At 40.2% G+C, this 72,089-nt stretch overlaps 1 long non-coding RNA gene across 1 annotated transcript; it reads right to left on the reverse strand.

The window, feature by feature from the left end:
- Positions 1 to 17,793: 17,793 nt before the first annotated feature.
- On the reverse strand, positions 17,794 to 39,383 carry LOC120223609. The gene is made up of 5 exons (XR_005526344.1): positions 39,309 to 39,383; positions 28,123 to 28,249; positions 19,465 to 19,624; positions 18,764 to 18,859; positions 17,794 to 17,830 (listed from the first exon to the last, which is right to left on the reverse strand). It is a non-coding gene; the product is annotated as an uncharacterized LOC120223609 (long non-coding RNA).
- Positions 39,384 to 72,089: the final 32,706 nt, after the last annotated feature.

Raw genomic sequence — 72,089 nt, forward strand, 5'->3', positions numbered from 1 at the left:
GGTTTCTCCTCAAAGGCAAAGCAAGTTAAGATCCTCCACTTCTCAGTAAGCCTGTCCAAATTGTCTGCCAGCCACTCGAGGATGAAATTGAGTCTAACACTACAGCATGTATTACTAAGAGTAGACTGGCCGGTAAATATTTAAGGGTATAAGCTCAGCTTCCCCATCATTTACCTGCATTTTGTTTGGATGACAAGAAGTGGCAGAGTGAACTGCAAAGTGAGATTTGGTGCTTGAAATGCGGCTGCAGAGATTAAATGAGTATTTCTTGAGGCACCCTTTAGTACGGTGAAATGGCAGAGGACAGATTTCCTGAAGGGTTTTCCACTTGGCTGCATGATTAAGTGTTCAGGGAACTATATAATTGGTAATATACTTTTTTATATTCCTGTGTAAATAATTTCTTTACTTAAACTTCACAGTGTATACTATTTAAACACTTGTCAAGCAATAACTCACTGGTGGCAGAAAATTATAAAAGTCTAACAGCGGGATTAAGGGTGTTATGGCTGGAGCTGATTGATCTCTATAGTTTTCTTGAAGAGGAATCTTACCACAGAGGTATAATTTGTGAAATAGAACCACACAGTCACAGTAATTTGAGCAGTTATGTGGGAAACTCTGAATCTATCTCAAATTGGTCTGCTTTTATTTTTTTTTAACAGGGTCTAAAGTATGTTTTTAATTCTCTGTGCATGCATGCACATATGCAGTATAGTCAGATTTTTCTTTTCCTTTTTCTTTTCTTTTCTTTTCTTTTCTTTTCTTTTCTTTTCTTTTCTTTTCTTTTCTTTCTTTTTTTTTTTTAGTGGAAGTCAAATAAGGGAAGTATACACCCTACCTAATCCGTGAGATCTGTCATGGGTTTAAGTATATTGTCCACATATGAAGACAATGCCAAAGTTATTTGTGTAAATAATAACAGAAAGAAGCACTACCAATTCATCATGCGTGGGGATATAGTGTGTGGAAGGAATTTACTAGGAAATCAGTATTTGTCTTCACGTTTGTCATGGTTTATAAATCCCAGCCTAATTTACAAGGGTTTAAGGCCTTTCGCCCAAATATAAAAAGTGACCCATTAAAATTAACGAGCCTTCTTTATATGAACTCATCTTTTAAATTTACCATGTGATTAAATGTAATGAAAGGGAGATGGGGGCATGTGAAGTGCAGGGAGACTGCTTTTCTGAGGGATGGGGACTCAGAAGTCTGAGACCAGGGAGAACTGGATTTACAAGTGACAGAAATAAAAACACCACAGGAAGCTGACACTTAAAACAGTATGTTATTCACAAACTTGATGGGATATTGATGGGAAAATATTTCAAAAGTATGATGATTAGTTATAGGTGCTAAGAGATTTGAGTAGAGTCAAGAGAAAACCCTGAAGTTAGGATATATCACTGGAAAACAGTTACAAGGTTTATACCTATATTTGGGGAAGAAAAGAAAATACCATTATTGATTAAAAATTTGGTTAAACCCAAGCCTGAGATCCTGTCTCGAGCCTTATCATCAAATTCTGTCAATTTGAGACAATCATGAAAAAAGACCACACTGCCAGAGATGAATGACCCAGAGGTAGACCATTGGCCAACTGCAGCAGTGAGCCATTTGGCTTATCAGACGCATTCAGGATCAGGACCATGCAGAATGAATGATCATGTAGTTTACTTATCTGTATGGAAGAGCAGATGCTCAGATCTATATAATTAATATCTTTTTGAGTGAGACAAAAGAAGACCTCCCCCCAAAGACTGTAAACTCCATGAAGGCAGTGGACCATGTATGTCTTATAAAGTATCTTATCTAGTCCTGAGAACCCTGACAAAGACAGGCTTAACATTCCCCTCAGCCTGACTAAAATTTAGAGAAGTTTCTTCCTGATTATAGATCCCTGACACCCCCCCCCCCTCTTTTTTAGAGCATTTACTTGAGAAAAGTTGCAACTGTAGATTCTTTGTCCTTTTGAGATCTAAATCTTCTATGACCCAGGATTGTCTGTCTACTCCAGGACCTGGGAACTATCCCTTTGAGATGTTATCATAAAGAAAGATAGAGCCCCTATCTCCAAGTGTCACTGGGAAGGTAGAAGCCTAACATTGATAATCAACAATTAGCAAACACAGGTGGCCTAACCAATTGATCAAACAAGTCCTTCAGCACTTTTCCACTAAGTCACCCCAGCCTCAAAAATCCTCCCGCCCTTACAGAGGACTTGAGTTCAATCTCTTTCTCTTATTGCAATAGTTTTAAATAAAGTCTTCTTTGCCAATTTAACTGATCTGGTATAATTTGTTGAATTGATTTTGAAGAATGTCAACTTTCTCTTCTCTTGTATAGCTTCAGTTTGGAAATACAAAAGTCTTTTAAGGAATACCAATGTTGGAAGAAATGTTATAAAACAGAGCAAAGTGATTTGATAGATGGCTCAAGGTATCCATACCAGAAAGACAATCAAACGTAGTTTGAAGAATGGGATAATATTCTCTTTTAATAAAATTTCCTAGAGCTATGTGATCTTATTTAGAAACATTTAAAGTGAGTTGTAGAATTGTCTAACAAATTGCAAATGCTCAGGAATGTTTATTAAATGGCAATGAGTAAAGTTTTGCTAAGTGGTGCTTATTTCCTATATAATCATCCCATTGAAACCATTCGTATGGATTAGAGTTTTAGGGCTGATCTGTGTCCTCCATTTTATTGATCAGGAAACTGAGAACCAAAGAGGGTGTATGGGCATTGGGTGGAAGATCAGGAATTGGAAACCAGGTTGTTTTATATCTAGTTTCGTGAGATTTTTAAAGAAATTGAAGCATAGTTAACATAGTAGTTTCAGGTTTTCAACTAGTGATTTAACAGTTATATACGTTATAAAATGCTCACCGTGATAAATGTAGTTACCATCTGTGACTGCATAAATTTATCACAGTGCTATTGATTATATTCCCTATGCTGTATTTTTTGATCCCCATACCGTATTTATACATGGAAGCTTGTACATCTTAAAACTCTTTACCTTTTTTGCCTAACCACTCCCACCCCAGCAACCACCATTTTGTCCTCTGCATTTATTAGTCTGTTTCTGTTTCTTTTTTGCTTGCTTGTTTGTTTTGTTTTTTAGATTCCACATATAATTGAAATCATATTTGTCTTTGTCTGACTCATTTCACTTATTTTACCTCTAGGGTCATCCATGTTATTGCAGATGGCAATATTTCATTCTTTTTTATGGCAAAGTAATATTCCTTGGTGAGCACACACGTGCGTGTGTATGCTACTTCTTCTTTTCCATTCATCTATGGATAGACATTTAGGTTGCTTCCATACCTTGGCTGTTATAAATAATGCTGTAATAAACATAGGGGTGCATATATATTTTCAAATTAATTTATTTTTGGGGGGTAAATACTTAGAAATGGAGTTACTGGATCATATGGCATTTCTATTTATGATTTTTTGAGGAACTTTTTTCCTAGTAGCTGCACCAATTTACATTCCTATCAACAGTCATGATGGTTCCTTTTCCTCCATATCCTCACCAACACTTGTCTTTTAGATACTAGCCATTCTGATTGGTGACATCTCATTGTGATTAGTCTTGTGTTCTTTTTACTGTCTTCTAGAAATTTGAGGTCTATTGTGGTGTTATATTTTAATTGGAGGGAGAAATTTAACTGATAAGACTTATACAAAGGGCAATGAACAGAAGCATTTAGGTGGAGAAATAGAACTTGAAGAAAGTACACACTTTTACCCATTGTTCCCTTTGGTAAATTGTAGCTACACAAACTCTGTAGTTAACATAGCTCTTTGCCATGGAAATCTGACTCGATTTTCAGTCAAGAAACGGCTTGATTAAATGATTTACCAAAGGTCACCTGACCGATAAATGGCAGAGTAGAAACTAGAATGAAATTTTAAGTTCATCTAGTTTTTAAAAAGTCTACTTTGTGCCTCTTATGGGTAGGCATTATGATGGATCTTGGAGAGAGTGTAAACAAAGAGGGGAAGAGGTAACAAACAAAAATAGATGTTTATAGCAGTTGTGATAGATGCAAATGTTTGAAGAGTGCAGTTTGCAATGAGAATTTGTAAGAGGCTCATAACCTTGCCTGGAGATGAGGTCTGAATGAGGAAAGGCTGGCTCAGAGGAATGGCATTTACATTCCCAGACTATTGTCCTGAGAATCCTCATTCAGCTAGAGTTCAACAACAGAGGGCTCTATTCTCTGATCAGAAAGCTTGTCCTGGCACTAGATGGAAAAATGAAAACTATAATGAGGGGTAGTATGTTTTTTTTTTTTTTTTTTATCAAGCTAAATGCACTTAAAATCAAGGTCTGTCTTATTTCCTGAGAATATCTTTCCTTGTTTATTGTTTTAAAGCACCGTTTCTTTTATACAATGATGATTATAATAAATAAATGTTTGTTTTGGGGAACTACTGGGGTTTTAAAAATTTTCAAATCCTACATCATCTCTCCAATTTTATATAAAATATTTTCAGTCTGTGACATCCTAAAGTCTGGGAACAAGTGATCTATATTCTGCTGCAACTCCCACCCCACACTCCCCTTTTATTTTATGAGTGGAGGGAAGATCTTTGCTTTGACTCACCTAATTAGTGAAAGGAATAAGATAGTACCTTTGTACTTATGGGGAGGTGGGATTAAAAATAATGAGACAAGCAAACTCCAGAGCGTAATGTTATTTCAGGAAATGAGAGTAAACAGAGCTTAAGCATGTTATTTTGTATACTTGCTGGGAAGTTTCCTAGCAAGCTATTAAGTCAACCTTTATATAGATGTGGGTGAGAGACAGGGCAGAAGGAGAGCGAGCTGGGATTGAAGGCTGCTCTGACAAAGAGAAGGCAAAGGCTGGCTGGGGCGAGAAGAGAAAGAGAGCTTTCTTGATCCCTGTTGCTCTTTTTGCAGAGCATTTCTTTTTCAGTCTCTCCTCTTGGCCTTGCTTGTATCTATCAACGGATTCTGTTTATGCCTTAGCTTTGGGGAAGGCTGTCTGGCTGGCAGAAAGCCCTCCTTCTTTGGAATGTGTCACGGTGCAGAGGGTAAAAGCAATCGATGGCCCTTCCTGGCTCCTACCCCTCCTCCTGCCCTTATAAATACTTTTATTTGCATTCTGTCACTGTGGTTGTGGCTTATCCCTTTGCATTCGCCCTTTCTAGTTGAAAGTCATTAATCTGCAAATGCAACTAATTAGCCCTTCACTGTTCTGGGAGCAGAAAACACTGCTAGCTCATCGTCCTAGTTTATTGGATGCCAGAAAACGTACACTTAAGGATCAATGGTCTTGCCAATAGAAGGAGTGCGCTAATTACACAATCGGTCCTGGTAAGCTATAAAATGAGAATTGCACAGAGCACCTAAAGCCTGCGTCGCAATGGTGCTCTTGCTTAAACCACAGTCTTACATTTCTTATTTTCTCAAGTAAGTTGTGCCCATTTTGTGAGGTGAGCCATCTCAATCCATCTTCTTGAAGAGTGAAGCACAGAAAATTAGGTGAAATTGGGTGCATTTCAGCCTTGACATTTTTCTTTTTGGAGAAAGGTTGAACTCAGGACCTCAGGGTTGCTATGAGATTGGAAAGGCCAAACCACTTTATCTTATTTTTTCAATGGAGGAAAAAAAATCGCTTGATCCTGAATAAAATAAGAACTAAAATGCTTATGCCTAATCTTTCTTTAGAAAGACTGACTACAAGCCTCCAGAGAAAGCTGGAAAATAATTTTCCTGTAGAGGTAAATATGTTAAAGCCCGTGAGAGACAGGGTACCATTGGAAGTTGGACAAGCAGTTTAAACTGCAGAAGACATTCTCCCTAGACATATAGTATCCAGTTGTGCCATGAGTGTGTACATGTGTGAGTATGTGTCTTTGTTTGTGATTGCTAGTGCACGCATGTGTGTGTGTGTGTGTGTGTGTGTGTGTGTGTGTATGTGGAAACCCTTTTCACCAAAGGGATTGAAAGTTGAAAAGCATCAGCAGGAAAGATGTCAAAAGTGTTACATCTCAGTGACAAAAGTCCAGGGAGAAAAAAAAATTGTCTACAATTCCCTATTTCTGGTAACCTTTGGGGAGACTGAGTAGGACACTTGGGTGATTGAGTCTCATGGAGGAGAGAGCAGGTGTTGAGAAGTATTGTTGCCCTCACTGGCCACAGCACTCCCTTGCTCACAGTCAGTGTCATTCGTAGAAACCCTGCATGGGTCTCTCTGATGAGTCTGCAACACCGTCTCCCAGCTGCTGTGCACTGAGCCCTTTTTGGCTCTGTGCTGAGAGATTGGATTCGAGCTCTTTGTGCAGTACCAGAGAGTTCCCTGCCTTTATCTTTGCCTAGTTTAAGCTGTTCTTAGCATAATGGACATGGACATGGACATGGAAATGAACAAGTGGAACTGTTTCCTTTTCTTCCTTGGAATATTCACAATAATTTAAGAAGAGCTAACAAAGTTGGCTTTCCTTGAACAGTACTTCTTTTTCTTGGGAAAAAACAAATTTTTAATCTTTTTTTTCTTTCTTCCCCTTTCTCATCCTCACCTGTACTTTTAAATTCAGGGATATAAAGATAGTAGTAATATATTTGAATTTGTTTAGATCCATCATCTATACCTACTAAATGTTTATCTAACGTGACTTATTTCCAGAGAGGCATTATCTTAACGGAATGATCTGAAATAAGCCTCCTTTGTTCTTGAGTGAGTAAGTCTGTGACAGTGGTTCTTAGTGTGTTTTTGGGCCCCAAGCCCCATGAAGAATTGCTCTCACTATATGATTTCACTCATATGTGGAATTCAAGAAACAAAGCAAATGAGCAAACAAAGGGGGAAAAAAAACCAGAGGCAAACAAAAAACCAGACTCTTAAATACAGAGAACAAACTGGTGGTTGCCAGAGGGGGACTGAGTGGGGAGGATGGATGATAAAGATAAAGGAGATTCAGAGTGCACTTGTCTTGATAAGCACTGAGTAACATATAGAAATGTTGAATCACTATATTGTACATTTGAGACTAATATAGCACTGTATGTTAATTATACTTGGACTAAAGGTTTAAAAAAGAAATACAAAAATAAACTAAACAGCAGTTCTCTAAAAAAGTTGCTGCCATAAATAACCTTCTTCTCCCCAGAAAATGTATGTACTAATATACTGACGCCATTTTACTTTTGATTTTGGGGAATTCACAGACACTCTAAAGCAATTGCTTTCTGGAATTCATGGTCCCAGATTCAAAACCCATGGTCAAATATAGTGCCTATTAAATAGTGGAGAAATTAAAGTATATATTAGGTTCTGTGAGGACATTTTGTGGCAGAATAATAACAGATCACTGCTTTATGGTAATGGCTAAGGTTCAGTCTCGGATTAGGGCGACCGGAGACTAAACATGCTAAACATGACTCTTTTACTTCCTAGCTGTGCGAGAGGCTATTTAGCCAGTGTAAGCTCAGGTTTCTCATTTAAAAGAGGGTAATAACATCTACTTCATTGGGTTGCTGAGATATGCGCATGGCTTGGAACACAATCTTCCCTAAAAAATGTTAGTGATTGCCATTGTCGTTCATGATGGGGAGTGTTATTCAGTACTGATTAAGACAAGGCATCCTTTCTTCCCTTGCTTGTCAGTTATCATTGCCATCTTCAGAGAAATTGACTCTTGATACTCCCGAATGCCCAGCCTCTGCTCCCTCCCCCCACTTTTAAACTTTTATTTAGTTACTAAGACTTACCCTGTTTGAGGACATTTAGTTTCAAACTTTGAAAACAAAGATCCATTTAAAAAATGTTTATTTTTATTTTTGAGAGAGAGAGAGAGAGAGTGAGCAGGGGAGGGGCAGAGAAAGAGGGGACAGAGTATCTGAAGCAGGCTCTGTGCAGAGAGCAGAGAGCCTGAAGTAGGGTTCAATTCATGAACCTAGGGTTCAGACCATGACCTGAGCAGAAGACTGAAGTCTGACATTCAACTGACTGAACCACCCAGGCATCCCCTGGCCCCCCGCCCACTCTTTTGTGTTGTTGTTTTTTTTTTTTTTTAACAGTGCTTTGTGTCATGTTTTGAGGTGATTATGGACTGTGGAACTCAAAGGAAAGGATGCTTAGTTACCTAGTGGGAAGTGTTTATCTAGAACATTCTTCACTAAGGGCCTGATATTTGCCTCTTCCATTTTCTTTTCACACACCTTGATTTTAACCATGAGCTCTTTGATTTTTCTTTTTCTGGTCCTTCCCTTTTCTTAATCCCTTGTCAGTGATAATTCTCTGTTTAGTTCTATCCAGTTCAGCTCAGCAGATAATAATTAAGGATCTTTTATCTCCTGGCCACTGAGCTAGATACTAGGAACACAGAAATATGTAAAATATAGTCCTTATATTTGTTAGTTCTTGGAACCTTATAGTCTGTGAGGCATAAAATCGTCATCATCACCACCACCACCACCATCATCATCATCATCATCATCATCATCATCACTGTTATATATGAGTACTTACCCTGAGTCAAGTGTGGGCTAACTATGTTACATACTTTTACTTCATTTCAGTTCACTGTAGGGTCCTCTTTCTAGAATCAATCACCCATACTTTTATCCCAATACTACAAGCTTTTATTTGCTCTCTTTAATCCTATCCAGCAATTCTCACATCTCTCAGTGGTAACTATTTTCATTTTCTGCAAGGCCTTCTCTTGGTCAATCACTCTATGCTTATAGCCCTCCAAAGCCTGGCTTTGGCCGTGTTTCCCATTCCTTCTATGCTTAAAACTTAAAAATGATATGATTTGTGCTTCAGTAGGTCAATGACTGGCCAGTTGTCAGTCTTGGATGACTCATACTTATTTTAGGTCAGACCTAGGAGATATAATACAATCCCTTATAATTAGGAGCCACAGAAGGCCTCTTATTTTGCCAAAAAGTTGGAGATTATTCCAGAAGCTGGGATTGTAGTCAGATGGTAGTATATGAATTCACTAACTTTAAAAAATATAACCTTATAATCTAAGGTGTCGTTAGAATCAATGACCAAGTATTTTGCAACATAAAAAGAACTATTTAAAGGAATCTCACTATCTTTAATAGAATGCTCACAATAGGCTGTGCTTACATAATTATAAGACCACTCCACATAATGCAAAGAGATTGGTTATTTATTGATAACTACATGATTCATGACATCTTAAAAATTTTTTTTTAACATTTATTTATTTTTGAGAGACAAGGAGAGACAGTGTGATTAGGTGAGGGGCAGAGAGAGAGAGAGAGAGAGAGAGGGAGACACAAGACACAGAATCCAAAGAAGGCTATAGGCTCTGAGCTGTCAGCACAGAGCCCGATGCTGGGCTTGAATCCACGAACCATGAGATCATGGCCTGAGCTGAAGTCGGACGCTCAACTGACTGAACTACCCAGGCATCCCCTGATTCACAATATCTTGATGTTTGGAACAAAGAACCTGTTTGGCACAGAGTGGGTTAGCTGTTCCTGAACTTTCTGTGGGGAGGAGTCACTTTTTGTTTACTACAAGACTTAGAACTATCAGTCGGATTGGAGCAGGTGCCAGGTTGCTGGCATTCAGTCTTAGATCCCATTGTGAAAAGACCAGGGTGCTTCAGTGAATGGTGTTGGGACTGTTACCTAGTCACCCTTCCAGACAGAAAGGAGCATCTGGTGTTCTACTGCTGTCCTCGTATATGCTGTCCACTGCTGAATCAGAACCTTCGTAAGTGTATCAAAAGCACAAGACATGTCTAAGATAAAAATTTTTGAAACAACAATAATTGGGACTATATTTTGAGTGCCTAATATGTGCCATGAACATTACTAGGGACTTTGCATACATAACCAGTAACTCTTACCAGCATACTATGGAATTGTCCCCATTATTTACATTTGACAGATAGGTAGATTGAGGGCTAGAGAAATTAAGTAAGTGGGTAAAGATCACATTGCAGACAGATGACCTTGGGTTTTGTCATGGAGGTTTTTATTTTTAGGACTGAATCTTTTTGGAAAGGGACATGATTCTTAACTATTTTTTTTAAACTTTTTTTTTTTTTAATGCAAGAGCAGTTCTACTTTTCTGGTACTGCTTTTCTCTTGTACAGGGTGTAGTTTGAAAATGTTTCTAGATTAACAGTCATTTCTGTTTCCAGAAATGGCCCAGATTAAAAATACTTCAGTGTCGCTGCATTGCAACAGACACAATTGAAAAAATGTCATCCCTTTTGCCCTGTCTTTAAGTGTAATGATTAATGTACCATTGCAGGATGATCTATGTGCCCATAGATTACTGCCTGAATCACTGTGTCTACTTTATGACTTATTGTTTGCCTGAGATCACTGAACATTTTATTTAAAGATTAAGTGGAGGATTAAAGCCCTTTTCTTCTTGGCAGGAATTTTTAAAAGGAAGGAAGGAAGGAAGGGAGGAAGGGAGGGAGGGAGGGAGGGATTATAGGAGGGAAGAAGAAAGAAAAGAGGAAAGAAAGATTAGGTAGAAAAAGAACGGCACTGATGATCAGTTAAAATTAAGCAACTGGGATCAAATCATTCATGTGTCAGTGAGGCATATGAAAAGTTTAACAGATGTTTAATGGTAACCAAACCCAAGCAACTGTGCTTAATTGATACTTGATATGATCAGATATCAATATTGTGGTGTATATCATAGGATCCTAGATTTGGGGGTCTTAGCAAAATTGTGTAATTTTCTATCCCTCTTGAAAAATAGCTGGAGAAGAAAAAATAAAATTCACATATTCACATTAGTGGAATTTGAAAAATACGTACATTACTGTTGAGCTCCGATTTGCAATATTCTCGGTTCATGTCATTTTGCAGTTGTTCTTTTCCACTGTGGAAGAAGAAGGAAAAAGCAAGCTGGTCTTTTAAATTTATTACATTACATTAGTTGCACTATAAGATTCTTTGAAGATGATTGTCTTGTGGATTCTAGTTCCAGATCAGTGGACATTTGGCTGGAAGGATTTATATTGTGTGCTCAGAGAATTGGGCCTTAAATCAGTGTTACTGTAGGTTGCAGAGGGTTTGGTTTTTACAACTACAATAACTAACTCACCGGGGAAGTGTATGTGTGACCCTTTTCCGATATTCTAAGGGAAGTGTGTGTTTGGTCATCATTGCTTTAAATTCTAAAAAGCAATACAACAGAAACATTAGCTTTCCTATCATCATGCGTGGGTTTCATGTGGTAAAAGAGATTCTGTATAGTGGGGAAATAGTTGCATTAGTTTGTAATTTGTGAGAGAATTAAACTTTTGATTCCATAGAGGAGAACACTTAGATTGACTTATACCAGGTTCAGGGGGACATTTTAAGCAGAAGGCTGCCTAAGTCCACTGTACATTTTTCTTTTTCTTTTTCTGAAATAGGCTTTCTCTAACTTTGATGTTAGAAATATCCTCTAGATAAGACAGGAGAGTATAGATTTATGTTCATCTATTCATTTATTTGTTCCTTTATCCAACCATTTATTTTTCAAACAAGTACCCACAAAAGCCAGGCTCTGTCTTTTGGGGAGCTCCCAGTTTGATGGTAGAAGGCAGAATGGGAATAACTCTTTATCATTCTATGTGGTAAAGGGTAAGAGATGTAGGCAAATACAAAGTGCTTTGGGAACAAAGAGGAAGGAGTGATGATCCACTCAGAAGGGGGGTACATCCTTAACATGGGAAAGAAAGGTGCCAGAGCTTGGTCTTTGTGAATTCCTAAAATGTAGCCAATGTTAGTAGATCTGCATGTTTGCATGCCTGGTGGCAGGGATGTAGTGTGAAACAAGATACACACATTCTTAAGAACTTACTGTTGGAAGAATCCTTAGGGATCATCGGGTCTGGTCTCATCAGTGTAAGAATCTCCTGAATGGCCACCTTCACAGGGTCTTGATTTGCATTGCTTTTTTTTTTTTTTTTTTAATTTTTTAGTCTGTTGGTTCTATTATAGCTGTCTGGTACAAAACAGGGCAAATGTACTCTAACTCAACAGCCTTTTAAATGTTCCCATTAAGCTTGTGGTCACCCTCAACCCCTAGGCATTTAAAAAATATTATTCATACCAACGGCTGCAAGCCTTTTCTGTATCCCGTTTGTGCAATTGATCGTTTTGAATCTAAAAGCAGGACTTTGCATTTATTCCTTTAAAATTCTATTGATTTGGTTTGCTTTAATGTTCCAGTTTAAAGATCATTTTAAACCTGCATTCTGACATCTCTCATATTAGCTATTCTGTCCCAGTCTATGCTATCTGTAAACTTGATTAATATGCTGTCTATATCTTTACCCAGGTCATTGATAAAAATGCTAAAGAGATAGGTAGGAGGACAGAGCCTTAGGGAATTGTACAAATCATCTCCTTTGGGGTATGAATGTATAACTAGACAACAAGTCAACTTAGCCACCCAAGCTCATGGCCTCATTACAGACAGGATGACCATTTGGACTGGTTTGTGCAGGACTGTCCCAGTTTACCTGGTTATGTTCTGGTTTACATCTGCTGTTTATCCCTAATTGAGGAGTATTTCCTTTCACACTCAAAAGTATTCTGCTTTGGCTGCAGAGTGTTGTGGTTATCCTAATTGTCTGGGATCACACTAAACCACTTGAGGAACTCTAGAAAGGTGATATTCACTGGGCTCTCTGGACCCTCCAGTTTACTAACTCTGTCATACAATAAAGGGAGAGTTGTTTGCCAAATTTGTTCTTGATCTGTCCATTCTCCCTAGTGTTCATGCACTTTTCTAAATGTTTTCAAATAATCCAAGGTTGGTTTTTTTTTCTTTCCTATTGGGAACTAAATTTAAATTTACAATCCTGTTATGACACTTTGGGTTTCCTGTGTGCTTATTGTTTGCTTGGGTATTCATTTAAGTGTTTTACAAGTTTTATCATCTTTGACCCTCAGTGTAACTTTGTGAGGTAGGGATTGGTTCTGCTATTTATAGGTAAAGAAAGTGAGCTATCATGGGTTATGTAACTTTCCAAAAGCCTCAGAGCTAATAAAAGATAGAGATAGAATTCAGACCCAGGCATTTGGAATCCAGAGTCCTTACTCTGTCCCACTGACATTCAGAATGTAGTTTTATCCTCATTTGAAACCTGTGACACCAAAAAAATAGACCTGCAAGAAGTTCAAAAATACTCTTCCTCCTGGAAGATCATTTAAAGTTAGGCAATAAAGTAAAGGTAATATAAATTTTCTAGGGTGCTAGCAGGAATTGATGGAATTACACAATTTAAAGGATAGAGCTAAGGGACACCTCTCAAGGCTTCTGATAAATGGGCCGTAAAAGTGCTCAAAGACCACTGCAGCTCAGACACATTCTTCCGGCCCTTGAACTTTGCTGGCTCCTAGAGTAGGTTACAACATTTGCTATTATTTTTCTGTGGCCCAGGAAAGGAAGGAGAAAAAGACCACAGTGGGCCTGAAATGACCCTTCCGGGTCACTTCTAGAAAAGTGATCAGTTTCAGAGTGTGAGACTGTATGTATGAGTGTGCATGTCTGCCATAGCACAATATTTCAAAGTAAACAAACACAAAATGGTTCCTGAGTCCTTTCATTATTTTCATATTCTTATTTTTTTGCAATGGTTGGTGTGTAGTAGTACTCAATAGATGTTTGTTGAGTGAACAAATTACCCCTACTATCCAATGTATTTTGGAGTGGGGAAGGAGGAAAGGGTGGAGTACATCTTCATAAAGGCCCTTTGTCTTTTTTGCATTTTGGTTCAAAATGCTCAGCTCTGCAGTTTTGTATATGTGAAGCTTTTTGAGGATGTCACTTACCACGGGAGAGACACTCCTTCCTCACCCTCTCCAAGCACATTCTTCATTTCAAGACATATAACTTACTTATTATGTTATGCTAACGAAGATACAACCCTGCTTTAGAATGTGCCGCACTCTCTGAAAAGCAGGAAGGAAAGAACCCTATAAATACAAGGAATCTGGACCAGAGAACATTTTATTATGAGACTCGCTCCTTTCTTAAAGACAGTAAACATGATGAATTTCTCTTTGCAACTGAATTTATGAAGATAGATGATTCTCTCTGTGGTTGTTTTAACTGGGTTTGCCTTGCGGTCTGAAGCATAGTAGCAAACCCACATGAATACATTTATTGCCATCCCTAATGACAGGATACGATGTCTTCTGTATGACTGAGTAGGACTTAGGAAAATGACATCGCGTTTTAACATAGGAGTGGAGGAGGATTCATTCGATTTCCAAGCTTTAGCAGAAAAAACCTCAGTACTTCTGTCAGGGAACCCTCTGACTGTCTGAAATCCCTCTTCTCCTACAACTTTTTTATGTAGTACTCTTTTCAGAGTTGGATTGGCAAAAACAAAATCTTTAGCTGAGACTTTTTTTAAATACCAACCCAGGAATTGGTGGCAGAGCTTTGTGTTTGATTTTTACGCGTTCACTTCACACTGGCTTTCTGCTGAGCCGACGCAGAAGGGAGAAGTCACGGGAAGGGGGGCGGGCACACAGGGGAAGGGAAATGGAAGGTTTCTGAGTTCAATGTTTAAGTGTCTTTTTCACTCAACACGCCGTTCAAGCTCGAGTGCACATACACAGCCACACCAGGGAACTGGCTCCACTTTGCTAATGATGGCAGAGCGCATCATTGACTATGCACATCACAGAAGAAAGCCATTCTGCTTAGCTCTAATTCCATCAGGATCATTTACCTTTTGAAGGATAGAAAAGAATGAATTGAAGATCAAAATCATCAGCCTTATTTGGCTTCATCTAAGATTTATAGCAGCTGCTTTCAAGGGCAACCGAAAAAAAAAAAAACCCAACTGCAGAATTCACATCTGTACCATTTCTTGTCTTTCAATATTTTATAAATGTTACGAGCAAAGTCAACCTCTGGGGACATTAAAATTAAAGAACCTCTATCCCTCCCCTATATTGGTATGAGAGCATATATCAATAATCGCTACATTTAACTGCTCTCATCTGTAACATACCTTTTAGGATTAGCTGTCTCGGAAGCCTACATTTAGTTTACTATTCATTTGCCAAAGGTTATTGTAATGTGGCATCCGTGTCTTTGTGATGACAAAAGCATTAAACTTTGATTTAAATTGTTAATAATACAGTGCCCATTTTTGCCAGCGTTAGACTTGAATTCATTTTTTTAAGCAAACATTTAAGGGACATCAACCAACATTTGAAATGAAGATATATTGTTCTTAATTTAAGTGCTTTGATGTGCAGCCAAAATAAAATTAACATATATATATATATATATATATATATATATATATATATATAAACAGGAAGGCATTTACTCTGTGATCTCTGAGGAAGTAAATAAGGTTGCTTTGGTTTCTTTAGATGCTTTGATTAGTTTTGACAGCAAGAAATATATCTTGCATCCATATGATAAAAGACTACAATATAAGTGAGGCTGATAGAGTGGCTCACAAATTATCCCAGGGATCAAGCTCAGTGGACAAAATTGATAAGGCAGATTAGTTTTCTATTTGCAAGGTGTTCAAGAGCTCTGAACTTCTCTTTTTATAGTAAAATGCTTAAAGAAATCCCAAGTGGAACAGCTCCAACGCAACTTCTTCATGGCATCTTTTATTATTTACAACAGAAGGACTTCACATCAGCCCTTCCCAGATGGGCCTGCAAGTATCTTAGCTCTCAGCTGCAATGCTCCTGGTCACAAGAAAGGTAAAATGTCAAATGTCAAAGGGAAATGGATATGAACTAAGTAAATGACATCCATCATGAGAAGTGCTTAATATTGAATGAATAGCTGTTGCTGGAATGAATGGAGCCAGAGAGATCTAGGTTCAAATCCAAGTTCTGCCATTTACTGGGCCATCTTGGGCACATTACTTAACATCTCTGATGTTAAGCTCAGTATCTTGTCTTGCAAAATGGAGATTTTATAGCTGCCGTGAGAATGAGATGATTTAACGTATCTGTTAACAGTGCTTGATGCATAGAAGGGGCTGGATAAATATGAGTTCTTTTCCCTAACGCCTACTCATTAGAATTAAATATGATATTCACAAAATGGTCATAAGTAGCCATTTCCCTTTAGGAGTATATTATTTATTTAAGACATTTAGGTAAAAAGTTAATAATTACTCCTGGGTGGGGTCCTGTATTATGGATATTGCTGTCACATTCACAGATATGTTGAATGAAGAGGGGGGAAAGGGGAGGGAGGCTGGGAGGGAGCCTGTGCATCCTCTTAGTTAGGCTCCTAGGGGCATGTGACTCACTTGGGGCGCATCAGTATTGGGATTGGGTCTTTAGCTTCAGACCATCATTCCATTAAATCTGCACACGGTCATAGTTCCATTTTTATCGCTTTACCCCCGCTCCTCTGTCCTCTATCTTTGCCTCCCCCACCCTACCCCTTGTTGCCTTGTAAGTTGGCATTAGGTTTCCCCAGCTGGTAAGGAGGAATGGGCATAGAATTAGATCTTACTTAGGGTCATTTGTCTAAGAAAATACGGTGATGCTTTGAGGTGTGTTTTGGGGAATCATCTATCTTAGTAGGAGGTTGCAAAGACTTTTGAGAGAGGAGGTAAACACACAAATAACTGGTTCCAACCTGTGCCTGGTAAAAAGCATTGTACTCACCAACACCTCAGGTATGCAAAGCAGTCATGGGATGACAGACATTTTCCATTTTAGGAAAGTTTACTTACAGCTGAAACAATCTTCATTTTCACCCTAGCAGACGAGACATTGCTGGGATCTCTGACCATGTCCCTCTGATTATACGCTAAGTGTCTCAGACATGATTTCCCTTTCTCGAAGACTCAGTGCCCTTCCCTGTGGCGGGGTGCCTCCGGGGCATGCTGGGGGCGTGGGGGCCGATGGCCTTCACAGTAACTACCTCAGGCTGCTGTGCTCGCGCTTTTACACTTTGCCTTTTCCTGACGCTGTTGGCTGACACCTCACCAGCCGTCAGATGTCCCAGCTGCTCTCACCCCCTGCCTTATTTTACACCCAATTGTAGGAATGATGGCTTGAGGGTGGATCCACCTCTTCTCAGGAGTTAAATGTGTGCACTTTATGACAGTCATTTTCCACACAGTAAGCGTTTTTTTCTTTCTTCTTTTTTTTTTTTTTTTTACCTTTAAGTTCTAGATGGTGAGAATGATCAGTAGTGCAGATTCTAGGTAATAAATACGGTGCTAATTGTTTGTTTTGTAATTCTAAGTTTTAAAAATTATAATTGTATACTTTGTGATTATATAAATGCATAATTTTATTTTAATACTAATATATTGATGCATTTATTCCCAATTTCAGGCCTACCAAATGCTGGACACAATGCTAAGCACTGGAATTCTAATAATGTTGAGCAAAACAAGGTGGCTTTTACCTTCATGGAGTTACAGATTAAAGGGGCAGGCAGACCATCCAATACATGCACAAATGCAAAACTGTGACTCTGCTAAGGTGTACAAAGGAGTAGGTATGCTATAGGAATCCAGTCTTGTCCTCCTCCTTGGGGGGAGGGCATTCCAGTGTAATGACTTTGAGCTAACCTGTGGAAGATGAATAAGGAATAGTGAGCCTGAACATTTATAAAGTGATCTTTCCTTTCTCAAAGATGTTCTCTGGGGCGCCTGGGTGGCTTAGTCAGTTAAGCGTCTGACTTTCGCTTGGGTCATGATCTCGAGGTTCGTGGGTTCGAGCCCCGCGTCAGGCTCTGTACTGACTGCCAGCTCAGAGCCTGGAGCCTGATTCGGTCTGTGACTCCCTCCCTCTCTCTCTGACCGTCCCCTGCTCACACTGTCTCTCTCTCTCCTAGAAATAAATAAAACATTAAAAAAAAAATTAAAAAAAAAAAAAGATGTTCTCTACCCATTATGTCATTTATACCCCCCCACCAACCCATTGAACCTTTTTACCAGGTGATAGATGATGGGTGACTCAGGTGTCCGGAGAGCTTTTGTGACTTGCCCCACGTCACAAACTAGCAAGGGGTGGGACTGGGATAAGATGCTAGGCTGTTTTTACAGTCTTAAGAAGTGGGGGCGACATAACTGGGCTTCATTACCCTCCATTATCACTTGGTCTTTGGCATTGTCTCCTGTGGGATGGGGATGGTTAGTGCCTGTTTCATAGCTGTTGAGGGGGTAGGATGAGATGGCAAGGAGCAATCATTGATTCTTTTCCCTTAGCTTCCTTCCATTGTGACCACTTCCTGTCTCCACTATTGCACACATGGCATGCTCTGTGGGAGGGAGGCATCCTGCAATGAGGGCCACGTTTTGTAAATCACCCCTATATTCCTCATATATATTGGTTCTGGCAGCTTTACACAGACACATGGGCTTAAAGTACATGCATCCTTCCTAATATATCAGGACAGGGCATTGCACCTTTATTCTTAGGCGGCTAAAGAAGGAGTCTTCCATTCTGAAGTTGGCTCCCCAGGTGGCTATGGTAAGCTGACTCACCCATGGGACCGAGCCAGGTTCGATGATTTTTGCTCTCAGTGGTTTGCAGAAGGTCATAGTTTGATTAAAACCCAATTCTGGTAACTAACTCATTCCAGCTATCTGAATAGCTCTTTTTTTTTTTTTTTTTTTCATTAAAACCTATTTTTGGTCATTGCATTATATGGTTTTACGTATTGCCAGACAGCCTGCTTCTGGGAAACAGGCGGCTTATACAAGAGGCAGCATAGGCGGCAGAGTCAGAGTCCTGGCTTTGGATCCATCTCTCAACTCTTACCAGATGGTGGCCTTGATTATTCAGTTATTCAATTTCTCTGCTCCTTATTTCCTTGTCCAAAAAACGTGGTCAATAGCAGCTTTTTTGTACAGTTTGCTAGGTAATTAAGAGAAATAAATAAGAGAGACACATATGGAAGCATTCGCTTCTGGAGATAATAATAGTGCTACTCATAATGTAGTTGGAAGGATTAAATGAGATCCTTTTTGTAAAATGCTTAGAGCAGGGTCTGATAGATGATAAATGTCGATTGTTATCATGATGGGCCAGATGGGCTAAGGGTTAGAGGGCTAGAAAGGGAGCAAGATATGAATGTATGTTAACTGTGTGTGTGTGTATACCTGTGTGTGGATGTTTGTGTGTACCCCTGGGAGCATGTATGTATACCTGTGGGTGAGTGTGTGTGTATTTGTGTGTGTATATCTGTGTGTGTGTGTGCGCCTGTGTACCTTTGGGGGTGTATATATCAGGGATATGTTTGGTAGGTGTTGAGAGAACAGTGTAGGAACCACAGTTCAAGGACAGCCCTGACTTCTGTGCCACTGTTGACTATCTCTTGGGTTAAGAGTGTCAGCCTTGAAAAGTGTCTTCCATCAAGAAAGTCACTGGACAGTGTCAAGTTTTCCCTGACAGGAGTTCCTTTCCTTCCCTGATTAGACTTTAGGACTGAATCTGAAACCAGTTTTCTTCTTTCATCTTACCTCAGATACCCTACATGGTTAGTTTTCTTGTAAAACCAAAATGACTGCAACTCATTCCGCAGAGCTGGGGCATGCAGATAGGCTGTTGGTGGATGGCACTGAGCCATGGGGCTCTGGTCACTTGTAGTGTTGCTGCTGCAGTCCCTGAAGTGGACGGGACCTGGTCAAGGAGATGAGGACTTGTCACTTCTGCTCGGCTGTGTCGAAAAATGACAGCTGGGGCAGAGAAAGGGCCCAGGTTGGGGGCGATACACAGGGAGTGGGAGGGTGCCAGTGAAGGGGAGGGTAGAAGATCATATCTGATGAGAACAAAGGGGTTGAAGTCAGGATCACTTGCTGGAGGTGATAAGGACAGTGACTGGATACTGTGGGGAAGGTGGGCAATTCTACACGATTCCACTTCTTGGGAGATGAAATTAGAAAGCTCATTCGATACAAGCAAAATCTACGATAGACATGGGGTGGAGGGGGAAGGCATCCTGGTAACAGTTTTCTATACAGAATACTCAGGCATGTTTTCCTAAGGTCTGACGTTCTTGGGAGACTTCTGGCCATTTGGTGGTCACCTGAAGCCTATGTCTTTTTATTAAAAAAAACAATGTCACAAAGAGATGACAGATGAGGCATAAAAGGATGGAAAGAATTATTTTTGTTTCTGAGTACTCATTTGTTTAAACAAAAATGACTGAACAGTGTGTAAGGACTCTGATGTATTGTAGATTTAGACCAAAATCCATCCATCCATCCATGCATGCATGCATGCATGCATGCATGCATTTACTCAACAAATATTTATCATGTCAGATGAGGGTGAATAGGTGTTCTATTTTGCTGCAAAATTAGGAACACTAGTATGCAGTGTGTGACATAGGAGGCAGACAGTTTTTGTTTGAGGGATGGAATGAACGAACTGTCTCCGAAGAGAGTGAATTCCTCATCTTTTCGTTCTTCCTTCATTCAGTGAAGATTGCTGTATTCCCTTCTATGTGACAGAGATTTTCTGGGCACTGGAAATTTAGCAGTGGATAAGACACACCAAGTTCTACTCCAGTGAGAGTTTATGCTCCAGTAGGGTAAAAATGAAACAGATTGAGTTCTTGATTAGTGCTATAAATATAAAGTCAGCTGAGGGGCTGCAGTGATGGGGGGAATAGGGGAGCTATTTTAAAAAGAATGCTCCTGGAGCTCTCTCTAAAGAGGTGGCCTTTGAGTAGTGTCCTACATGCAGTGCGGGAGTGGGCTGCAGAGAAAAGTGTTCAGTCAGAGGGAATGGCAGGTGTAACTGTCTGAAGAAGGAAGGAGCTTGACGGGTTTGAGAAAGAAGGTCAGCATGGTTGGGGGGTGGGGGGAAGGGAGGAGGGGAGTCTGGACAGGAGTCGGGGCAAGAGTGCAGTGAGGCCTTGCAAGTCACAGGAAGGAGTTTGGATTTTATTGTGTGATGGGAAGAAGCCTGTTGAAAGCTTACAAGCAGGGAGACGATAAAATCTAATTTCTGATTTAGAAGACCATTCTGACTTGTACGGAGAACTGGGGTGTAGGGAAAAGGGGTCCTTTTGATTCAGTTCTGTTGATTGTCAGAAATGTTAAAGGAATAGCTGTTCCTATTTTTCTGATAAGACACTAGATATTACAGATACTGCAGTATTTTCTGTCCCATAGAATCTTGAAATCTTTCAAAAACACTTTCCATCCCGAACTAAAGTTTTACTAATTGAGCTGGTAATAGGTCAGACCAAACTATGTATTTAATATAGTTAGAATCTAGCCAAATGGTAGTTCAGTCCTTTGTTGTCATTAACTAAGTCTGTCCTAGAAACCATCATATGCTTTTAGTTATCAGAGTAGCGGCTCTGGGGAACAGATGATACTAAGTAGTTGGTACTACCCAGTTCCTGCCTGCCAGGCGTGGTTCCAAGCATTTTTAGTTACTTAGTTCTCACAACAATCTTCTGTGTTAGGTACTAATATAGTCTTCATTTTATGATGAGGAACTTGAGGCTCTTAGTGCCCAGGCAGCGTGCCCAAGAACACACAGCTAGCCATAGGCCCAGGAGCCGTCTTCTTTACGGACCCCTGTCCGTGAGGAGGGGTGCCCCTGGCCAAAAAAGATGCCGAACTGCAAGTCCCTTGGTGAGGATCGCTTCAGAAATTTCTTTGCCATGCCCAGGCTCAAGTCAAAGCCTGGCTCCTTCAAGTAGGCTGTAGTTAGTCCAGCCCTGCTGCTCTAAGAGTGTGAGTATGAAGTGCCGCGGACGCCACACCTGTCGCCATCGCGCTGACTTCTGGCTGTGGGGCCGCAGCTCCTAGCCCTGTTTGTGGACCTGTCAAGCTCGTTCCCTCCTGCCCCGAGCCCAGGCCGGCACTGTGATCCACCTGCCTGGCCTGACTCTGGTGCTGACTCCTCTCCTGGGGTCAGGAAAGAGGGTCAGGGAGGTAGAAATCCTTTTGTGTGACTGCCGATAGACCAGTGGAAGGGATCCTGGTTCCGTGGGACCCTGGTTCAGGTGGTTCCATCAAGTTCCATCGATTGGTGGTAGCCTCTGCTGTCACTGTGATCTTTGGGCTTTTAAGGGCTTCCTTGAGGAGGTTTTCAGCATCACCCCGGACTCTGTTGTCACTGACAACTCTCTGGAGGGCACTTATATTCCTTCTGGGATGCACTCTCCATACCTCCTTTTTAGGCTTTTTTACTGATTTAGACAAATGTGCATATACAAGTGTTCATGTGGGCAGCTTAACATGGGGCATCGTGATTTCACTCATAATTTTCCTAGTTATCATTGCAACAACAAACTGTGAGTTTTGTAGCAACTTTTTTATGTTGATCGTCTGTACACATTGGCCCAGTGCCAGTCAGGGTGGACCCAAGGCTCCTGCCACCCCCCTCCCCCAGCCCCTGGGCTCCTTCATGTAGAAACAAGGAAACTGCTCATCTGTACCCTCCAAGGGAGCAGAGAATGGGGGTGGGATGGGGCGATCGTGGCAGATGTTTCTTGGTGCTTCCCCCATGTGACTTCTGGGAGGGAGAAAGAGCTTCCCACAAAGCCTGTTCTACCTCTGAGATTTGCTTGCCTTTCCTTGCAGCCCTGTAAGGATGGGGCGGTGATTGTGGGTGGTGGTTGACCTGTCTGTCTCCGTGCCTCACAGGGAGCCCTGGAGGGACAGGTGATCCACAGAGCTGAACACCTTCTTCAGAATGTGAGATACTTGCTTTTTTGGGGTCCTCAGCTTTGGGCCTTATTTATAAGGACAGTGGAAAAAAAACACCCCCCTCTTTGACATCCTGGTAAAGAATTTTGCCCACAGATGTTCTTTAGTTCCTTTTTTCTTTCTCTTACCTTTTTTTTTTTTTAAACCAGAAAGTCTAAATTATTTGCTTAAAGGCATTCAGTAAGATGAAAACAGATCTAGAGCTAGAAGAAAATTTATTCTGGGATCTTTTTGTCATTGTTATTATATTACTCAATTTTTTCCCCATAAAATGTGAAAACTTCCTATTTTTCACCTCTACTACTCTACTGTATATGAGGTAAATCATGGAGTGTGTGATAAAAACAGTCAGGGACTCTGCTTTCCTTTGGATGATAGCCTGTGCTACCAGCTCAAAAGGCATCGATTGTGATATTTTGGCTCCTTGAATCCCTGCATTTTCCTGGAGAATTCATGCAAGGGCTTCTTCTTCTTTTTGATGTTTATTTGTTTCTAAGAGAAAGACAGCATGAGCATGAGAGGGGCAGAGAGAGAGGGAGACACCGAATCTGAAGAGGGCTCCAGGCTCCGAGCCGTCAGCACAGAGCCCAATGTGGGGCTCCATCTCACAAACCACAAAATCATGACCTGAGCCAAAGTCAGATGCTTAACTATCTGAGCCACCCAGGTGCCTCAAGCTCTTTTTAATTTATGTTTGCCATGTTGTTGCTCAGATTGGATATACAAGGGTTCCAGTGGGTGCAAATATGACCTTGCACTAACAAGAGTGTCAAAAGCCAAACCTGGTCCCTGAATGTAAAGATTGGGGCCAAGAATGGAGAGACATGGGATGATTCTCTTACATGCAGATCGATCCAGGCACATAGTAGAGTGTACTCAGTGTCTTTTCCCAAATTATAAATCTTTCCTTTCTGAACCATCTTTCCTCCACCCTGTGTGGTTCTGTTGTGACAATCTTTTGTGGTTATGGGAGCTGGCATATAACACAAATGTGTTCTGCTCAAGTGACCATAGAAGACTATTTTGTGCTTTTTGAGATCAAGGTGCTAGGGGTGGAGATGTGAATACTCCACTGCTGATTGTCATTACCCCTGCCATGTGGAGATAGCCTGTCTTCAGAATAAAACTGCATATAAAAGGAAGTATAGCTGAGAGCCAGAGAGAAAGACATTCAATGGCATTGTTTAAGCCGCTGGATCCAGCCATACCTGAAACCTCTTAGAATTCAACTTGTGTGAATCAACCTATTTCCTTTTCTCGATTCTCGGGGTATAGGAGTTGTATTTCTTTTATTCACAGCCCAAAGTCTAACAAGAGTACTCTGGAAATTATGACTAAAAATTTAGAAAAATTAGAAATCTAGGGAAAAGTAAATGAAGTGATCATTCAAGTCTGAAAAGGAGATTGTGTTTCTTTATGAATTTTTATCTTCATGTCCATTGATTGAGTACTAAAAGCTGAAGTTGAGATATATGTGTTCTATATAAGAACATATTTCTGGATATGAATGATTGTTATACACTAAGTCTCCGGGAACGGTTGGAAAAAAGTCATTGAAAATGGGATTGCCATTCTTATGTCCAGCCTGCTTTGTGCAGCGTTGCTTGAAAACAGATGACAGATGACTTCCTAAATCCCTTACAACCATCATTTCCTGAAAATAGTACTGTTTGTGGCAGCACTTGACTTAAAAGCCCTCCCCATACACCATCTATTTGTTGCACACAGTGAAGCTAATCCTGGGCTAGCCCCCAGGTTTCTGCCTGCTTCATCAGCTTTCTGTGACAGGTAAAAGATGGAAAAAAACAGCTGGGTGTGGGGGGGACAAAGGGGTTTTGCTCCACAGAGGGGCTCCCTCCAGCCATGAGCAGGTGGGATCTTTATGTCCCATGATTAAAGAGGCCGACTTAAAGCCCATCTCACCACATGCAGCTCTGCTGGGAAGGGAAATGGGGCAGGCAGGGACGTTTTTCTTATTCTTGAGTCCTGTTTTTGAAAGAAAAGAGTATTGGAGTTCTAAAAAATACTCTGAGGCGCTGAGTGGTGGCGGGGGGAGGAGTGGGTGGGCAGCGGGGAGGAGGGCAAAGTCTTGCTTTTAGGGGTGGGGAGAATGAGGGCACAGCTGGACCTGGCATTGGGTGATCTCTCCACAAGATGGCGCCCCTACTTCTTAGTCTTTGCTTTTAGTTCCAGTCTTGAAAACCTTGTTCAAATCATCACAGAACAAATGCAATCTTGACTTAGGATTCATAATTTATGAAGCTGACTTCATATGCTATCTCAAATCACGTGTTAGTGTGTTTCAGACAGAACTGGTTGGTTTTTTTTTTTTTGTATCATTATTATTAATGTGAGTGTGCCTATTCCCCACTTCCCCCCACCTTTCCTCCTGGGCACTGCTTCTGCCTCTGAGGCTCCACTCACGCCCCCAGGCATCAGGAGGCAACCTGGGGTAGAGCAGTGATTCTCAAACTAGCTCGTGGTGCTGGACCAAGTTCATTAAAATTTCCAATCTGTTGTGGGCTAACAATATCATCAAATAAAATAAAAATGAGTAACGAGAAAAGTTAAATGAAAAAGACATACAAAATACAAGCCTGATTCTTTTACTTGTAGTTACAACAGGTATAACATTACATTTTAATAGATGTAATCAACACGAAATAACATTGGAAAAAAGGTTTACTAGAACCACGTGATTGTTTTTAAAAATGCACGTATAGGAGATTAATGTAAGGAATAACTGTTATACTTGCAAGGTTTTGTTGTCCTACAATCATAACTAAGTAATAGTGATTCCCTTGTATTAAGCTACTTATATGCATGCTTTGAATTAACCCTGTGTAAACAATGTTTTTAAATTGTATTTAATTTTTTTTAATGTTTATTTATTTTTGAGAGAGAGAGAGAGAGAGAGCAAGCAGGGGAGGGGCAGAGAGAGAGAGAGAGAGAAAGAGAGACAGAATCTGAAGCAGGCTTCAGGCTCTGAGCTGTCAGCATGGAACCCAATGCAGGGCTTGAAACTGTGAGATCATGACCTGAGCTGCAGTTGGGACACTTAACCAACTGAGGTGCCCCTAAAATGTTTTCTTCTATGTTTACTTATTTTGACAGAGCGAGTGAGCATGAGTGAGTGGGGAGGTACAGAGAGAGAGGGAGAGAGAGAGAATCCCAAACAGTCTCTGCACTGTCAGTGCCGCTGGACACGATGGGGCTCGATCCCATGAACCATGAGATCATGACCTGAGCCGAAATCAACAGCAGGATGCTTAACTGACTCAGCCATGCAGGTGCCCCAGTATAAAATGTTTTTATGTGAACACATTAGCTTGCTTCTTGCTTAATTTATCTAATCTAGGTTGGATTAACGCAACACCACTTACAGGAGATAATGTATGTCTCAACTGTTTCTATGTTATATTCATAGCACTCAAAAGAGAAAAATGGGTATAATGAAAGAAAAAATTGCTTTGGAATAATTGATAGTAAAGCTAACTGTTTGTGACTTTATTTTTTCTTTCATTCTTTTCCTTCTCCATGAAAAGTTACTTTTTCCTGTTGCAATGTGCCTTTTCCCCAGTGTCCTTGTGTTTTTACTTCCAAGGGTGAAGCACTTGTGACTCTTCCCGGCCTGTTGCCCCAGAGGGTAGAAAGTGTCTGTGAGGGCATGTCTCATCTCCCAGTGGCCCTGCTCAATGACCAGCAGCCACAGCTAGAGGAAGGCTCTAGCTTTTTTCCACCTGGGACCGCTCTGAGTGTAATGAACCCTCCAGAGGTCTCCTGCGGGAGGGACCAGGTCCAAGGTTGTCCTCCATGGAAAAAGCCTTGCTTGCTTTCCCTCCCTACCTTGTCCTGCTTTCCCCTCTGCCTTACCCGTTCTTTTTCGGGGAGCCCTCCCTTAATAACCCACGTATGCACATGAATCGTTGTCTCAGTGTCTACTTCCAAAGGAGCCAGCCTGAGGCAGTATCGCATTTAGAGTATTTTAGCAATAGGCATGGCAGATCATAAAAATATCTTTATGTATTTTAAGTCTTTTGCTTTCAGAGATACTGATGTCCCATTATTGATACATAATCTAAATGACCACTTCGGGAAATAAATCAACCTAATTTAACTTCCTTGGCTTTTTAGAAACCAGACAAGCCAGAGATATGTAATGTACCAATTTTCTTTACCACATATTTGGAAACACTTGTCATAGACATACTCTGTTTTACATAAATCAGTGCATTTTCCCCCTCCTTGTTTTCAATTACTCTAAACCCAATCGTTTACCCTTAGAGAAGATAAACGTAAAAGCTTCCCCTCTCTAACAGCTTGAGGTGTGGCCAAAAGAGATTTTAGAGTTTTTTGCCCTAGATATTTTTTTTTTAATTTTTTTTTTAATGTTTTATTTATTTCTAGGAGAGAGAGAGAGACAGCGTGAGCAGGGGAGGGTCAGAGAGAGAGGGAGACACAGAATCTGAAGCAGGCCCCAGGCTCTGAGCTGTCAGCACAGAGCCCGACGCGGGGCTCGAACCCACGAACCGCGAGATCATGACCTAAGCGAAAGTCGGACGCTTAACCGACTAAGCCACCCAGGTGCCCCAACCCTAGATATTTTTAAAAGAGCTGCAGCCACATTAATCTGTTTTTGATGATACCCTCCCCTAGAACCATTCTGACGTGGTCACTTGTCATTTAGCTGTACTTGGAATTAAACAATATGACAAGACGTAACAAATTCAGACTAATTTGGAGGAATGCTGCTTTGAATTCGTGAAAACAATTCAAGAGTATTAAAAATGGAGAGCATTTTTATTGCCGCAAGGTAAATGTGTGCTGTCTTGTCAACGATCCTTTATTACACACACCTATTATGCACTAGGCGTTTGCATTCTCTCATTTAGTTCTTACTACCTTGCAAATGAGGTATATTTCTTCTCACTTTTTAAAGAGCAGATGAGGCATGGAGAGATTAAACTTTTTTTTTTTTTAAGGCTTGCAATTAGTAAACAATAGAGGTGGCATTTGAGTCTAGATCTTTCCACCAAGCCGTGCTGCCTCTACAGTTGAACAAAATTAGCTAACTAAATATTAGTGTACCTCATCGGCTTTAAGGAAGGGTCAATAACTATGTGTAATCGACATACTCATTTAGTATGCAAACAGTATTGTTAATGTGCCCGTTGCACGTTAAAGAAAAATAACAGTGATCTCCCTGGCCATCTTGTTTTAACAACAATAGCTACCATTTACTGATTGTTTCAGGCATCTTACATTCATGTCTACTTTATGAGTAAAGAATTCCTGGGTGGGTATTATCAACATCGATTTGTATTTGGGCAGATGGTGAAGCACAGAGACTTTTGATAATTTGTATCGCATCACATGGCTAGTAAAAGTGGGGTTTGGGCCCAGAAACCAGTGTGCTCAACAGCTATGCTCTTCACTGCTAACACTTACCTGAAACTTCCTTGGGTCACATGCGAAGGTGACTGCTAAGTGACAGCTGAACCAGTAAGTGGGAATAAGTAAGAATGAAGTTCTGACTTCCTTAAAGCATTTTGTTCCTCATTGATGCCAAGTAGGTCTAGAGAAAGAGGAAGCAAAGCCAGAGATATGACAGCAGCTTGGCTTGATGTTAAAGGCATGCTTTTGTTCTTACTCCACCATTTCAGTTTTCTCACCAGCTTTGATTCCCTTCCTACTGTTCACCTGTAAACAAAACCACTGTTCCCCTTTTTTTGGAGTGGGTTACTAACAAACTCACAGGGTTCATCATAGCCAGGTGTTTCTCTGCACCTGGTGTGTCTCATCTTCAGAGCAAAGGGATTCATAGACAAACACAACAGGGCTCATTGTAGTCTACACAATTAATCATTCTAGGTTTCTGATTTGCTCTTGAAAGTTGCTATGTTCCTGTAATGGGAAAAAGACAGCTCCATTTATCACACTGCACCTCGTGCTGCTCCTTGGCATCTTCCCCTGGGTCCCTCACCATCCACAAACTTCTGAAACATCTGCTGTGGGTACCATGGTTGGGATTTCTTCACATTCTCTGTTCTACTTGCCTTCTTAGCATCCTTGTTTAGGCTTCCCTTTTATGACCAAAGACACAAGTATTCTCTGTGGAGATGAACAATTAGCAAGTTCATTACTTATGGTGGTATTCATTGTTCTTTGCCAAAGGTTACATTTTTGTATATGACATTTTGCCCAATGTTGTCAAAAGAGCACTGGACTGGGAATTAGCTTTGCTGCATTTTTGTCTTGGCTCTACCACTAATGGTTTGTCTGGGCTTGGGTGAGCTGCTACACCTCTCTTGACTTTTGGTTGAGATGAATTTAATAATGAATCTAGATTATATCAGTGCTTCTCTACCTTGGATACACATTAGAATCACATCAAATGCACAAAACCCTAATCCCCAGGTCATAATCCAGACCAACTAACTCAGAATCTCTAGAGGAACAGGACCCCCTGGCACTGATATTCTTAGTCTTACCCAAGCTCCTCAGGGGATTCTTATATTGACTTAGGTTTGAGAACCACTAGCCTAGGAGTAAGGATTCTTTAGTCTCTAAAGAGACATCTTTTTCCCAAGATGGGAGAATTAAGGGGTGCCTGGGTGGCTCAGTCAGTGAAGCGCTGACTTTGACCCTGGGCATGATCTCATGGTTCATGGGTTTGAGCCCCGCATTGGACTCTGTGCTGACAGCTCAGAGAGGAGCCTGCTTCAGATTCTGTGTCTTCCTCTCTCTGCCCCCCTCCCAGTCACACTCTGTCTCTCTCTCAAAATAATAAACATTAAAAATTTTTTAAAAAGATGGGAAAATTAAGATCACATTTGTACAAAAGGGGAAAAGACTCCGTAGAGAGGGGTTTGGTGATACAGAAGAGGGTGAGTGGAGATGCCTCCACATCTTTGAGGAGGCAAAAGACCGAGTGCTCAGATGGAAGGGGAAGTGCATGGAGAGTACGTTTTCAAGTGCAAAACCACACTGTATGAGTGCAGAAGTTGGTAGGTAGGTGGATGCAGTGGCAGAAACCCACAGAGGTGGTCTTTCTGGTTGCTCCAGTTCTTTTTTAACATGAAATTCATCAGAATGGATGGGAAAGATGGTGTTGGAAGGGTTTTAAGAGAGGGGAGGTGTGAAGGTCATCTATAAGAATGAAGAGTAAATGTACCAGAGAAATGTGGTAGAACTGTCAGAGATAGTAAGAGCATATTTGAGGTTAGTCCGTGTGATTGTGTGCATTTTGCCAAATGGGGTCCTGTGGAGTTTGGACAGTCTTTCTGATGACTGCTGTAATCCCAGCTAGTGGTTTCTGCTTGCATACTACCTGCTGTGTTCGGCCTAATCTTGGGTCACTTGTTGCCTTTGCACTATCTGGAATGGCCACTTGTTCTGTTTATTTTATTCAGCTTTATTGAGATATAATTGGTCTATAACATTGTGTAAGTTTAAGGTGTACAATGTGTTAATTTGATACACTTATATATTACAATATGATTACCCTTCTGTCACATCACATAATTCATGTGTGTGTGTGTGTGTGTGTGTGTGTGTGTGTGTGGTGAGAACATTTGAGATCTACTCTCTTAACTGCTTTCAAAGATACAGTGCGGTATTGTTAACTATATTCACAATGCTATGTATTAGGTCCTTGGAACTTATTCATCTTCTAACAAATTTATACCCTTTAATCAAAAATCTCCCAATCACTCCCATCTCCCCAGTCCCCGGTCACAACACTTCTACTGTGTTTCTATGAATTCAGCTTTTTTTTTTATGATTCCATATATATGCAGTATCATACAGTATTTATTTTTCTCTGTCCGACTTATTTCACATAGCATAATGCCCTCAAGTTCCATCTGTATTGTAGCAAATGACAGAAAATCCTTCTTTCTGATGGCTAAGTAATACTCCACTGTGTCTGTGGGGGGGGGGTGGGGGGCACATCTTTATCCACTCATCTATATCTTGGCTATATGAATAATGCTGCTGTAAACCTGGGAGTGCGGACGTCTTTTCAATGTCCTGTTTTTATTTTCTTTGTGTGTGTGTGTGTGTGTATATATATATATATACCATATATATATGGTGTAAACCTGGGAGTGCGGACGTCTTTTCAATGTCCTGTTTTTATTTTCTTTGTGTATGTGTGTGTATATATATATATATATATATACATATATATATATACACACACACACCAAAAAGGAATTGATGGATCATATCATAGTTGTATTTTTAATTTTGGGGGGAATCTCCTTACTGTTTTCTGTAGTGGCTGTACCAATTTAAACTCCAACCAGCAGTGTTCAGGAGTTCCCTTTTCTCCACATCCTTGCCAACACTTGTTATCTCTTAGTTGTTTTTTTTTTTTTTTTGATAGCCTTTCTAATAGATGTGAAGGATATCTCATTGTGGTTTTGATGTGCATTTCCCTGATGATGAGTGATATTAAGAATTTTTTCATGTATCTGTTGGCCAGTGGATGTCTTCTTTGAACAAATATCTGTTCAGTTCCCTGTTCATTTTTAAATGGATTACTTGGATTTTTTTTGCTATTGTATGATTTCTTTGTTATATTTTGTATATTAAGTATCAGATACATGGTTTGCAAGCATTTTCTCCCATTCTGTAGGTTGCCTTTTCATTTTGTTGTTTCCTTTGCTGTGCAGAAGCTTTTTAATTTGATGTACTGCCATTTATTGATTTTTGCTTTTGTTCTTTGTGCTTTTTGGTGCTGTCATATCCAAAAAATCATTGCCAAGATGAATGTCAAAGAGTTCTTATGTTTTCTTCTAGGAGCCTTGATGTTTCAAGTCTATGTTTCAGTGTTTATTCCATTTTGAGTTAATTTTTGTGAGTTGTATAAGGTAAGGATCCAGTTTCATTTTTCTGTATGAGATTATCCAGTTTTCCTAACACCATTTATTGAAAAGACTATCTTTTCTGCCTTGTGTGTTCTTGTCTGCCTTGTCGGATATTAGCTGACTGGTCATTCCTGTTAGATCATGCCTGAACTGCTGGCCACTGCAGCTGGGTCTGATCTCTTAGCCTTCTCTGGCTTTAGAGAGTGGGGGATGGCCTTGGCTTCTGGCTTACCTGACTTTCTGAGGACTCACTGTACTTTCCCCTGGAGACAGTCAGAGGTGCCTTCTAGAAGGTGGTGAGCTGCGGTGCCATACAAATGAAGGAATTATAAAGGAATGGTTAGTGAATTAGAATCTTGTTCAAGAGAAGCTGCCTAGGGATATTTTTCCTGCTTGGAGCAAGACCATCGTGGAACAACACAGCGGTTTCCCCCAAATTTCCTTAGACATGAAAGTGATGTGATGTGCACAAATAGTAAAGTCATGCCTCTAAGGTTAGAAAATGTTTTAGTTAGGACAAGTGGCTTTTGATTGTCTAAAAGTCACCTAAAGTGCTAAATGGTAAACCAGGTCATCTAAAGTAATAAACTTTCAGACCAAGCTGAAAGAAATGGCAAACTTCAGGAAAACTCAGGCTCCGTGACAGTACTTTTCTGAGATAGTGGAGACCGAGTAAATAAAATTTTTAACATATTCTTTTTAGTGCCAAGTCAAAAGGATTGGGAAACTAAGAGCCAGCAGGTGATTAAATGGGAGTATTCAGAGAATAAAATGGACATTGTGCTCTTCTTGTTGAATAGGTTCTACATAATATCTTTAGATTTTGGCATTGAAAAGTAGAAGGAAAGAGGCCCCTCCATTAGTTTGGCAGATTTATCAAGCTGAGCTATGTCAATTGTATTATGCTGTTTCCAAGAAGACAGTAGAGCTTGTGAAATTTAACAGTGTCTGTCACCACTTGACATATTGGCTAAAACAAAAGCAGATTGAGGAAATGACTCACAATAGTTAATTGTTTCAATAGTCAGTCTTTCCCATCTGCACAGTGCGTTGAATTTGATGACATCTGATGGGAACTTTGTGGAAAATTAATGCACCAAATTGTTTTCAAGAAGCAAGCCCTCTCTTTGCTTTTTTAGTAGCTGCATGTCAGTATCTGAAATCTCCATTTTATCTCGTTTTTGGTTTAGGTAAGACTACAGACTATCTTGACTTATGGAATACAAAAAGAAAAGCCTTAGCATTTGTAAAAAGCAAAATCAGTCAATAGTAATTCAAAATCTGTTTCTTCACTTAAAGAATAGATTACGTATTTTGGCTTTGATAAATTCGAAAACAAAGGGAAAAAATGTTCACAAAGAGCCAAATTCAGGATGATATATGCAGCAAACATTCATCTTCCATTATCACATGAATACATAGCACATCTGGCTGCAGAATCTATGATGCCACTCCACAATTTATTACGCTTTATGGGAAACCATTAATTTACAACAGTCGCATTAATGTATAGCTCTGTGGTTTATGTTTACCCTTGATAGATCTAGGTCTTTCACGGTGCTGAATTCCTTTGAAGACCCCACTTAAAAATTCAACTGACTTATCTGACCTGAAGAACAGCTTTATATTCTGAAGGTGTGGCTATCAAGTAAGAACAGCAAGTTTCCTTTCTTGGATATCTGCCCATGGGGATAAAGCTTAACTCCATGGAAGTTGATTCTTTTGGAGAATATTTCTAGTATTTGTGTTCTTGTTGGACATCTACAAATGAGTCTACATTTCAGTTGCACTGGAAACCACTATTTACAAAGAAGAAAGGATTAGGGCTGTTTGTTCCCAGCAGATAAATTTCCTTGGTGCTACTCAAGATATCACTGCTATCTTTCAGTAGTTGTGGCAGAACTGTGATTTTTTTTTTTTTTAACAGATTTGGTGTAAAGAATGAAGGTGTCTTGTTTAATAAAGAACAAAATAAACCTAAGAGGAGACTTCAAGACTTTCAAGGTCTGTGATAGGGAACCAAGAAACTTCTTTTCTACAGCTCAATAAGGCAAAACTCAAAGTGCTAGCACAAATCATCAGCAGACTATGGCTCACAGTAACAAAGAACATTTCAATCGGACATTCCAAGGAAATAGCTGCTCTGAGAGGAAATAGTCTCCTCCATCCTTTCTCCTGGGAATTCTATTTATGTTGACATTTGGGAACACTTGTTCCTGGTCCGAGGCAGCCTTTCTCAGTCTGAGAACATGTATTCCAGCTCACTGAAGATTAGAATTCGAAGTATATTAATTTTTTGAATAGTTAGAACTATCAGAGAAGGTGGGTGGAACAGCGACAGGCAGGCTAAGAGGAGGGTGATGCCCAGCATCCCCTATGAATGCCTTGGCTCCCTGGGACACATTTGTAGTTCCTCAACTGAGAACTCAAAAGACCTAAAGGAGAGTGACACACGGCACTTATCAGAAAGAATCTGCACACTCCCTGCTTTCTTTGCAGAGATCTCTAGATATATTTGTTCCACCCCACCCAGAGAGGGCTGGGATTCAGGGCCAAACTTGCAAAACTTGTAGCATCCCACCTTTGGGTATACTGGTGACTCACTCATCACCCTTCAGCCTAATCTGAAGAGCACACTGGTTGTTCTCTTCTGGTGCAAAAGAGACCTTTTAGTTTATGTGGTCTCCATCTAAAACTGTCACAAAGTAGAGACCATGAGTCAGAAGGAGCATTAGAGAAATAATTTTGCTCATGTAGATGGATGAGAGCTGAACTTTTTTCTTGCTGTATCTATGAATTCCAGTTCATATTTCTTCATGTGAAAGTGGAGTTTTTCCTCCTGGATTTATGTTAAGCTGAGCAAGCAGTTCTGGTGAAATTAAGCCCACGTATAAACAATAGATTCGGACAGCTCAATTTTGGTCCTGAATATCATTAGAGTTTTCCCCCCTCCTCTACTTTATTACAATTTCTGATTCTCTGCTTCTTATAACCTGTTTTTTATATTGAATATCACATTGTGTATGGGTATGCCAAATTGGTATTGGTATATCCTGATTGCCTGGGAAAAGTGCTGAATTCAAGTTTGAAATGTTTGCACTTGACCAAACTTTGGAAAAAAAGAGAGTATTTAAAACCCAGAAATGATTGTGTTTCTTTGCTGTGATAAGCAACATCTTGAGTCTTAACCAACAGTTAGAATAGATTTACAATCTGCATGCAATGTATAAGTGAGATGAAGTTAGAGGAGACTAATAGTACATTCTGAGGAATTTCCAAAGAGTTATAGGAAGCATGAGTGACTTAACTACTGAGGTGTATGGTCAGGTTAATATAATATTTAAAAACTTATGAGGTCAGAAGAAGTGTTGTGGAAGGAACTCAGGAGATGTCAGGAATTATGTTGATGTTTTTACAGGTGCAATCTCACTGAACCCTCACAGTAGCACTATGAAGTAGATACTGGGACCCCTATTCCAAGCAGGAAGATAGTGGAGTTCAGAAAGGCTATTAAGATTGCCTACAATTTAGAACCATGATTTGAATCCGGATCTTTCAGGTTTTCAAACCATTTGTACTACTTCATGATCTGTGAAGAAAGGAGCTTGTCTGGGTTCTGTGTATATTCTCTTCACAAGATGTCAAGAAACATTGAGAAATAGGCATGCTTCCTATAACTCTTTTTGTTACCAAGAAACAAAAACAAAACCTGGCACATGGATGCTAAGGAAAGAGGCAGCATCCTCTGTAGGGTTGGAAAAGATCGTGAAGCCAAGAAGAAGTCATAATTAGGCAAAGAATGAAGAAACTTGGGAGATTCCGATAAAAAAATTGCAGGGCCCCAAATGGTGTAGGAGTTTAAAGGAATATGTAACATTGCTCTTTGCCCTCTGGGACAAAGAAATAGCATCAGTCATAGCCAGGAGGAAAACTAGACAGAGAGTTTAGAAGATGTAAACAGCAAGTTGTAAAGATGCTGAAGGGGACTGGGCACAGAAGGGCCTGGCACCCGTGATTTGGGGGAGGGGTAGAATGTAATAATAATTTCTCACGCACTGTTAATTATATAAACTCATTAATTGATAGAACTCAGTATTTATTCTATCTATACAATACTTCAGTTTTATAGTATCGGTGAAACACAGGGGAAAAGATGGATTTTCCTGGGTAACAATCAGAATGTAATTAGAGTTCAGAGTTTTCAGGCTAAGACGTTGGAAGTCTCATACTGCAGATAACCCTTTCTCCATTGCCAATACATTTATCCATACTTTGTTTTTAGAAACCATAAACTTAATTGTCTCAGTGTGACATGATTTCCTCCCGAAATCCCTAATGAATTTAGCTATTTTAAAAGAAAGGCTGTGGCAGAATAGGTCTAGATATATGGGGGGCTGTTGGTGAAAGCTAGAGAACTTTTATGGAAGTGTGGGCTGTGCTTATTCTGTGTTCAGGGAAAGGGCTGGCCCACAAGGAATGAGGAAGCACACTTAAAATAATGCCTTTAATATATTATGAGCAGGGAAATTTTCCTTAGTGTATCTCTTATTCCATTTCTTTTTCTTGCTCAATAAATACAAGGGGAAAAAAAGCATTGCTTTTACATTTTAATATCTCAGCAGCATTCTGTATTAGAGACGGTAATTAATGAAAATTATAGGCTAAACATTTTACAGTTTGCATTAGGTGCTTTATCCATGTTTTGTAAAAGAATCTCATTCTTCCTAGAGATAGGTGAATGTTTGAGTGTGTGTTAGGGGGCAGCACCCATGGTAGCATCTCCCTTGAAGTTTTCTCCAACCAACTCTGTATGGTGGTGTCTAAAATATAGGGTCCTATGTCAAAGAGATTGTTTCCCTAGTCCTGTAACACGACTTTAAATGTAATACTTACCTTTGAAGATGCCTTAGTGACCAGATCCATCTACATTTCAAAAAAGGAATAATCCAGACCACGTATTCTACTAACAAAATTAAATATTGTCAAGCTGTTTGAAAAAAATCTTGAAAACATGATTAGGAGGACATGGTAAACAATATTTTATAACCTAGCTCATGTTATTATGTTATATAATAAAATCATGTTTTCTTCCACTCTTTCCTTTTTATAATTGAGCATAACAAGGAATATTGAATTGGGCTAGTTTGACCTAGGAAAATGAAATTTATATCCTCAAGTGAATACACTTTTTAAAGAGTAGAGGATATTTTGCCTAGAGAAATTGAGTGGGAAGCATAGAATAAATAAATAGTGATTTCCCAAACTTTTCACAGACTAATTCAAATCTTAGAGTCTTAGGCTGAAACAAATTAGAGACCTTATGATCACCGTCCCATGAAATAAAATATAAAGTTATTTGCCGAAAGCTATTAAAATAAATGAAAGGATTTGTGGTGCAAGAAAAAGGAAAGTAGAGGCAGGTAGGGGAAAGAGTGGGTTATAAAATATACAATTATAATTGCATAGCTGTACTTTCTAGTAGACACTCTAAAAATATAGTGGTTAATTTAATGTCTAAAAAAAAATTTTAGGCATCTGTTGGCAATGGAAAGATATAGTAAGAAGGGTAAGACCTATATCTCCTCTCAGGGCAACTATATAGTCTACGGCATGTCTTTGCGTGTATGTGTGCATAGTAGGATGTGAGAAAAACATGGAGTGAGTGGAGTGTGGGGACATTAGAGCAAATCCAAAAGTAGCATATTACAGGATAGCAAGTTACCTGCTGCTGGAGGTCATACCAACTTTGTCGGTAAGGGGCATACCTTTCTCAGTCAGAACTGAGAAAAGGAGCCAAGGCCTGGAAGAACAAAGGCTGTGTCTAGAGAAGAGATCAGGTACCTTACGCTCTCTAGGTTATCCAATAGTTCTGGTGAATGAAGTACATCTTATCTAGAGGGCTTAAATGGGTTGAATGTCTACCTGCTGGCTTGTTCTAGGTAACATCCTTGTGCCCTCCTCCAAGAATGATTTTCATTAAAATGAATTTGAAATTAGGGTACACAGCACACACATTAATCATTATTAGGAGGCAGTGGGGAAGTGGTTAAATGCATATGGATGCGAAAAATGTCTGAAAACTCAACATCAAGACAAATGTGTTATCAGGGGTTATTGATAGATGAAACACTGAATCACAGGTTAGAAAGCGGAAGTTTTCATCTGATAACCACTCTTTACTAGCAGAAGTATCTGGATAAGTAACTTAATCTCTCTGAGTTTAGTTTCTTCATCTGTAAAACTCTTGTCTTCTAGAGTTTTTGTAAAGATCACATAACATCTTTTGTGTGAAAGCCTTTGCAAACCACAACTTTCTATACAAATGTAAATTGTGGAAGAGAGATGAGTGTGCCAAATGGGGTGTTTTAGAGAGAGAAATCCCATCACTGTGTGGAAACTATACTGCAAAGTACAGAGAGGCACATAGGGGGAAGTAGGTCTGTCAAACAAGAAACAAGATTTGGCCCACAAATGATCAGCTACAAAAATAGATTCCTATACAAAAATACTTGTTGGAAAGGGAATTCCTTCACACCACCTTTCCTTACTCCTTTATCTTATGGACAGAAATGGCTTACATTACTCAAAGAGTTAGGGTATTTATTACAAGTGGTGTTAATGAGACATGTTTAAGTGGTTGGGTTGGTACAGTTTTCTGCATGTAATGGGTTATTATATATATACAGATATTTTTCCTTTCAGATAATTATTGAGGCTATACCATATTTCAAAAGCCAAGTTAATTTAGGTCAATGAAAAGGGAATTTATTTCCAGTCTATTACCATCTAATCCCTAATTAAATCAAAGAATAAGGAACTGAGTGATCCAGGCAGATCATTTGTCTCTTGGCAAAAGTTAATTCAATCAATATAAAGGAAAGAGAAACGATTGTTTCCAAATACCTAGTAGATTTTTGTGGCCATTCATTGCCTAGGCATGGAGGAATATAGGTTTTATTGAGAGAAGCTCTGAGCTTTAAAGAAAAGCTTTGAAATCCAAGCTGTCAGGCATTTTAAGAGATTGAAAGACTGGCCATCTCATGTTCAAGAAAGAAAAAATATCCTCTGAAGTATGGAAGGAATAAATGCTCCATGGCATACATATCATCCCTACAGGTTTCTTACCTTCAAGTAGTGGCCTATTTCATGGCCCATTTCCCTTTATTTTGAGAATTTTTTTCCTGATTACAAGAGATTTCAAAGAGAATTGGAAAATACAGAAAAGTACAAAGAAGAAAATAAAAATCATTTAAAATTATCTAGTCATCTCCACCTAGAGATAATGGTAATACCTCCCAGGTTATTTTTCTTTGGATATGTGTGTGTATGTATGTGTTTGTGTTTGTTTATGTATATAAGGCATATATGTGTGTATGTGTCTGTGTATGTTACAAAATTGAGAACAAAGTTATATGTAGTTCTCTTTTTTCACTAATTAAAATGTATTTAAAATATTTTCCCATGTCATTAAAATGTCTTTAAAATATTTTAAATTCTGTATACTATTCTCTTCTGTGGATATGTGGCAATTCATTGAAATATTCCCTTATTGTTTTACATTCAGAATATCCCTGCATTTTCTCTCTTCCCCCCCTCCCCCCAATCCAAAGGAATACTTCAAAAGATATCTTTGCAGCCATTTATTTATATGCACTTCTGATTATTTCTTTAGGATACATTTCTATAATTGTTGGATCAAAGGCAAGGCATGCATTACATTTTTTTTTATTTCTATAAACTAGGGACTATATGAGGAGTCACCTTCTTAATCTACAGTGAGCATGCTCGGTGTCTGTGGTGAAGAGGAGGAGGTTGGGAGTTCCACAGAAAGCAGATTCTGGCTGGTTCTGGATGACAGTTACTGGTTCAGAATGTGGAAGTACCACCCTCCAATTGTAACGGACCAGGCTGCCTTGCTCTACCTGGGCAGCTTCAGAGGATAGTTGGATATTTGTAATCTTGGAGGAATGGTCAAGAGAAACCTGGGAGATCCTAGGCTAATGTTATTTTAACTTTAAAAGTCAAGTAGGGCCAATAAAAAAGATGCGTGGGGAGTGTACTTCTTACTAGTGGTACATGCTGTTTGCTTAGGTCTCACAAACCTAGTTGATTGTTCAACTCACCAGTGAACTTTTCAGTAAAGTCAAGTGGAATGGGGGTGGGTGAGGAAGAGGACTCAGTAGGCTTGGGAAAGAACAAGGTGTTGGACTTCGAGATAGGCATTGGTTGTCTGTGAGACACATCTGAAGTCTGCAGAGATTGATCTCTTCCATTACCCAAACCAGTTACTCTATTTCTATTGGTGCCTCTGTCTCCTTAGCTAGAAAGTTGGGTCAGGATTCATCAGTCTACTCTATCCTCAAGTTTGAAATGCACCAAGCCTGTAGTTTTGCTCTACTTGGAATGTCTCTCAAATCTTCCTTCACCACCATTCCTACTGCTGTCACTATTTTCCAGCTTTCAGCACAGATCTGCACTTCTGGAATCACTTCAGACTCCAGTGTCTACCCTACTCCCTGTAACTGTTTCCAGTTTACTGTTCCCCAAACACCGCTTAACCATTTGTTTCTCTCAAAGAGCCTGAAACTATTGCAAATAACTTGCCTGTAGACTGTGAGTTCCTTTTTCAAGATTGCGGCTTTACTATACTCCTCTTTGTAGCTCCAGTGTTTAGGAAAAGTGGCCTCACCTAAACCAATTTTAGCCTGGGAACAACCCCATGGCATTTTTGAAAGGGATACTGCAGCCCATGGATGGGAAGTAATCTGCCTGAGGTTACATAGCTAGTAAGTGTCAGAGCGAGGATTCAGACCTGGGCAGGTCTGTTTTTCTCTAAACTGCATGAACTGAGCTGCACCCTGCTGTGCCTCCATTGTCAGGAGACTTGAGCCTTCCTCAATCAAGCTGTCTTGCTGTACTTCTAGCACTTTTCTGTACTGAATACTCTGCCACAGGATATCACCTGCCACAAGAAATATATTTGAGCAGGTTTAGGGATGGAGACTAGAGGGGGAAGGCAGGTTGATGAAGACCAAGAGAATTTTTTTGGAGAAGATGCATCTTAAGCTAGGCCTTGAAGGTTGAAATAGGGTTTGGTCTCAGCAGGAGACCAGGGCACAGGGCATTCCATATCATGGAAGCAGACAGCAAAGGCCCTGAGACAGAAATGAATCAGTAGTGCTGTGAACAATGAAGACGCTGGCTTATTTGTAGAAAGGTTTCATATAGTCTTGTTGGAAACAGCCTTCCCTTAAAGTAAAGTTTTATTAGCACCCTGGAAATAAACCCCATGATTTCAAAGATTGAAGTGCTAGTAAGTATTGCAGAGAAATCGACCTCTTTCTGTATTGGGAGAACAGAGAGAAGAAAGCTCATTTGGATGTGGCATTCCTTCACTTCAGATTTCATACTGGACCCGGGTCATGAATCTTTGTGGCAAGTCTTAGAGGACAGGAGGCAGCTTTGTAATCTTAGCATGACTTCAGTTTTTATGATAACTTTTGACCTTCAGAAAAATTTTCACCCCCAAGTTTAGGAAACCTGAAAAATAAAGTGGATTTTTTTGTTTTACTTTCAAAAAGAATATTTTTTACAGGCCAATAAACTCCTCTGTGGCCACAAGCGTGTTGTTGAAAGGGACCTGGCTAACGGCAAACAGTAACAGGAGGGAAACTTAAGACCATTACCTGGAGATGACGATCAACTGTATAAATCAATGTCAGGATTATTTCAAAAGTAGTAGTCAAGTAAAAAAAAAAAGCTGCCAAGAAGATAAAATTATATTTTAGTAAAAAAAAAAATCATTAGAAATCTCAATTTTTATATTTGCCTTTCAAAAATTAGAATAAGGAACCAAGGAAAGCAAATCATTTAAGTTACACAAATCTGTGCACACAGTGGATTGATAGAGTACTTTGAATTTGTTTTTGTGAACATCCAAAGGGATGTTAATATGTTTCATCCCATCCCCATCCTGGCCCCAAATGCTTCCTGTTCTGGGAGTCCAGCTAAATAATTTATTTCAGGTGTTTAGTTCTATCCTCCAAATTTTCAACAGCCAAAGTGAGAGGAGAGTATAGGGGAAGTGTGTTTCTCAGCCCTAAACCTCAGTCTCCTCCTGAAGGAGGCCCTGCTGATTAGCCACCACAACACACAAGTCACTAATATGCCCAGAGATCATAGTTTCCCAACTCTGATATAAACACTGGAGGCAGGTCTTTGCTGAAAAGTGCTCTTTCCTAAGGGGCCTCACTGCAGTTGGTTTAGAATCTTTAGGCCTAAAGAGGTTCCACATAGGGGGAGAGGCCCAACTGTCAAGACCTGGCTTGAACAACACACATGGCTTTTTGCCTCTCTAAAGAAACAGATCTTCTTCCCTCTCAGCCATCCTTCTTGAGGCCATCTTTCCCAGGATGATGAACACATGGTTTAAACTGCCTTCTTGACCCCAGTCCTGGTCAGTCTTGTGTGCTTACTCTGTCTTGATGTAGCAACCAGTTTATACCTAACTGGCCCTTGACAGCCTGTGGCTGCTTTCCACCTGGGAAGCCAGTCAGGATATGTCTCATCCTGACAGGGCTTCAGGCTGCCCCAAACAGTGATGACGAGATTAGGTGATGGCTACCTTCGCTTTGGGGTTAGTCGCCACTCCCCATCAGAGCTCTTACTCAAGAGAAGGAGCTGAGATTAGGGTTTGGTGTACAGATTCCTTCCCTCCTCCTTAAAGTGCCACCAGGCCTAAGAAGTCCTACCTCTCAAAACAGTAGTGGGAGCTGGTGTTATGAAGGTCACATCAGAGACACAACGAGAATAAAGGAGTCCCCGGCCCCCTCCCTCAGTCGACTGTCCACAGTAGGACTTGTGTCATGTTTGGGATTACATATACAGCACCAGCATATCATCTGATACATAGCAGGCCTTCAAGGAATATTTGTTGCATATAAACATTAAAAAGGTGCATAGGGGTAAAAGAGGGGGGGCAGAACTCTCCTAGTGACTTAGGATCTGGACATTTTTCAGTGGACAGTACTACTAATTATGCAGTCATTATTTTGGTACCCCCTTCATTGCCCCTCAGCCTTGGGGGTTAAGCCTGGAACTACTCAGTTTTTTGGAGTTCAAAGTTAATAGCTCACCTCAAGTCAGCTACTGCACATAGTAGGTGGCTCATTGTGTTCCTTGCATTACTTATCCTTGAGTGCACATTCAAATAACAGGTTGCTGACTTTGTGTACCCTCACGTTCCCCCATCACCATATGATCTGTCAGGATCTTCTTATACACTTGGGGTATGTATGAGAGTCTTGACCCTGGGTTTTGGTTGCTGTAGCTGAGTGTGCACCCTTGTTGCCCAGACTGTCAGTCTCCCATGATGCAGTGCTCTACCCTCATGCTGGCTCGTTCACCTGCAGCTAGCCACTGGGCCTCTCCTATGATTATGTCTCTGAGTGTTTCACATAGCTGGGAAATTCCTATATTGTGTTTTCTTCCCACGGCTGCTCTGGCTCCCACATTCTGGCTTCCCTTATCAGATCCACCCTGCTGCTGACTTGAGTCTTATTCCTGAGAAAGAGCATATTACCTGTGTCCCTATGTACCCCCTTTTATTATCTCTACCATATTCTGATTCAGAAACCTCTTTGTCCCTTTTTTCAAGTTAATTTTACACATGGTTCTGGATCACTAAGATCCAGACTGATTTCTCAAAGACTGATCCTAACCTTGGGCAGAAATTTCAGTTTTTGGAAAAAGTTTAAGGTGGTGGTGTAGGGGGCTGTGTGTCTTTTTGTGGAGGTCACATGTCTTTAGGTATGGACTTATATTGTGTGAACTTTGTGTGTCTGTGGGTATGTGTGTTTGTGTGTGTGTGAGAGAGACACTTCTTTTGTAGTTCTTTCTGAAAAGCATTTCTCTAAATAGAGCAAGAAGAACCAGACTGGATAGGAAGAAGCTTAGCTTTTATTTATATCCTCCAGTTATGTGAAGAAACATCATATATCATGCTGTTTAGATGGTCCACCTTTCCCATGTGATATTTTTCTGGCCTCCATTCTTGGCCTCCTAGTGAACTCAAGGTCAAAATAAAAATGATGGCCATCATGACTGTATAAAACTTCATAGCAGTAGAGAAACAGGAATTTAAAAAGATAGTGTAGGGTGGTGTCTGATAAGCTTAAAAAGTGATTCCATTTGGGTATTACATTCTGTGTGTCTACAAAAAATAGCAAATGACTTTAATTTTTAATGTTTAATTTTAATTTTTATATTTGAGAGAGAGACACACACATACAGAGAGAGCATGAGCAAGGAGAGGGGCAGAGAGAGAGGGAGACACAGAATCCAAAGCAGGCTCCTAGGGCTCTCTGTCAGCATAGAGCCCAACATGGGGCTTGAACCCACAAACTGTGAGATCATGACCTGAGCTGAAGTAGCATGCTTAACCAACTGAGTCACCCAGGTGCCCCCAAAATGGCATAGAACTTTAAAAACCTGTTATCCTGTATTAGGAAGAAACATTTTCCTGATTTGCTATACTTCAGTTTCAGGTCGAGAGAAAGGAACTGATTTAGTTCAATACAACATTTGGATGCTCTTCCTAACCTTAAAATTTGTGTTAATAATAGCTATATGAATATTATGTTGCAGCTGACCTTTTGTGATTGCTTTTGCCTAGTGAATATATTTTCTAATTTTCTTTATGTACATTTTACACTGAGTTGCAGAAGGGATGGAATTTAATTGTTCTACTTGTATTTTATCAATTTGCTTTCATAGCTAGGGCAAAGGGGTGGATTTTGAATAAATCTAGGAAGTAATTTATATCTGCTGCTGATATTGATGAAATATATTTGTAGCATATGCACCTTTGTGTGCGTATGCCCGTAGGAAGGATCAATGCGTCCACCTGGGAGGGTTGGTATGAATGTGTCTCTCCTGTTTGTAGCCTTCTTTGCTATATTAAAAATCCTGCAATGGTATTTCCTGGCCTTTCTGCATGTTAAGAATAGCTGATGGAGAGGGGCAGAAAAATTACCGAGCTTAGAACTAACTCCACAGTTATGGGGTCTGAGACAGACTTTTGCCCTATGGTACGTAGAATAGCAAAATGGTGGCAAAATAGTTGGCAATCTAGCGAAAGTAGAGGGAGGATCTGTTTGGGAATGGGCTTAAAGGTTGGAAAGAGGCATAGAGGCGTTGTTACTGAAGTCTTTTCACTGTTAAAAGTAGCCTCACAGAAGGCTAGACAGCAGTGTCCTTTGGTTGACATTCTGGATTAGAAACTTTAAGAGACCTTTTTTCTCTATGAATGAGATTGGAGTGGTTTTATTGTGGTTGTTGGCAGAAGACCAATAATGCAATACAGTTAAATGAAGACTAACTTGTTCTAGGTTTTCCCATACAGTTTTGGAAACCAGTGGTCTAAGAAATGGATGCTGGGTGATAAAGCATGTCCCAAACTCTTCCCACCTCCAGCACTCATTGAATAACTTATTAAATAAAAAAATTATAGGCATTAGCTTGTGTTAAGGAAGAGCAGTTCCTAAAAATGTGTGGTACCCAAAGCCACACATTTTGTTTTGAGTGCATTTATTTCCATGACAAGATGCAATATACGCAGTGAGTTTATTCACTAGCTTGGCTTTTACATGCCTATTTTGATGTTATGTTCCTCTGGGGGAGCCTCTGTGGTTTAGCCATATTTAAAATAAAATATGCCACTGCATATATTTGGCATTTCTGCTATGGATGAGTGGGACCATAGATACCACATTGTCTCAATGCGTCCAGGAGAGGATTTTCTTTTCTGTATCCTATACTGAAGTGTTAACAGTGAGTTCAGTACCTGCCAGAGCATTTGAACAGATTGAGTACAACTTACGTGGGATGTGTATAGAGAGAACACATCCGTTCTCATCTAAGGCCAGTTCTCTGCTGTGGGTGGACCTCCCCGAACAGAGGATAGGGCAGGATCCTCAAATGGAGTGTTGAATTTGGTGGTATCAATGAAATGCTTGGGGGAAGTCAGAGGAGGGAAAATTGAAGATGGACTTGGGGTAGGTCAGATTGCTCTGGGGAGAGGAAAAGGCCCCAATTGGACTTCAGGCAGTAAATATCAAGGAAAACGAAGGGAGGAAATTTATTTTGCTTCAGCAGCAAGATAAAGATGTTCAAATAGGGGCGCCTGGGTGGCTTAGTCGGTTAAGCGTCCGACTTTCGCTTAGGTCATGATCTCGCGGTTCGTGGGTTCGAGCCCCGCGTCGGGCTCTGTGCTGACTGCCAGCTCAGAGCCTGGAGCCTGTTTCAGTCTGTGACTCCCTCTCTCTCTGACCCTCCCCTGCTCATGCTGTCTCTCTCTCTCCTAGAAATAAATAAAAAAAAAAAAAAGATGTTCAAATAAAGAGATAGGGAGGCCCAAGGAGAGCAGAGAGCACTGAGACGAAATCGGATCAAAGTCCAAGGTTAGACCTAATGTCTTGGATATTAGGACCCCCAGCAGGTGTCTAAACAGGATTCTTGTGTGATGAACATGGTATTTTATAAATCAAATCTTAACTTACTGCAAAGATACTTTGATTATATAGACTTTCTTCAGACTAATAGTTATTTCTGCTATATGTGTGACATTTTGATTGTTGTCCAAGAGAAATTGGGAGAAAATGTTTCCTAAGTTCCAAGATTTCCTTCTCCTCAGAATCTCTTTTCTATACTCTTCTTTCTTTTCAGGCAGGTTACCTTTTTAATCCCTAACTGTTCTCTTCCCTGTAACATCCTGCTCCTTGGAAAGGGACTCAACATCTGTCACAGAAACATGAATGTGTTTAACCAAGGACCAGTTGCCCCAGAAGCTTGATCTCATGGAAGAATAACAAGCCTTGTCATATGTCAAGGAATGTCACTCACTGGGAATGTGGGGAGCTAGAGATAAAAGTGGGTCAGGGCCCTTTTCCAGAAACCAGGAATCATCTTAAGTGAATGACCTTCTCACTTGTACTCCCCACTTCTACTCATGCCAGTGTCAGTGTGCTATTATAAATGAATTTGTCCTCCTTTGTTTTTTTCTTCCAAGGCTGAGACTTTAGATTTGTAGGTGAAATAGATGTCGTACCAAGGCTATAAGAATCAAACTTCTTTGGGACTCTTTCACTGAAAACTGCTTCTGTTCACAGACTAGGCTCAGGCATGAGATAGTTGGGCCCTTTTAGGTACAACAGGCCTGTGATGAGTAACTTTCAATTACCTGTCCACTGGACACACATTCATGAACAGATTAATGAAAACATTTAAAGTACCACACTAGCAGCTGATGAGTAAGACATGGTCCATGCCGTAAGTCTTTAGTGATGGAGATCTTGGACACAGAAACCAATAGCCTAATGCAGAAATCCTCTTTTGGCATCCCTGATAGCTGGTTACTGATTTTGCCTGAGTCCCTTCCCATGACCCTCTCTTTGGCTGTTCAGTCTTTTGTAGAACAGCTCCAGCCCTGACAAATAGCCTCCTGAGATATTGAGCTGAAGGCTGATTCTTTATAACTTCCTCCCATGTTGGAAATAAATCCCATTCCACCATTTGAGTTTTTCAGAGCCAAAGGAGAATCTGGAGGTCTCATCAAATACTGGCTCCCAAAAGATCCTCAGTCACAGGCTTAGCTGCTACAGAAGCCTGGATCTCTGTGGCAGGGCTGGGCGGGATTCCAGGACAGGTACTGCAGGAATCCCATATGTCAGCTGGTTCCTCTGCACCTGCTACAGTTGCATCGTAACTCAGATTTCGTAGCGGGAGTGGGTCACCTAAGAAGAGAAATGGGAGAGTAGAAGGGCATGGCTATGGCCATCACTACAATCTTAGTGATGATTGTAACCTGGCCTGGGCTGGGGAGATGCAACAACTCCTTAGGAAGGTGACACTTTCTAGTAAGTCTTGATGACCAAGAATGGAAAAAAAAAAAAAGTCTCAAGTCGATGAGAGCTCAATCTAATAGGCTAATTGTGGGCATACAACAAGACCTTAGTTCTGACCTTGTATTCGACATTGAATTTTTGGACCTCCTCTGCTCTTTGTGTCAGATAATAGATATTTAGAAGAGATGGTGTTTGATAAAAGAAGGGTGACATGATTTCTTTTTAACCCTACCCTCAGGCTTTTGACCTCTCAAATACCAAAGGTTATTGTTGCACATGAACAATTAGCCCAAGTCAGGTGTCATCTTTGAGAGCTGGATTTGTGTCCTAGTTTAATGCCTTTGCCGAGGGACTAGTTCTTAATTCTTCCCTCTTCAAGTATCTTATTTGTCAACAGATGCCAAAGTCTCATGTGTGTGAAAGTTACAGTGCTTTCCAGTTTCCCCTCTTCTAGGTGACACAGTTGGCTCTCCTAGTTTTGATACCAAGAGGACAAAAGGGTTTTGAGAAATGTGTATGTTTCCTAGATCAACCCTGCTGAGTAAGAGGTCCCCACTGATGGTCCATCTCAGTCCTAACATAGTTGGCACTTCCGGGGAACTAGTCTTCAGTGTTGGTTTCAAGTCTATATCCTGGCAAGTGTCCACAGAAATAGTGGTCTCCATTAAATTGTTTTTTGAAATCACACACCCAGGGCTGAATCATGATTATCACTTTCTCCAGGTACTCCTTATTGTGGGGAGGACTGGGTCTGATCTAACATGAGCCTCTTAGGGTAACCTTATCCTGAGAGCTAGCTGAGAAGGGATCTTCAGTGAGGACTATGTCTTCTTTGAGAATGATGCTCTCCCCTCCATTCTGTTTAACTCTTATGCAGAAGTCTGCTTCCCCCTCTTCAGTCACACCAGCTCTTGAGTTTGGGGAAAAAGCAGTATCATTCATTCATTCACTACCATTTGGTTTCCTATCCCAGAGGAAATTTTCCATTATATAAAGAGAAGCCCAGAATATGACTTCATCCTAAAGCAGTCCTTTGATCTTCTCTTTCCATGCTTGGCTTGGAAGCATTACTGGGGTCTCTGTCATGTGACCTTGGGGTGGTCAGGAGGTTCCAATCTAGCCTGAACTGGGCTGGCATGTCTTCCTCCTGTGAAGAGCCCATGCAACTGGTTGAGAATTTCTTTCCTCTTCTGTTTGTTTTCTGCCTTCTCTTCATTGCTTCTCTCTTCTCTCAATCCAGATGCAAGCCTGTGATTTGGAAAAATCTGGGGATTTTATTTCAGCAAACTGTCTGCAATACATTTACCACAATTTGCCCTTCCACAGAATATCACCAACGTCATGTTGAATACTCATGGTTCTAGAATCTGGCCTTTGAAACGTACTCCATAGAGACATTTGGCTAGGCCTTAACTCTGGCTGGACAGCAGCCCCATCAGGAAGCAGGGAGTCTGAGTAGAGTACTTCTGAGTACTTCTGGCACCTTCCTCTCAGGAGACTGTGTCTATCCCAGGCAATGAACCATATAATACTGTGTAAATGTTCATTTCCTGTCCTCCCTGTAACCCCTGTGACCTTCAGCATTTCTCCTTGGAGGCTGTCACAGTCCAGCTTAGACTTCTCCCTAGAAATTCTGAAGTTGCCTTCTGGACTGCTCTTCTCCTTCCTTCCCCTTGATATAATCCTTGTGTTTCTGCTGCTGTCCTCTTCCTTCCTTTGCTTAGTTCCTTTTCTTTCTGCTGTGCTTAATGCACTTGTATCCTCTATTCTCAGTGGTTGGGAAGGAATGGCTTCTCTTCTGTTTGCTGCTGCTGCTGATAGACTTAGTAGGAATCCTTTAGAACTTCAATGAGGGACATATCTTCATTGTACCTTATGACCCATTCAGCAGTCGCTCTCTTGAGACAAACTGGTCTTTCTTTCTTTCTTCCTTTTTTATTTTCTTTTCTCTGCAAATTGGACCACTGTTCCAGGTCTCTAATCCTAGATTCTTTTGCAATTGAAAGTCACCCATCAGGGGGTCAGTTGGTTGGGTGTCTGACTTGGGCTCAGGTCATGATCTCATGGTTCGTGGGTTCGAACCCCACCTTCAGGCTCTGTGCCGACATCTCAGATCCTGGAGCCTGCTTCAGATTCTGTGTCTTCCGCTTTCTGCTCCTCCCCCACTCACACTCTGTCTCTCTCTTAAAAAATAAAAATATTTTTTTAAAAAAGTCACCAATCACTAGGTGGAAGCTCAAGGAGGCAGCCAACTGGGGAGAAGGATCTAGTTCTCTCTGGTTGGTATTAATGATAAAGCAGTGAGATTACACAGATAAAGACAGACTGTAAAGATAGCCTTATCACCCTCCGAGAAAAGTCTATAGAGCAGTTGCTCAGTAAGTCATAGACGTCCTTGTGCTGTTGTTTTTAAATTTCCCTCGTTTTAAGCATGTCTTTAATATTACCAGCAAGTTATTTCACCTTTACCAACACAAAGATTTGGCATTGGTCTTGCAAGAAAGGATGCAGGTAGATATGAGGAGGCCCTTACTGCTGTTATGGGTTCTGCTGACAGTTCAGATGTTGGAAGAATTTCAGCCCTGATTCTAAGATGTAAGGAACTATTCTTGTCATCTTTTGGGAGTGCACAGATTTATTGTACATTACTTCTTTGTCAGAGGCCAACCATGTGACCTAGTCCTGATCCCTTTTTATAAAATAGATTATATCCGAGATTGAATTCTAACTCAGATTATATCTAAGTTGCTGGCCTCATGTCTGAGACCAAAGAACATTCCAGATACCAAACTTCAGGGCTTCTTCTGTTGATAACCACATCCTATTTGCCCTCTTGGTGGAAGCAAGAGGAATAATCCAAATCCATTTATGAGATGTCTCCTTTTCAGACTGACATGCATATATTCATATGAATCATAAAGGATGGATTCCCAGTTTTCCAGATTAATGATCTGGGGGAGAGAATCCTCTAGAACCAGAACCAGAATGAGTAGCTCTCATCAGTGAGTGGATTCCTGAGTGCTTATGACATGGGGGACTTCTCTAGTACAGTCTCCTACCACTGGAATCCACTCTTCTTGCTATCAACAATAGCAGCCTTCTCTTCTCTCTGCACTGGAGATGGAGGTGGTGCCTATGGTCTAGGTAAAGGAGGACATACTACAGGACATGGACTCCACAAAATTTTTCATTCCTTTTGACTTAGAAATATTGTGTCTTGGTTATGGAATCATTTAAGTTGTGGTATGTTTGGTCTGACTATTTGATGTAGGGAGGTTACTGTATTGTGACAAGGGGGTGGATGAGAGACTAGAAAGTCAAGCCTCCATTCTTTGACAGAGTCACCTCTACTTTATGAGCTACCCTGGGGAGGCTCATACAAAGAGAACCAACACTCACAGCCGTCATTTCACGGCACCGGCCCTTTGACCTCCTGGTAAAGGTCTTGATCTTGATACGTCCTTCTTTCTGGTCCATATGATCTCTCACTTACTGGAGTGAATTACAGAGCAGACAAAGTCCTCACCTCACTAGGAACTAAGAGGGCCCCAGAAGTGCCTTCAGCATGGAAGACCCATTAGTGGCAGCTAAGCATGCAGGAGAGGGTTACTGTTGAGGGAGACCAGTCAAGTGAGCGTCAGGGCAGTGTTTTCACAGATGCTCTTACCTCGATGTCTTCCTCTTCCTTGTGGGGCTCACTGGCTTTAAGGAAGCTAGTGGGTGAACCTTCGTCTTTTCAGGGAGGAAAATCTGTGGCGGTCTCCTCAGAAAGTGACTTGAGATAATTTAGGCCACACCGCCTTTCATCATCTGTCCTCAACTGACCTGTAATGTATGTATCACTGGGTCTTTTCCTCTTGGAATATAACTAGAAAGGATTTGAAGAGACCATAACCTGAGACACAGTAATAGTCAGAAAGTCAAATTCCCCTTCCCTTCTGGCCTTGAATTCTGTATACATTCTGCACCCCTTGAGGGTTAAGATTAGGGCCATTTTATGGTCTCTGTGTTCCTAAGTAAAAGAAGGACAAATATGAATTTAATCTAGAAACTGAAATTTAGTGTTTCCTGTTTACAAGTCATGTTGTTAAAGAGTTATGACATGGAAATGTGAACACTGGCCTGCCTCCTCTCGTGGAGCCTGAGGCATTCAGACTACCGTTCCTTTCCTTCCTGACCCCTGGCCTCAAACCAGGGGAATATCTTCACCTAAGTAAGCTCAGAAGACTCATCTGGCCACGATATTCCTCACCTTGATCTCCACCAGCTTTTGGTTTCTCATAATTGCATTTTATATGCTTCAAATGTGGGAATCCCCCAATTGGGGACATGAGATTGTCAGTGAGTAAGAGGAGAAGGAGTTGCCTTTGTGCTTTCATTTAATACATTTGATGAGCATTTTTAAGAATCAGAATAATTTACCAAAGAATGGTGTCAAAACCCCTAAGGGGGCTCTGTCCCACCTAGCCAATGCTCATCTCGTTTCTTTTGTATTGGTAAGAGTGAATAAACAGTAAAAGTCCCTGGAGAGAGAGAGAGAGAGAGAGAGAGAGAGAGAGAGAGATTTCTGATCTATTTGTAATGTTTTTTCCTTGGATGATATCAGTCTATTATCTAGTCACAAGTGAACCCTAGGTACATAGAATCCTTGACATGGAATGGCACTCAGCTGGCTATTAGGGTAGATTGACCATCTCTACTGATATCTGACATGAACATGAAGAAAACTCCACTGGAGGTTCTGACTGCTAGGTTTTTAAAAACCTATGGGACCAGTGGCCCAGGAGCCATTGCGAAAGGTTCCCTGATGTTCTGACAATTCTCTCTATTTGCTTTCAACAATGGCAGCCTTCTCATTTCTTGGCATTGTGAGGTGGAGATGGTGCCTGTGGTCTTGAAGAAAAGATGTGCTTCTCCATATAATCTGAACTCCATAACTTTCACCTTCTTTTATTATAGATATATTGGGGACTGGATCTGGAAGCATTTCAATCTTGGTATGGTTGGTCTGCCCATTTGATATGGAGGATGTTATTGTTCTGTGACAAGTGGGTGGGAGACTAGAAAGTCAGATCTTCATTCTTTGACAGAGTCACCTCTACTTTATGAGCTACCCTGGGGTGGCTCATACAAAGAGAACCAACACTCACAGCTGTCATTTCACAGCACAGGCCCTTTGACGTCCTGGTAAAGGTCTTGATCTTGATACGTCCTTCTTTCTGGTCCATATGATCTCTCACTTACTGGAGTGAATTACAGAGCAGACAAAGTCCTCACCTCACTAGGAACTAAGAGGGCCCCAGAAGTGCCTTCAGCATGGAAGACCCATTAGTGGCAGCTAAGCATGCAGGAGAGGGTTACTGTTGAGGGAGACCAGTCAAGTGAGCGTCAGGGCAGTGTTTTCACAGATGCTCTTACCTCGATGTCTTCCTCTTCCTTGTGGGGCTCACTGGCTTTAAGGAAGCTAGTGGGTGAACCTTCGTCTTTTCAGGGAGGAAAATCTGTGGCGGTCTCCTCAGAAAGTGACTTGAGATAATTTAGGCCACACCGCCTTTCATCATCTGTCCTCAACTGACCTGTAATGTATGTATCACTGGGTCTTTTCCTCTTGGAATATAACTAGAAAGGATTTGCAGAGGCCATAATTTGAGAGGCAATAGTAGTCAGAAAGATGAATACCTCTTCTCTTCTGGATTTGGATTCTGGGTATATGCTGAACTCTCTAAAGAGCCTAGGGATCTTCTCCCTGTCTCTAAGTTTCTGAGGAAGGGAATAGCTAGTCGTTGATTTGTATATCATCCATAAACTGTTCATATGTTTTGAGTGTCTCCTATATACTAGGTACTATGGTTATTTCACTTCTGGTGATCATCCCCCTCATGCCTTAGAATTTCAGAGATTGTTGGGGGAGATGGGACATTCTCTTCCGTTCCCTGTCTTTGGCCTTTCACTATGGTAGTCTTCCCTGGGAGTTTGGAACACTGTCCTTGGTAAGCCTGGTATCACCATTGATCTATTTCAACCAATGATAAATCAGAATTTAACAGGAACCCTTCAATATGCCTTATTCTGGTCCAAGGCCCGTTTCCCCACCCCCTACCTGTCCTTTCAACAACCATTAATTATAAGATCATTTGTTATAGCTCAGACATTTTCACTGTCCTGTGGGAATACTCTGGTTCTTGTAACCATTTTTTATAGCTACTCCCCGTGTCCTTGGGTTCCTCATTATCAATCTCATTCTTTCTCTTGCTCATCCCCACTTACCACATTTACACCAGGGTCCTGCCAGGCATCTACTCACAAACTAGAGTCATCAGTGAAGTCCTTTCTCCTGAGAGAATATTGAACTGGCCATGAACTCCTAAGGCCAGAGCCTCACACCCATCTGTCCTCTGTAATTATCCCTTATAAAAATCTATGTTTTGGTCAGGAAAGCCGGAGCCTGCCAGCAAGAGTCACAGTGGCCCCTATCACCACAGGCTAGAATGCCCCACTGAGTTCTCCCTGCCAAAGAGAAACCACTATTTGGGCCTTCCATTCCTTTGTTTAAATCCTCAGAACCTTCTATAATGGGTCTTGATTTCATCCTTTGAAAGATGCAGGACTGGACTTGGAGCATTTATCTCCCAGTCTGCTGCCCTGGTGATCCCTGGCAGTGACTGACTTTAAGGAAGCAGAAGCAGTAGGAGCTCCTCAGTTTCTGCTCAGCCAGTAGCACTGTGCTGGCCATGAATGTCAGACACAAGCCCCTGAGGCGCTCAGGGTTGGAAAAGAAGCCCTCAATAAGCAGGTACTGGAGGCTTTATAAGCCCTGTAAATCCTGAGGCCCAGCTGGAGGCCTTTTTTCTGAGGGACAAAAGTAGTCACCTCTATGGCCCCATTCATTCCACTATGAATGCTAAGTTCTCCCCACTTCACTCTTTTCTTGGAAAGCTTGATCCAACCCTCTGGCCCAACGGTGTCCTGACCACCCCCTTTTGGCTTGTGGCTCAGCTTACTTCACAGCGTAATTTTTCTGAGGCTCTTCCTCTTGGCAGAGCTCTGTGGGCAGTGACATGAATGGCTTCTGGGAAGTCTCCTCATATGAGGGTCCACTTCTCCCTGTAGCTGGTGTGTTCTTGACTTTCGGACAATTAGTTGGTAATGATGTACCTCCAACTGTACAAGTGTAGCAGTTTGCACATGGATAAAACTGTGTCCTGGGGCAAGGGGAGCTCCCTTTTATCAATGGGAAACGCTTCCGTGTTCTGAGCCATAACTGGATGTGTACATAAATAGCTTCCTGGCATTAGGAAAGAAACAACTTTGACTTCCTCTCTCCACCTTGTCTTTAACCTTTTGAGGCATTTTCTGTGTGTGTCACAGTTCAGATGCCCTTCCCATGCACTCTTACCTCCCAGGAGCTTAGACTCACCAGGGTGCACTTACTCCCCCTACCTGCCATGACTCCTTCAACTTGAGGTTTTTTTTTTTTTTTTTTTTTTATCTTATTGCATCAACATTATAATGGTAAAAATAATGTATAAGTGAGGAGATATAAATGCAATAAGCCCAGAAATATAAAAAAAAATTTTTCATGGTCTTTTCCTCCCTTGTAAGTGGATGAGATATTTATGTAGTTTTCATACCTGAATGCAGTTGGGTTTTTTTGGGGGGGCGGAGGGAGATGCGATTTTTATAGTCCTGTATAATCTGCTGCTGCTGCTGCTGCTGGGATCAATTTCAGGGGGTGACTGAGGGGTTGTCACTATTGATGATCAGATACATGGCCATTCTCTGTCTATGGTCACTTGTGTGAGGGGTATTTTTAATAAGACTAGAAGTGATACTCGCTTCTTAAACTCTGTCTCTGGATCTTAGTGTTATTGCTCCAGTGTCTGACCACCAAATCAGTGAGATTAAGTCAGACCACCAAATCTAACTTAAATTTTAAGTGGTCTTTCTCAGGGAGAATGAGTCTCCTAAGGGGTGAGGCATTTTCCTTCTTATGGGCTCTGCAAACCCTTTCTAATTATATTCTAAGAGAAAAAGTCCCAGAGAGCATATTCCACAAGAGTCCAGAGGATGGAGAGGCTAGGAGGGAAGTAGGATTATGTTTATTATTAACCGTTTCTTCAGTCACTGCTTTGTAGATTCTGGCTAGCAGATGGAGAGTTCCAGTGAGGTAGAGTCCAATTATGAACAAGAAATTGTCCCACAATCAAGAACTTAGAAGCTACAATAATAACATTTTCAGGAATATTGGCTTCTGGAACACTGCTTTCTTCCAGGTTTTCTCCTGGGTCCTTGAGCCTGCTTGGCCTCTCCAAGAGCCTACAAGATCTATTCAGCTCTTATCTCACCCTGCACACACTTTCTGGGCTGCCATAGGTGCAGCCACAGTGGCTTCTACATGTTTTGTGCTCAGCATCCTATGTTTCTTTAGCTTGGGGTAGGACCTTTCCTGTTGTTTTTAAAATCTAAGGCCATAGGAGTAGAAACATTGGCATTAATGGAAAGACCAGAGAATGCAGATGAGTGAAAAGAATACTGACGAGAAGTCAGTCACTGTTGACATCTATGTATGTACCTTTCTAGACCATTGTGCTCTCTTTTTAATGGTATTTCTCCAGATTTTTAGATCAAATATAACCATTCTTACAAAAATGTGATCACAACAATTTATCTGACCATTATTATTCTCCAAAGAAGGCATCTTGAGTCTCTCACCTTAACTATCTGCATTCAGTATCTTGTTCCACTCAACTTCGGCTCAACATTCTCCACCTCCCATTATGAATGAAATCACCACCTGCTAAGTTCTTTAAGTCTGACCAACCTGAATCTTCTCCCAGAATGAGATTGATACCCTCTGTTTCACTGTGTCTATCCAGTTTTGCCAGTTCTATGTCATCACAAATATCCCGTGTTTCCTCAGCACACCACTGTCATTGCCTTAATTTAGGCCTTCACTAAATCTTGGTTGGGTGACTCTGATTCCTGCCCTTACTCCAAAATGTCAATCTTTAACACCAGTTAAAGTCCTCTTAAAGTTAAAGTCCTTCTCAGGTTCAATTATGATATGCATATTCCTCTGCCTAAAAGCCTTCGCTTGCTCCCCATTGCTTACAGGGTTAGAATCCAGACTCCTTAGCAAAGACTTTACTGATGTGACTCCTGCATAGCACTTCTTATTTCCTGTCACATTATTGCTCTTTCCATGGACTTTGGATTCACATACCATACAGTGTCTCCAAATTTTTGTGCTTTCTGTTCGTTTTCATTGGGATGCTGCTGGAGGCCGAGCCGGCTCCCGCAGGTCCAGGGGTTCCTGAAAGATGGACGGTGTCGGCAAGAGAGAGAGTGAGAGAGCCCTGAGATTCTTTCTGATCACCAGGCAGGCATCTCTGTCCTGTCGGTTTTTGTGTCTTTATTTAAAGGTTCAGCAACAAAATGAAGTAATAGAAAGGAATTTCTTACAAAGGGAAGACTTTTGTGATAACAATAGTAGAATTATTCCAACCAAGGAAATAACAGAATGTTCTTAGTGAAAAATAGGATAACATATAGGTCAAATTGTATATAGATAAATTAGGAGTACTTTGTCTCTCAAGAGGATGAATGTTTCTGAATTGGTTTGTTTGTGGAGACTAACATGGGGGCCCTGAATGGGTCAGTCTTTTGCCCCTGGGTTATGTTTTAGCTACTGTTATCTATCCTCATCCCAGCTGCCAGTGTAAGAGAAGGTGTTTGTGGAAAGTAGGCCTTAAGGAAGGGACTGTTATGTTTCGCCAATTAGCAAAGATATATGTGGTAACTATGTTTTGCTCTTAACCCCAAAATAGGCCCTTGGTCTCAGGGCCAGGCTCAATTGTAATTCTTGTGTTCTTAACTCCCTAAGTCTTGGATCTGCAAGGCCCATAGGAAGAGCCTTTTGACAATCACCCATAGAGCTTTCATCTAAAATCTCTTGTGTAAAGGCAGGAATATGCTTTTCCTTATGAGGTATCTGTGTTCAGAATATGGGTCTGATATGGAATATTGTGAGGCTTGGTCAATACCAGCAGGCTTATATCCAACATGAGCCAATAGTAGTAGAAGGAGATACCAGTTTTCATTTCTCATGGCAGGAGCCACAAACATTGCCATTTCCTTGCTGTGATTGCCATCCAGAGAGGCCGGTGCGGCTCCTGGCAGGATGCTCATTATCTTCTTGCATCCTAGGCAAATTCCACATGTCCTTTTGCAGTCACTGTCCCTCAGCTACTCTGAACTCTTCTAGGTCCGTTACATATCTGGTTATCTTCTTGGGCAACCTGGTTTGGGGTCCCTTCTGCTGAAGGTTGGAAAGACACTCAGAGAATTACTGATGTATCCAGTAAGGCAAACAGCCACTGCTAGCAAAAGCCACTGCTCTAATGCAAAGCAAACATTTGGGCCCTGCATTACTGGAATGAAGAAGTTAAATTGCCATCACCTTTTTCCAAGTGCCCTCAGACTGCATGTTGGGCTTTAGGACTTCTTTAGGAAATGCCATTGCTTTGTTCTAAAAAGGATCAAAAGTGTCACACATAGATAAGATACTAGAATACAATGAGATACATGACATTAAAAACAAAACAGGTAAAAAACCTGTGCTAAAGGGAAAACAAAGGTCATAGTAACCCTGAAGCCAAGAGATAGCACCAAATAGAATGAATACTGCTATCTCATTATACATTTCGTAGAGAGAAGCCACTTATTTAGCTCTATGAATTAAGTTATTCCACTTAAAAGAGGGATAACTTAAAAGAGGGACATTGTGATCATTATCACAGATCTGTGATTCAGAAGCAGCACAGTCATTCCTGACACTGAGACCCATGTGGCATTTCTATTTGGACCTGTGTTCATGGAACTTTTGGGTCCCTTCCCTCTGGGGAACTGGGTATTATAGGAAGAGAAATTGGAGGGGTTTGTTCTGGGTCTTAAAGCCTTTTGGCTGGATGGTTCCTATTGATTGGATGGTTTGCTTAGGCCCTGCAGTCTCTCTGTCTAGATTTTAGTTATTCTTGGACCTACATTCTGTCCTGCTCTAAAATGCTCCATTTTGTGTCCTCTCATCCCCTACTTTTTCCTAGTTTCTATTATCTTGCAGGGGATGTAGAAATCAGAGTTAAACTTGGTGTGGGTTTCATTTATTCAACAATCTGCTCTGTGCCAGTGGCTATGAAATATAGCAGAGATGACACAAAAGGGTGCATGAGGGAAGAAAATGACTCTGAGCAGGCATCTTGCCCAGGTAGCCCCGTGTACATATCTCTTACTGTTGCAAAATTCATCCTAGTCTTCTCACGGTATAAACATAGATACAAAATCCCCAAAGGTAGTTCTGATCCATTTGTGGAATGTTTCCTCTTGGACTTGTGTATATCCTTTTGTATTATAAAGGAAACTATAGGTCTCTGGGATTCTAGACCCAGGATGTGAATCTGCTGGCCCTTAGGACAGTTAGACTGGTTCGTGCTGGTGGGTGACCCAGACGCTGCAGGGACCTCACTGGAGCCTGCTGCTGATGGACTTCTCTTGTTTGCTCCATTTAGGGGCCTGTGTGCCTGTGTGGAGAGTTTGTTATTGTTTCTGGTACTTTTTTGTTTCTTGTCCATGGAGTAGTCAATGAAGTGGGCCCCTCAGCAATGGAGATGGAGATGGTGACTATGGTTCTTATAAAAAATGATCTTGTTGAGGGTTTGCTTCTCTCTAGGACAATCTGGTCTTTTCACCTTCCGTGAGGGGAGTGGGTGATCTGAATGGAGATATTTCAATCCTGGCATGGCTGGTGTGGCTATTGGATATTGGTGGGGGTGTTCTGGGGACTGGAGTGGCTGGGCTGTAAAGGCCACTCTCCCTTTCAGAACTCTTCCTGTTTAGGCTGTTCTATATGGACTCAAGCACATCACAGTGACACTTTCTGAAGATCTCCCAGGAATTGGCCTCTTGGGTGGAGCTGTTCTACTCATCTTCACCATACTCTTTGCCTTGATGGTGCCCAGACTTTTATCCTACATAGTTAAGCCTCATCTCCCCTTTTGTTATGTACTCCAGAAAGGCTGGACTGTGCTTCTGATTGGAGAACAGAGGCCTGGAGGTCCTGCTAAGAGGGCCACTATCACTAGGAATTAGAGAGTTGGAAATTCTAGTCCTGGATGTCTTTTGGCACATTATTATGTCATTAAGTGGGCTCCTTTGGTTGTCTCTTATTCAGTAGCTTTCAATATTCATTATTGGCCAAAAGTCTGTGGTGGGCAATGGGAAATCAGATGATAATTACCATAGTCGCTTCATTGTAAGTGAATCCACAGTCTCTTATAAATGTGTTCAAGTTGTCCCTCTTCTTCCTTTGTAAATGCACATAGCACATTTCAGTCCCCATTCTTGGGAGACAGGTTGGAAATGAACCACAAGGCTTCTCCCAAGTAAAGGAAGGTTTTTGAAGCCTAGGGATTCCCCTTTCTATCTTGGCTCTGAATTCTAGTGACTTCTGAACATCTTGGCTGGTGGGTATTGATGTTTTTTTGCCCTCAGGATCTCTGAGAACTGAATCTCACACATAACACACTTTTTTTTTTTTTTTTTTTTTTTTAGTGTTTTTATGTAGTGGGCTTTATGAATTGAAATTTTCTATGCTGATCTCACCTCTGGTGATTTCACTTCAGCTGTGACACATCCAGAATTGCTGAACAAAAGACATTAGCCACGTACTATTCTGATGCTGTCTCCTGATTGCCCAAAGAGAGCCTCTGGATAGGTCCCTGCTTCTCCTACTCTACCTTTTCCATTTCCCTGAGGGAAGGATTTAGATTTGTACTAGAAGGTACGTCTACGTGGAATTTGGAGCTTGCCTGATTCTTATCTCCACTGCACCATCACTGGGTGGCAGTGACTTACTTGGTCTCCATTGTCACTGTCTAGGCCTTTTAGGCTCTCTTTTGTCCTCTGCCTCCTTGGTCTCCCTAGGTCCAACCCACTGCATCCTTATCTTTTCTCCCATTTTGTCCCAGCATCACGAATCTAGGAGGCTCCTTGGTACTGTGGAGCTACAAAGAACAATTTCCTCACAAGTGGATGGAGAGCTCCATAATCTCATTATATTTGGAACTCTGGAGAAGGACATTTACTTGATTTCTGTTTCCTTTCTAAATTAGAAAAAATAAAAAAGAAATTAGGAAACATGATTAGCATTCTCAGAGGCTGCTGGCATCCATCAGATTGCTCTCAGTCCCTGTCTGAGGCAGACCACTGTTGGGCCATGCCCCTCTGACCTAGCCAGTCAGCCTTTGTTCTGAGTGGTTTCTTTTTTCATAGAGCAATTTACCTTTCTGTGCCTCAGTTTCTTCTTCTTTAAACACAAGGAAATGATATTGATTGGTACCTAGTTAGGCATCTTTGCTCCCCTGGTTGCCACTTAACTAAGCCGTGGCTCTTATGTCTGTTAAAAGGGTCACTCTTGTGGCATATATATAGGCATGGATTGCAGATCCAGGCAACATTAGGGAGATGAACCTGGAGGTTAGAGTGGAGTCCTTTGTGAGATCTGTGCCTCCTCAATTGGATCTCCTACAAAAGTCAATGACAGCAGAGTTTCTTGTGGCTCTCTTCTATGCTCTTCGAAGTTTGAATTGTAGATTCTCGTTACTGTTTTCTTTGGAGGGTAAAACTCCATCTATTCATCTCTGGCCTTCTATGCCTTCCTCTACATATTGGACAGCTGCTCTGATGATCTCATGATCCAGACGTTTCTTTAAGCGTCTCTTCGTGTTCGAGACCAAGCGCATCTTGGGATGATCCCTTAGAGCTGGGGGCTCTTGTCTGTTTGTATGGTGTCTTCTTGGTGTTCATACACTTAGCTGACATTGAGGTGAATTAAGAAAATCATGAGAGAGGGGACTTCCCTCTCAATGAACCAGTCAGTATCAGTCCTCCAGAGGACCACTCTGGCAGGTCCTTTCACAAGAGTGCTTATCCTTCTCTGGAACTCCAGAGTAGACTCAGAAGTATAAGGTCTTCACTTCATACTTCCCCAAATAATGCCCTTTCCCCCCCCAGGGAAAAGCTCTCCCCTTTGGCCCATTTTCGATGTCTTTCATTATATAACTGCATTTAGGATAAGTAGTTTCCTTCTTTTGGGAAGACCAGTCTGTCATTTTTCTCGTTATTCTTTCCTTGTTACTACTTCCAATGTAGTCCCGAGTTGTTGTTTTTTTTTGGTCAGAGAAGGTACAAATGACTGACCAGGGCAGAAGTTATCCCCATTCAGTATACTTCACAAGTAACTAGACCCACAAATGAGCATTTATTTTATAACCTCCCAACACTAATTATTTATTCTAACATAATTAAAAGAACAAAATGGAGAAACCACGAAAGGTTTTCCACTTTCATTTTCTATTGTCTTTTATGATATTTGATAATATGTAGATATGACCCTTAAGAAGTTACAATCAAAGTTTGGATACAATTTTGCTGTTTTAATAGATTTCATTAAACATTTTCTGTATTGTTATGATTTTCAAAAGAATGTTTCCAACTATATAGGATTTTATTGATTTTATAAACCATAACATCTTTTGTTTTTTTCCTATTGTTTATTTCTTCCTTTTCTTTTGCTATTACAAATATTAAAAAATAAACATCTTTGTATATAATGCTTCTTTCATTTGATTTTGTTCCCTAGAGTTGGATTACTGGGTTGGAGGAAATGAATGTTTTTATGGCTTTGGAACATTTTCCCAAGTTATTTTCTGAAGTGTTGAATCTCTCATTTATTACAGTTGCCACTAGTGATGAGTATGTCTCTGGCCATGAAGGGGAGGGTAGAATATGTAGGGTGGTCTGAAATAAAATGGCTGAACAAATGGTCTCTTTCTCAAACTGGCGAACTCAGGTTCACGAACATGGAATTAAGGTGAGTGATTGGTAGTTAATTTCCTTGGCTTTTATCCCCCATATGCCACCTTCTCTTGTCCCCTCTTTTGTCTTGGGCAACATATACCTTTCCTCTATGTATCTAGGGAATCCTTGAAAATGCTCTTATTGTCTCTCTCCTACCAATGGCTTAATAGGAAGTAATAGTTCCAACAGCTGAGTCTACAGAATCAAGCATTCCAGCCCTTCTCTTATTTCCTTGCCAGCTTCTCTTTTAAATAACAAATCCAATATTCAAATAATGTATTTTTACTAAGAATTTGAAAACTCTTTCAAAATATAGACCCACAAGTCACTGAGCTCCATGTGGCATATAATAATTTGGCTGAGAGGGAGAGAACAGAAATCTGGTTCAAATTAAATAAAATTCTACATTGAACTTTGATGACCGGGTGAGAGAGAGTGAGGTATTCTTTAAGAGTGCAAAGACAGAGGGCAGTTTGAAGTCCTGTAAGGAGACAGAGGAGCGACAGTGTCCTGGAGTGTTAAGGAGAGTGCTTGACAAGTGAGAGGTCCCTGGCAGAGTCAGAATATAGGCAGGGGGACTGCACCTCTTGCTCCAGGCTCTAAGTTTTCCTTCAGCCACATGTCTATTTATGTAAGAGGAGAGAGAGTAATAGGGGAATAGGAAAGGAGAGAGCTCGTCTGTAGAAGAAGGTTCACCTGTATTCCTGCTCCCCCAAAGTTTGAACCACGCAGAGTCAGTGGATGGGGGTCGGCCATGACATTTTTCCCTCCAGGGATCCCTGAATCCCTCATAAAACTAAGACCAAAGATGTCCACCTGATTATCCTGGAAGAGAATAATGGATCTAGGGGACAACCAAATGATAAAGAAATACTAAACAGCAGGGCCAAAGAATACCAGAGGAGACTCCTCCTCACCCTCTGACAAAATAAATTTTAAAATACCAAAGCAGTTTTTAATTTTCTGGGATACCTCTGTGGATGGGACCTTGGCAGAAAACCCACAGCTGGATAGTAGGATTTTTCTAAGTCCGTTTGGATTGTTACAATGGCACCAAACCGATCTACTTTTCCTCAAAACTGGATGCTAGGAAGATGTTTATCACTGACCTCTATATCTCTACAAAGGAAGGCTGGTCCCAGGATTGCCTTCAGTTGAAGGTTTAGGTTTGAGGTAGTTAACTTTTTTTTTTTTTTTTTTTTTAATTTCTAGGGGGGGGAGAGAGAGAGAGAGAGATAGTGTGAGCAGGGGAGGGTCAGAGAGAGAGGGAGATACAGAACCTGAAACAGGCTCCAGGCTCTGAGCTGGCTGTCAGCACAGAGCCCGACGCGGGGCTCGAACCCACGAACCGCGAGATCATGACCTGAGCGAAAGTCGGACGCTTAACCGACTAAGCCACCCGGGCGCCCCGAGGTAGTTAACTTTTTATAGGGATAGCCACCCTTACAGGACAGACTTTGTTCACCTAATTGACATGTTAATTTTCCCATCACTACCATGTAGAGCTTTACATACATCTATATATCTAAATATAACATAATAATATACTACTAATAATATAAATTTGATAGAAGGTAGCATTAATAGGAGGAGACTGTTTTCAAAATAGGACCAAGAGGACCAGGATGTTTTAAATTAAACCATTTTCTCTGGGTTAATGAGGTTTTATTTCTCCTACCTTGGAGGAGGGGATTTTCCTGTTGCCAGCAGATAATACACCACCTGGAAACAATCCTGACTGTGGTTGTAGAGTAGAATCTTAAGTATCTCTTAACAGAAGATACTTTTTAATGAGTGCTTACCGAGTGCCAACTTTGTGTTAAGTCCCTACTACTTGGAAAATGTTAGTCTTCACAGTCACCCAACATGGTACTTTTATTATCCCCACTTTACACATGGGGAAGCAGCATTGGAAAGGTTAAGTAGCTAACTTGAGTCCCACAGATGCTAAGTGGTAGATGTAGTTTAAACTCAGCCAGTTGGATTCCAGAATTTGCTTTCCAGATGCAGAAGAAGCCACATAGCAATATGCAAAGTTTGGAACCGGGAAAATTTTGTGTGGAGACTGTCATTCTTTTTTTTTTTTTTTTTCTAATTTATATTTGAGAGAGAGAGAGAGAGAGGCAGAGAGAGAGGGAAAGAGAGAATCCCCAACAGGTTCCATGCTCCCAGCACAGAGCCCAATGCTAGGCTGAAACTCAGAAACCATGAGATCATGACCTGAGTCGAAATCAAGAATTGGTTGTTTAACCTACTAAGCCACCCAGGTGCCCCAAGAACTTGTCATTCTGAGTAGTCTTTTGGTGCATGTGGGATTTGTGGGTGAGCAGCTGGAGTTACCTGGGAGTCAGTGAGATCCCCTTCTTGGCCACAGTAGTTGGGCAACAATTCTAAAAAGGAGGATTCCTGCAGATGCCAAGCAAGTTTACTAATGCTAAATAGTCCTAGCAAGCTGTATGTGCTAGGTATGGTAACAAAAGCCTTTTTTTTGCAGAACTCTAAGCTTCCTGTTGGCATGTAAGTCTACTACTATTACAGATAGGGAAACAAACTCAGAGGATCGGTAACTTTCCCGATAGCATTTAGCTAACATGCAGCAGAAACAATCTAACTCCATTGTCCCAAATTAACCACGACTTGGGGGGGGGAAAAAAAGGTCGGTGGCTCATCCACGTTGGCTGACAGTTGGAAGAGCTGACAATGGCAAGTGAGCAGTAGATGTCTGCAGAAGACCAGTGCCTTTGAAATCCTGAGGGGTCCTCACCAGCAAGGAAGGCCAAGACCTCATATGTTTATGGAATACGTTGAATCAAATGATGTTCTCTCAAAACACTTTGATATGGGAGTAGCTTGTCCTCACAGTGATGAAAGTGTGTTATCTGATACTGGAATAATTAATGTTCAGGCACTTAAATTAAGAAAAAAAGAAAAACTCAAAGCATTGAGAGAAATTGAGTTTATATTTGCAGAATAGATTCCTACAGTGTATTTATCTTTACTGAGCTCAGTGTCATTATAACCATATTATCAGAACACACTCATCTTTTATATAAATGGAATTTCTTACCTCATTAATACAAAGTTTTATTCAAAAAGGAAAATGCATAAACTCTACTTTTGCTGCCCTTTGAAGCCCAGTTATGTTACTGAAAACCAACCTGTCGGTGCCTATTCAATATACCCAATATACCTCTGAATTTAAAAGATATTCATTCACAATGAATATCTAGGTATTCATAATCTAGCATAGTGTTTTTTACCCTCATTGATCTCCTAGGGCAAATTAAGTCTCTTAATTGTGTGATAAATGAGTAATAATATCTGGGCTACTCTGTGATCATTGTCTTACAGAATTTCCTTGTACTGTGTATAGGGAAAGTACTTATTTCCACTTGTCACTCAGTGCAGCCTTTTATGAGAACTGTAATTATTTTGACAGAGTAGATACCAGAATTCTTGCTTTGTTGTAAACAATAACAACAACAAAAAAGCCAGGAAACATTGATTTCATGTACTAAAGTTGCTTTACATTTCTAGGGTAATTTACAGTTTATAAAGTACTGGAGTCAAATCATTAATTTTGAGCTAGCAGCTGCAAGGAGGCTAAGTGACATGTTCAAGGGCTTCTAACTAAACAAATGTCTAAGGGTTAATATCCATGATTTTTGGACACCAAGGCCATGACTAACATCACTGTTACAAACGGCTTTGTGGGTAATTATTGATTTCATTTCCAATTTTAAAATATTATTGGTGGAAATACTAACAGGAAAAACAAAACTAGCAAAAAAGAAACTACTGTGGCACTCAGAAACATGGATTAGACATAATGTTCAGTCAGTGAAGTAAGAGAGAGAAGAAAACCTGCAATATGATCACATGCAAATCAAGTTCAATAATAGGCAAACAAGGATTTCCATTTCTGGCCAAGATGAAGTAACAGGGATTAGATTTACTCTCTTTCCTGAAACAACTAACATCCAGACAAAAAGTGTGAAACAATGTTTTTAAAGATATTAAACATCAGGCAACAAAGGACAGTGATCTTTGAGAGATGAGAAAGAAAATAGGTTGAACCTCAACTTCCTCCAGGAGAGTTTCTAGTTTGCAGCCCTAGGAAGGAGACTGTCAGTGAGCCTTGTAGGGCAGATGGAACTGAGAACCTGATTGTCACAGTGGCTAGAATTCTCAGGCCAAGTACAAGGAGGAGAAAGCTAGGCAGAGGAAGAAATCCCTAAGATTTGCAGAGGGTCCCCTTTGAGTCTTTAGCTGAGTATCAGTGAGTTCTTTGCATATAAGGAAAGAACCACCCAAAAGGATTAGTGAGAACAATCCTTAGAACTCACTCAGGGCCAGAATGGCTTCTGTATCCACCACCCAGAATATACAACCTCCTAATTCACAGAGCATTGGATAGAGTTCTAACTCAGAACTTAGATTTGGGAAAAACTGGCCATAGACTAAATAACTGTTCTGGTCCCACCTACTAAAGTTTACCAGCAAACCCCAAATAATCAGTTTCCAATCATGTCCCAGAACAATGCTAAGGATATATATAGGAAAACAGAAATACCCAGCATGCACAGGTAAAATTCACAATATCTGGCATCTGATGAACAATTAACGGCATGCAAAAAAAAAATTACCCAGGAAAATATAACCAATAATGAAAAAAATCAATCAAAACTGATTCAAAAATTACACAGATGATAGAATTTTTTGAAAGAAATGAAAACAGTCATTATAACCATACTCCATATGCTAGAAAAGACAGATAAAAGATTGAACATGTTGAGTAGAGACATGGATAATATATAAAAAACTCCATAGTAGGTAAAATAAGTCTAAAATGGTAGAGGCCAGAATAGTATTTACTTTTAGGGAATGGTAATAGGGAAGAGGCATAATGGTGCCTTCTGAGATGCTGGAAATTTTTTATGTCTTGATCTGGGTGATTCTGTATGCATGTGTACATATGTAAAAAGTAATTGAGCTCTATGTTTAAGATATGTGTGCTTTATGTAAGTTAAGCCTCAAGAAAGAATCCCATACTATCAATGCTGTTGCAAAGCAAGTTAACCCATGTAAATAATCAGAACTTTTATTCCACTGGATGGATCAAAGTGGATGTATGTTCTTCAAGGGTCTATAATAACAGACAGAAATTAGCTATTATGGAGGAGTTAGAACTTTACTGCATCATAGAGAGTTAAATTTGGTTAAATTAGTCCCGACTGGTCAGTGAGGGCAAGACTCTTATTAGTTGCCCACTAAATATTGTTGGTTGCTATTAACTCTTGCCAGTTTTGGTCCACAAAGGTATAAGATGGAAGCATAAGGGAAGAAAATCAGTTGTTTTTTGTTATGCATTTAAGAGGGAAGATATACAGAGAAGGCCTAGCTTATAAAATAAAGATTGATCATATCTACTTTGCCAGGAAGTCCATACGTACGGCACACAATAAAGATAGTACAGAATAAATCAACTACTTCCAATAGATTATATGTGGACAATGGGACAAGAATGGGGTCAAGGCTGATAGACACTAGATGGGAGTCAAGCTATCAATAAAAGTAGATTTCTATCTCTCTGCACCATTCCCACCAAGTACCAAATGCAGGCCACTGAGTAAATAGTTCTCCACAGCTAATTCTTCTTCTATAGGTAGTCAGATTAAATGGTGCTTTTAAATTAAAATGTATCTCTTGCCTGGAATTCCAGTAAGTCAAGTTGTAGATCTACGAGTGAGGGGCCACATTTCTTTTTCTACAAAGGAGGGACACATTGGATGGAGAAATTTGTCATGGAGATTTCTTGGAGACAGAGTGAAGTTATTTCTAAATATTGTCACTAATTAAAATAATAATGGTCACTCATATCTCCTTATGGGAATTGACACAAGGCTTGTTGGTCCTGTGAGTTTGATATTTTGTCATTTTGTCTTTTTTTTTCTTTTATTAATTGCCAGCCAGAATTTTCATTAATATCCTACAAATTTTCTCTGTGAACTGTGTTTTTTTTGACACTTGCCAGGAAGAGTCACAGTAGTGACCAAAAGAAATGAAGACCAAAAGATAAGATCATATTTAATTTTTTCCCTCTGCGTCAGTCATAGCTTTGAAGCATTGATGGTGGTCATTGCTGTGGATGCTTAATTTTTCTGGCTAACCTTGGGAAATACTGTGACCCAACACTGGGAAGATCTCTAGGCCTTTAGTTTTGTTGGACTCAATAGTGGAAGTGTGACTAATGTTTCCAGAGATGTCTGGAGGGAGTAAAATAGGATAGCATCAATGGAGATAAGTATTGCTCTGCTTCTGCCCAGCCCTCTCTCAATCCTCATAGTCTGCAGAAATCTTGTTTCTGTATTTCTCCTGATGCCTTTAGGCAGTATTTCTGGGTGATCATTTCAACTTACCACATGCATTCACGTTTTCTCCCTTCCTGTTCTGGTTGTCTGATATTAATATATTGGAAACTGTAGTGGTGGATTGATAACATTTATGACCCATTTAATGCCTGTGCTTCCTCCTCCCATCCCCTGGTTTCTTTGTCCTGTAACGTTGTAGGCTCTTCTCACTTTGCTTCCGAGGTTGGCCATGTGTCTTGCTTTGACCAATAGGGCTTGCAAAACACCGTAATGTTTTTGTTTCTTCTCTTGCTCCTCTGCCTTTGTCATGAGAACATGTTTGGGCTAGTCTCCTGGAGGATTAGAGGCCACACAGAACAAAGCCAGTTCATTACAGCTGAGGCCGTTTTGGGGGCGTGCTTAAGATCCTAGGATGCAGATTGCTTGAGTGAGCCTAGCTAAAATCCACCAAATCTGGCCCAGGCCAGCAAAACTACTCTGTATTCTGGAAATACATTGTGGATCTGGCTCGTGGCTGAGGTTACTCTTTTTTCCTGAGTCCCTGTAGTCACTCCAAGTTGGAAAAATATCTTTCAGCCCATCCTCCAAACACTGCTGTCCTGTGTTCTCACCGTTGGTTGTTATCCAGAGCAGACTTTTTTTTTTTAAACATTATGAACCATATCGAAAATAAATAAGTAGGGGATCCTATAACGTGCATCAGTTCTGTATTTCTATAACCCAGATTTATCATATTCTTTTCCTACTTTGCAACTGGTATTTTCGTTTCTTGAAGCTGCTGTAACAAACCAGGTAGCGTTAAAACAACAAATTTATCATGTCACAGTTTGGGAGGCTAGAAATCTGAAATTCAGGTGCTGGCAAAGTCAAGTTTTTTTGGAAGGCTCTAGGTGAATGTCTGTTCTATGCCCTCTCTTAGCTTCTGGTGTTGCTGGAATCCTTGGCATTCCTTGGCCTGCAGCTGCTCTATTCCACAATCTCTGTCCTCCATCATCACATGGGATTTTCTCCTCCTGTCTTCACATCATCATCTTATAAGGATACCAGCCATATTGGACTAAAGGCCCACCCTAAGATGATCTCATCTTAACTAATTACATTCACAAACGACCTTATTTCCAAAGGTCATCTTCTGAGACACTGGGGTCAACACTTTGACATATCTTTTCTGGGGACACAGTTCAACCCATAACACCATCCATTTATTAATATGTAAGATTTTTGTATCTGTTTTCATGTGTGAGCTTTTTCTACAATTGTACTATTCTTGTCTGGTTTTGGTCCCAAGATTATTTAGCCTAATGGAAATAATTTGGGAAAGTTCCTTCTGTTATTATTTTTGAAATAGCTTATATGGGATAGGTATAATTGGTGACAAAGAAGTTTGGTCATATCCATCTATAAAACTCTTATGAGCCAATTATTTTTGGGAGGGGGTGATTTTTGACTCTTGACTCAATCATTATGATGGCTATTGTTTTCTTCAGCTTTTCAGTTATTCCTTGAATCAATTTTTTATAATTTATGCTTTTTCTAGAGACTTTACTACCATGAAGTCATTTGTAGTATTTATTGAAAGTTTAAAAAAAATCTACACTCTCTTTAGTTATGTTCCCTTTTTCGTCCTAATATTATTGATTTATGCTGCCCGTACTACTTTTTTTTGTTTGTTTTCCACTCTATTTATGTGATGAGTCTTACTTTTTGTCTGATTTATTAGCATTTTCATGGAAGACTTTACTGTTGTTTCTTTTCTAGCTTGCTAAATTGAACATTTAATTAATTGAATTTTAATCTTTTCTTTTGTAAGTGGTTAATTTAGGACTATAAGTTTAATTCTAACTACTGCTTTTGCCTGATTATACAAGTCTTGATATGTCATTCCTTTACTATTATTTAATTATATATATTTGGGAATGGCAATCATTCTCTAAAGTTGTTTAGAAGTGTGTTTTTCAATTCCCAAACATAAGATTAGTTATTTTAAAACGTAGCTTCAACAAAATGTGTTGTGGTTAGAGAATGTAGTGAAATTATTTACAATTTCCTTGTGAACTGGTACATAGTGAATTTTCATGTGTCCTGGAAATGAATACATTATCTTTAATTACTGAATGTAGAGTTCTATGTATCACTCTTAGTGCCAGCTTGTTAACTGTATTTTTAAAAATGTTCTATATATCAGTTCTACATATTATATCAGTTTCTACAATTGGTATAGTAAAATCTCTTCCTCTTATGATTGATTTGCCATTTTCTTTTTGTAACTTTTGTCAATTATTGTATTGTATATTTAGGGATATACTGATAGGTACATTATTTCATGGTTTTGCAGCTTCTTGAAAAAGGTTAATTATTTACTGCTTTGCTTGACACATATAAATGTTTTTCATCTTTAAATTCTATTTTGCCCAATATAATTTTTTATTCGATTTGTCCTTAAAAAACAAAATCTAAGGATTGGTTTTTAACTGGTGAGTTTAATTTGCTTTCATTTATTTTTTATATTACTGGTATATTTAAGGTTGTTTCTAATGTCTTCTTGTAGTCTATTAAGTCAATCTTTTTATGGATTGCTTTATTCTTCTTTTCTACCTTATTTGAATTATTAATATTTTCTCTATTTCCTCTTTGATTTTCTTTGCTAGGTTGGAAGCTATATATATGTATCAAATACATATATACATTTTATGTATTTGGTCTGTAATATATTAAATATATATTTATGTATTTCACACGATTATTTGTATTAAGTATATATTTGCCTTATATATGACATATACTCTATAGCATAGTTTTCTGAAATATTTAATACACACACTTAACTATAAAGTTTTCTAACAAGATATGAAGTCATTCAGAGTTGGTCTTCTCTTTAACAGTACAAGAACTTCAGTGTACTTTACCTAGATATTGATAAATCTTTACTTATTCTTTGTTGTTGTCTGGAGTTTTGGTGTCACTTGATTTTAATACAAAAATATATCATTTTTTATAGTAAAAATGACCTAACTTTAACAATTTATTTTACCAGTATCTGTGCATCACATATATCATTCATCTTTCTTTTCCCCTCTGAACTCTTTTGTTTTGTTTTGTTTTTTGCTCAAGCACTTCCTTTAGTAATTTTTAAGCAAGAGACTGTAGAAGCTCCTTTAGTTTTTTGTATATAAAAATATATTTTTTGACTACTAGCTTAACTGCATGAGAATTCTTGGTAAACAGGTATTTTTTCTCAGTACATTGGAGATTTGCAGTCTTGTCTTTTACTATGATTTGTTTCTGATTAGAAGTTTGTGTTCAGGCTGTTGGTCATTAGTTTGTAGGCCATTTTTTTCCTGAATGGTCTTTAAGGT

The sequence above is a fragment of the Hyaena hyaena genome, unplaced genomic scaffold, assembly GCF_003009895.1.
Source record: "Hyaena hyaena isolate Hyena2069 unplaced genomic scaffold, ASM300989v1 scaffold_1015, whole genome shotgun sequence".
NCBI lineage: Eukaryota > Metazoa > Chordata > Mammalia > Carnivora > Hyaenidae > Hyaena > Hyaena hyaena.